The 72,089-nt window shown below is 37.8% G+C and overlaps 1 long non-coding RNA gene and 6 pseudogenes across 1 annotated transcript in view; 3 read left to right on the plus strand and 4 right to left on the minus strand.

The window, feature by feature from the left end:
• Positions 5,990-6,919, plus strand: OR5D94P (olfactory receptor family 5 subfamily D member 94, pseudogene; annotated as a pseudogene).
• On the plus strand, positions 19,611-20,326 carry OR5D72P (olfactory receptor family 5 subfamily D member 72, pseudogene; annotated as a pseudogene).
• Positions 26,345-27,273, plus strand: OR5D15P (olfactory receptor family 5 subfamily D member 15, pseudogene; annotated as a pseudogene).
• Positions 33,721-34,688, minus strand: OR5W44P (olfactory receptor family 5 subfamily W member 44, pseudogene; annotated as a pseudogene).
• Positions 42,286-43,205, minus strand: OR5W45P (olfactory receptor family 5 subfamily W member 45, pseudogene; annotated as a pseudogene).
• Positions 47,051-48,021, minus strand: OR5I1CP (olfactory receptor family 5 subfamily I member 1C, pseudogene; annotated as a pseudogene).
• Positions 63,369-72,089, minus strand: part of LOC132343307 (uncharacterized) — an 8,722-nt gene continuing 1 nt past the window's right edge. The window contains exons 1-3 of the long non-coding RNA XR_009492061.1: positions 71,987-72,089; positions 70,340-70,469; positions 63,369-64,057 (exon numbers count right to left, since the gene is read on the minus strand). The exon at positions 71,987-72,089 is cut by the window's right edge and continues 1 nt beyond it. This is a non-coding gene — a long non-coding RNA (uncharacterized lncRNA). The remainder of the gene's footprint in view (positions 64,058-70,339; positions 70,470-71,986) is intronic.

Raw genomic sequence — 72,089 nt, forward strand, 5'->3', positions numbered from 1 at the left:
TTAAAAATGTTTAATATCTTGGGGTTTAACTATTCAGGTAGTTAATATATTGAAAATAGCATGACAAGTGAGCAGATGTCTTTTGTATGAAGCGTTCCGTTGAAAGAAGAGAAATATGAAGGTGAATTAAATTCTTAGCGGGGTTTAGTATATATGTGTGGTGTGTGTGTGTGTGTGTGTTTGCATTAAAGCTATTCCTTGCAGTTCAAGGAATGAAATTTTAATGATGATTATATTAACTAGACAGCAAGGTTTCCATGAGAGCCGGATAACAAAAGGCCATGAGGAACACATTAACAGGGGACAGCAGATAGAGGTGTACTAGAAGGCCGCCAGATCTGGGCGGAGTTAAGGACAAACAGAAAAAGATTCTTGTAGAATGGGTAAGAAATACCCCACCACGGTTCCCTCGACCCGCTCAACGCCTCTTTCCTGCAACCTAGAGTCCACGGATCAACACTAATAGAACAGAGAGCAAACCCAATCAAAGAGGATAAGCAACAGAGTAAACCTTGCGCCCTGGTTAGGCTTCAAACGAGGACAGTGCCCATTGTCTAGCGGCGCAATGTTTGTTCTGTGAAAGATCAACACTGACATTTCCTACTCTCATCGCAATGTGAGTCTCGCACGGCACTAGATAGATAGTAGCCGGCGATACTCAAGGTGTCACGTGCTACCAACTGACAGAGAGACTTGGCTCTTAAGAGACTACTGCTACCTTTATGGTTTTGTTATTTAGCAGGATTATTGAGAGGAGTGCATAATAAAAGCTCATGTGCTCAATCAACCACTGCGCATTACAACTATGACCACCGGAACTCAATCATCCTGCTATATACCCATGCCACGGAGACTCCCAGCGTCACACATTAGCTCGCTCAATGGAGATCCATGAGACCGTGCCAGGTGACTGGACAGGTCATACAGACGTTCACAAATACTTCATGAGTCTCTTCTAGACTATTGCTTTCACTGATGTCCTTGGTCATGGGGCAAGGACAGCAGAACAAAGGGATCAATTGCATGGGATGGAGTAGACTGCTAAATATGACCACAATTTTCACTACTTTTTGTCTGACATATTGTTGACTTTTACTCTGTTTTTTCAGATATAAAGAAGCACTTCGTTTAAAACAATCTAGTGATTTACTCCTATGGGTAAAATTATACCTTTTTTCTCTCTGCCTCATTCCTCCAGAAACTGGAGACACTTGGGTTCTGAACAGCCTTATCAGGTAAATAAAAAGACTGTCTCCCAACATATACAGAAATCTCAACGTATACCGGGGAGCTCTAAAAGAAAAATCCACCTAACTGATGTCAGGCCTATGGCATCTATTATGTTTCACTGAATATTAAGTTCCAGTTTTTTTAATTAAGGTCTATATTTACTAAGACTCACTCCTTAGATAGTTCCTTGTGGTTATGTTACATTGCTAAGATGTTTAATTAAGTTGTTAAAAAGGACATTCTGAGTTTGTTTCTAAAGTTTATCTCAATAACCAGCCTTTGAATAAAGATCAGATGCTCAGGATCTACAACCAGGATATCAACAGCAAGCTATAGTCATTTAGCAAACTAAGTCAGATGACATGGAGATGTCACTGGGCTACACCTAATAGAAGTTCTTGACTTAACTTCTTACTTATGATTCTACTATTACTGCTGTTGTTTTCAATATTGCCTGTTTCAAGAAGTGTTGTTCCTTACATTATCAAGTGTGTGACTGAGCCACTAAGTGAGTCACTGTATGACTTAGCTGTAAAAAGAAGAGAAGTGAAAAGCAAAGGAGATAAGGAAAGATAAGCATCTGAATGCAGAGTTCCAAAGAACAGCAAGGAGAGATAAGCAAGCCTTCCTCAGCGATCAATGCAAAGAAATAGAGGAAAACAACAGAATGGGAAAGACTAGAGATCTCTTCAACAAAATTAGAGATATCAAGGGGACATTTCATGCAAAGATGGGCTCGATAAAGGACAGAAATGGTATGGACCTAACAGAAGCAGCAGATATTAAGAAGAGGTGGCAAGAATACACAGAAGAACTGTACAGAAAAGATCTTCACGACCCAGATAATCACGACGGTGTGATCACTGACCTAGAGCCAGACAACCTAGAATGTGAAGTCAAGTGGGCCTTAGAAAGCATCACTACGAACAAAGCTAGTGGAGGTGATGGAATTCCAGTTGAGCTATTTCAAATCCTGAAAGATGATGCTGTGAAAGTGCTGCACTCAATATGCCAGCAAATTTGGAAAAATCAGCAGTGGCCACAGGACTGGAAAAGGTCAGTTTTCATTCCAATCCCAAAGAAAGCAATGCCAAAGAATGCTCAAACTACTGCACAATTGCACTCATCTCACACGCTAGTAAAGTAATGCTCAAAATTCTCCAAGCCAGGCTTCAGCAATATGTGAACCATGAACTTCCTGATGTTCAAGCTGGTTTTAGAAAAGGCAGAAGAACCAGAGATCAAACTGCCAACATCCGCTGAATCATGGACAAAGCAAGAGAATTCCAGGAAAACATCTATTTCTGCTTTATTGACTATGCGAAAGCCTTTGACTGTGTGGATCACAATAAACTGTGGAAAATTCTGAAAGAGATGGGAATACCAGACCACCTGATCTACCTCTTGAGAAATTTGTATGCAGGTCAGGAAGCAACAGTTAGAACTGAACATGGAACAACAGACTGGTTCCAAATAGGAAAAAGATTATGTCAAGGCTGTATATTGTCACCCTGCTTATTTAACTTATATGCAGAGTACATCATGAGAAAAGCTGGACTGGAAGAAACACAAGCTGGAATCAAGATTGCCAGGAGAAATATCAATAACTTCAGATATGCAGATGACACCACCCTTATGGCAGAAAGTGAAGAGGACCTCAAAAGCCTTTTTTTTTTTTTTTTTGCAGTTATTCCTTCTTTCACTTTTTTTGTATAAAAATTTATTCATTGTCTACTTTCTTCCAATAAACGTTCTAGGCTCTGAAGATACACTGGTAAACAAGATAAGCAAAGGCCCCTGGTCACCTGGATATATTTTAATGGGAAAAGACAGCAAACAAGTAAATAAAAAAATGATTAAGGCTATTTCAGAAATAATAAGTGTTATGAGAACATAGAACAGTGACACATAGGTAGAAATATAGATTGAATTAAGAAAGACTAAGTGGGAGAGGTAACAAGAGAGTTAAGACCAGAATATCTAAAGGAAATAGGAGCTATAATTTATTATATTTTTTTCTTTTTTTTCTTTTTTTTCTGAACCCTCCTCCCTCCTCCCTCCCCATACCATCCCTCTGGGTCGTCCCAGTGCACCAGTCCCAAGCATCCAGCATCGTGCATTGAACCTGGACTGGCATCTCATTTCATACATGACATTTCACATGTTTCAATGCCATTCTCCCAAATCTTACCACCCTCTCCCTCTCCCACAGAGTCCATAAGCCTCTTGATGCAAGTGAAAGTGGAGAGTGAAAAAGTTGGCTTAAAGCTCAACATTCAGAAAACGAAGATCATGGCATCTGGTCCCATCACTTCATGGGAAATAGATGGGGAAACAGTGGAAACAGTGTCAGACTTTATTTTTTGGGCTCCAAAATCACTGCAGATGGTGACTGCAGCCATGAGATTAAAAGATGCCTACTCCTGGGAAGAAAAATTATGACCAACCTAGATAGCATATTCAAAAGCAGAGACATTACTTTGCCAACAAAAGTTCATCTAGTCAAGGCTATGGTTTTTCCTGTGGTCATGTATGGATGTGAGAGTTGGACTGTGAAGAAGGCTGAGTGCTGAAGAATTGATGCTTTTGAACTGTGGTGTTGGAGAAGACTCTTGAGAGTCCCTTGGACTGCAAGGAGATCCAACCAGTCCATTCTGAAGGAGATCAGCCCTGGGATTTCTTTGGAGGGAATGATGCTGAAGCTGAAACTCCAGTACTTTGGCCACCTGATGTGAAGAGGTGACTCATTGGAAAAGACTGTGATGCTGTGAGGGATTGAGGGCAGGAGGAGAAGGGGATGACAGAGGATGAGATAGCTGGATGGCATCACTGACTTGATGGACCTGAATCTGGATGAACTCCGTGAGTTGGTGATGGACAGGGAGGCCTGGCGCACTGCAATTCATGGGGTCACAAAGAGTCAGACACGACTGAGCGACTGAACTGAACTGAACTGAAGCATTTGAGCATGATTTTAAACTAAGATTGAATGAAAATTAGTCCTGAAGGATGGCTGTAGGTAGGCTAAATAAAGATAGCTGCTGAGTAGATGGGTGGTAGCTAGCAATTAAGATGGGAGTGTATTTTGAAGAATATGTTCATTTTGCCCTAATTAAATTTTTCACAGCCTTAACCTTGGATGGAAAAGAAATTATAGAGATACACACAGGGACAGGGAAAAATGGACAAAACAAAGCTCATGCCTTGATGGCTTGAGACATTAATGAAAATGTGCGGCTAAGAAGGAAACATTAGAAAATAATTAAGTAAGAAAAAGATTTCCTCCGTGTATGCATTTTTTATACTTCTTAGTCACTATTTGCACCATTTCAGACTTTGTAAAATTATAGGCAGTGCTACATTGTAGAATATTTTGAGGTCAAATATTTCAAATTGAAAGTAAACATGAAAAACAGCATTAGAAATACAAGAGAAGAAACTAAATTTGGTGGGGGCCATTTATTACATGTGAAATTAAAGTCTTAAATGTTTTAGAAAATAATTAAAGTTGGACTTCCCTGATAGCTCAGCTGGTAAAGAATCCGCCTGCAATGCATGGGACCCCAGTTCGATTCCTGGGTCAGGAAGATCTGCTGGAGAAGGGATAGGCTACCCACTCAAGTATTTCCGGTCTTCCCTTGTGACTCAGCTGGTAAAGAATCTGCCTGTAATGTGGGAGACCTGGGTCCAATTCCTGGGTTGGGAAGAACCCCTGGAGCAGGGAATGGCTACCCACTCCAGTATTCTAAACTAAATTTGATGGTTGGGGGGCATTTATTACATGTAAAATTAAAGTCTTAAATGTTTTAGAAAATAATTCACTAATTTAAGTTATATTTTATACATAATTGTGTAGTAAAAACAAATTCTTATAATAGAATTATATTCTATAGGTAAGGTTTCAGACAGCTTAACTTGTCAGAGACATATTAATAAGTGACTGAGGTTAATTTGAAGGCAAGTTAAATTTGACTTGATTAAAGAGTCTAGAATGTTAACAAGACATTATTCATATTCTCTAGGAGATACAATATGTGACTTTTTACCAAGGTTTGGCCAGTTGGTGAAATCATTAAGGGAACGTAAACCTGAGGCTTCTCTGATGAGGTGGTGCTGGATCTCTCAGTTGTGTGACTGGCGACTCCATGGCCTATAGCCCTCCAGGTTCCTCTGTCCATCAGATTTCACCAGCAAGGATACTGGAGTGGGTTGCCAGTTATTTCTCCTGGGGATATTCCTGACCCAGGGATTGAACTCATGTCCCTTGCATCTCCTGCACTATCAGGAGGATTCTTTACCATCGCACTACCTGGGAAGCCTCTCTCTGATCGGAGAGCACTAAGGAAAAGTGAGAGAAAAACAGGACATCTTGAGCAGTTAGAATGCCCTGAACAAACATAAGAATTTGCAAGCACAATCAACAGTTCAATTAAATGAAGCTAAAGAAAGGAATTCTCCATGTGGAGAAAAGGGAGACAGAGCTGGGAGAAATTCAAACAAGGACATATTCTGAGTCACCGTGACACTCAGCTCTTCCCAGTCCATCCTCTCCTTGCCTTTCCATCAGAAGCGGACTTGCATGCTCCACACCTGTAGACACACAGTATACCATTTGGGCTCCACCTGTCTTATTCGTATTCCTGGGAAATCCCAGACTTCACCACTGCAGACCAGTCCCCTGTCCAGGCTGGGGGAAAGAAAAGTACCCTCCATTTCTGTCATGTCTGGTTGCTTAGGGTGAACTCTGGTTTTCTCTGGCAGAAACCATAGTGATGGATGAGAGAAATCAGAATCACCTTCATCCTCTCAGGCTTCTCAGAATACCCACAGCTCCAGGTGCCCCTATTCTTGGTCTTCTTCACTGTCTATACAGTCTCTGTGGTGGGGAACCTGGGTATGATTGTGACCATCAGAATCAATCCCAAACTTCACACCCCCATGTAATTCTTTCTCAGCCATGTCTCCTTTCTTGATTTTTGTTACTCTTCTATAACCACACCCAAACTCTTAGGGATCTTGGCTGTGGACACAAGGACTATCTCCTACATGGGTTGCATGCTGCAGTTCTTCTTTGGTTGCACACTTGTGATTACGGAGATGTCCATGTTAGCAGTGATGGCCTATGACCAGTTTGTGGCTGGTTTGTGGCTAACCCTAACCCCCTGCTCTACACAGTTGCTGTGTCTCCTAAGCTCTGCAGCCTCCTGGTCACTGGAACCTACACATGGGGTGGAATGTGGTCCTTGACAATCACATGTTCTCTTTTGGAGCTGTCCTTGTATGGTTCTAACATCATACATCACTTTGGCTGTGAGCATTCTGCAATTGGCTCTGCCTCTTGCTCTGACTCTTACTTCAGTCAGATGACATGTTTTATCATTTCTACTCTCAATGAGGTGTGTCGCCTCCTGATTATTCTCGCCTCCTATGTTTTCATAATTGTCACATCATCAAGATGCCTTCAGCCGGTGGACTCCGAAAAGCCTATTCCACCTGTGCCTCCCACCTGACTGCCATCACCATTTTCCATGGGGTCATCCTTCTTCTCTACTGGGTACCCAACTCCAGAAGCTCATGGCTCTTCATCAAAGTAGCCACTGTGCTTTTCACAGTAGTGATCCCCATGCTAAATGGGGGTCTTACCATCAGAAAATTAGTCAACACCAAAATGTCTTCTCACCTAATGTAATTTTGAATGAGAAAAGAGATAGAGGAGAGCACTTTCTTAAATGTACTTTACACAGTGTGTTGATGGTTATTACATTTTTCTTCAAATGTGTGCTTATTCGCTGATTAGTGTGATCTTTGAGACCCCTTCTCTGTCCATGGGGAATCTCCAGGGAAGAATACTGGAGTGGGTTGCCATGCTCTCTTCCAGGGGACCTTCCCAAGCCATGGATGGAACTCATGTCTCCTGAAGTGCATGTTGATTCTTTAGTGACTGAGACACAATATATATATATATATATATATATAATATTATATATATATACATATATATATTATATACAAGAGATTGTATATAATATATATATGTGATTTTTATCATGTGATTTTTAAACTGCAATGTGATTTTAAAATATCAGCTTCAGTTTAAAAGAAAAAAAGAAATAAAATTATGTTTATGCCTCACTTTAAGAGTGTTATAGGCTAAATAATGATCATCTAACACTGTCCATGAACTTCCCTGGTGGCTCAGATGGTAAAGAATCCCCCTGCAAAATGGGAGACCTGGGTTCTTTCCCTGGGTAGGGAAGAGCACCTACAGGAGGACGTGACAACCCACTCCAGTATTCTTGCCTGGAAAATCCCCATGGACAGAGGAGCCTGGTGGGCTACAGTCCATGGGGTCACAAAGAGTCAGATAAGACTGAGTGACTAAGCACAGCACATCAAAAGGCTGTCCACATCCTAAAATCCTCAGAATTTGCAAATGATTTCTGTTCCATGTCTTCTTTCTTTTTTTTCCCTCTTTCTTTCATTTCCTTTCTATTTTTCTCACTCTCAAATTATGAAATGTGATAAATAGACAAGTAATTCTGTATAATAATCTTATATGTTGCTTTCTCCAAGAAATTAAAGACATTATCAGCTCTTTACAGCATGTCTGTAAGCATTTTTCTAGTCACTGTGCTTCTCTGATGCCTCTAGGAGCAAACTTCATTGCTGTGTTCAAAACTTTTTCTTCTAAACAGAGAATAGGTTCAGTTCAGTTCAGTTGCTCAGTTGTGTCTGACTCTTTGTGACCCCATGAATCACAGTGCGCCAGGCCTCCCTGTCCATCATCAACTCCCGGAGTTCACTCACACTCACATCCATCGAGTCAGTGATGCCATCCAGCCATCTCATCCTCTGTCGTCCCCTTCTCCTCCTGCCCCCAATCCCTCCCAGCATCACAGTCTTTTCCAATGAATCAACTCTTCGTATGAGGTGGCCAAAGTACTGGAGTTTCAGCTTTAGCATCATTCCTTCCAAAGAAATCCCAGGGCTGATCTCCTTCAGAATGGACTGGTTGGATCTCCTTACAGTCCAAGGGACTTTCAAGAGTCTTCTCCAACACCACAGTTCAAAAGCATCAATTCTTTGGCACTCAGCTTTCTTCACAGTCCAACTCTCACATCCATACATGCCCACTGGAAAAACCATAGCCTTGACTAGACGGAGCTTTGTTGACAAAATAATGTCTCTACTTTTCAATATGCTAGGTTGGTCATATCTTTTATGACAGTTAAAATTTAACTTTGTTGCTTTTGAAATTTGTATTATTAAAATTTTAGAGTATATTCCCTTATGTCTGGCTTATTTGGCTCAGCATTTTTTTTCAAAAGAATTTTTAAGTGATTGACTATAACAGTAGTTCCATTTTTGTTGCTGAAGAATGTTCCACAAAATAAATATATGATATGATAATATGTTTATTCATACTTCTATTACAAATGGAATTTGGCTATTTCCTCTTCTTTATTGAAGTATTATTTATTTACAGTGTTATAATAATTTTAGATGCACAACACAGTGGTTCATTATGTTTTTAGACTATATGCTATTAAAACTTAGTGTCTCAGTGGGTAAAGAACCTGCCTGCAATGCAGGCGATGCCAGAGATATGGGTTTGATTCCTGGGTGGGGAAGATCCCCTGGAGGAAGGCATGGCAACCCAATCCCATGGGCAGAGGAGCCTGGTGGGCTACAGTCCATGGGGTCACAAAGAGTTGGACACAACTGAAGTGACTGAGCACAGCACAGCACACAAAAGATAATAGCTAGAAATTATGGAGCTAGGCAGCGGTATCCTTGTAGCTTATCTATTTTATACAGAGTATTTTGTAGACTTTATACTCCTAAATTGACCCTCCTCCTTTCTTTATAAAGTCTGCAAATAACAATTTTTGGAGAGAATTAGAAGAAAGAGAAACCTTGTGCATTGTGGATGAGAATGTAAATTAGTAGAGCCAACTGCATATTGCTTAGAAAACAGTATGGAGTTTTGCACACACACGCACATAAACACATACACAAAAGCTAAAAATAGAACTACCATATGAGCCAGCAATTTCACTCCTGGTTATTTCACCCTTTTTGTCTTTAATGGAAATGCTGCATGAACATTCTTACACAAGTATGTGCTGCATTGCACATGAGCACTCACTGGGTGAGGTATGCTCTGTCTCTGAATGTTTTGGATCAAAGGCGCTTGTTTCTGATATTTTGCTAGGTGCCATCAAACAATTTTCCAAAATAGATGTATTAGTTTAAATTCCAACTATATTGCATGTGGGTTCTAATTATTGTCCATTCTTGCCAATATTTAATACTGTCATAGCAGACATTTTAGTATTTTGAGGTTGGTGGATGAGTAGGGGTACTTCATTTTGGTTATGAATTCAATTCCACTTTACTAATGTGGTTGAATTCCTATAATTTAGTTATCAGTCATTTGACTTGTCTTACTTCTTTGTGAAGGTCCTATTCAGGTTTTTTTTTTTTTTACCTATTTTTGTATTATGTTGTTAATATTCTATTATGAAATATGTATTTCATTATGCATTCTAAATAAAAGTCCTTTGATGTATGTATCATGAATATTTTCTCCTAGATTGTGGCTTGTCTATTCACTTGTTTGGTGATGTATTTAGGTGCACACATTTCCTTATGTTTAATGGATTAATGTTTATCAAACTGTTTCTTTACACAGTGAAGTGCTTTTAATTTCTTATTTAAGATTCACTTCTTACCTCCAAAATAACAAAGATATTATCATACTTTATGTGCTAAATTATCACAAATTTCATACAGTATTATATTTTCTATTCTACTTCCTCTATTTTCAATTCAGAGTTTTATTTTCTCTTTTTACATTGATTTTTATATTTATTTCAAACTGAAAGTAAATTTTGATGGGGCATGACTATAATCTAATTTTATATTTTGACTTATTGGTGTATATTTACCCCAGAAATACTTATTGAAAAATGCACTCATTTTAACACTGCTTTGTGGTGCCAGAATATTCATAAAGTAAATATCAGTATATCTATACTTCTGTTCCTAGACTTTCTGTATGCTTCTAGCTGTTTTATAATCAGAACTACCCTTAACTAATAGGCGTTAACATCAAGTTGAACAACTCTTAAAAAGTTACTTATTATCTTGCAGAATGTTTAAGATATTCTTTATTTTTACCTTTTAAAACAAACTTTAGAATTATTCTTGTTTAGATTTAGTGTAGAAAAACAGTAGAATTGTAGATCTATTTGCAAAGAATGATAAGTTTGCATCCTCAAGTCTTCCAAATCATAAGCATGCTACATTATTATGTTAATTTAGATCTACTTCATGTTTTACAATATAAGATATATCATATTTTTATAAAGTTGTTACATATATTTTTAAATTAATCTGGATGTGTGATTATTTTTCATACTATTTTAAATGTCATTTGTAAAATGTTTATTGTTTTTCAATTAGGATTCAATGCATTTTTGCAACTCTAACAATATTTTTAAATAATTTTATAATTTATTTGTAGATTACTTTTGATTTTCAGCATGCATATCACACAATCTCTAATAAACATTTTCTGGATATGTTGTTTCCAATGTTATTCTTTTTATTTTTTTCTTGTGTTTGGTTAACTAGCTGAAAACATTAGTACAATTTTGAATAAACAGTAAAAGTGGGTACCCTTGACTTCCTCATCTAACAAGGAAACATTTCATGTTTAAAATGTTAAACAAAGTTATCTCACATACTTGTTTTGTATGTGTCTGTTTGTTATATTTTGTTTTTTAGTGAGTGAATGTTGAATTTATCAAGTTAATTTTCCTCATTTTAACTCCTTTAATATTTTGATATGGTAACTTGTATTTTTAAAAATTTTCTAATATCAAAATATGTGTTTTTTCCTAAGAAAATTACTATAATTATATATTTACCTTTCTATTAGTTGATTGGTTTAATGTGTCAATATTTTATGTATAATTTAAAATTCTGTGATCATTAGTAAGATTATTCTGTAATTTTCTTTTATTGTCCTTGTTAGTTTTTGCCATCAAGATTATATTTTTCTCTCAAAACAAAAATGATGAGAGTCTTCTTATTCAATTCAGTGAATATTATGTAGAAATTAAAATGAGAGTGTGATTGGGAGAAACACAGGACACTATCATATCAAAAAACCCCACAAAACTATAAGTTAACTGCTATTCAGTTCAGTTCAGTTGCTCAGTCATGTTCAATTCTTTGCGACCCCATGGACTGTAGCATGACAGGCACCCCTGTCCATCACCAAACCCAAGAGTTTACTCAAACTCCTGTCCATTGAGTCAGTGATGCCATCCAACCATCTCATTCTCTGTCATCCCCTTCTCCCACCTTCAGTCTTTCCCAGCATGAGGGTCTTTTCGAGTGAGTCCGCTCTTCACATCAGGTGGCCAAAGTATTGGAGTTTCAGCTTCAACACCAGTCCTTCCAATGAATATCCAGGATTGATTTCCTTTAGGATGGACTGGTTAGATCTCCTTTCAGTCCAAGGGACTCTCAAGAGTCTTCTCCAACACCACAATTCAAAAGCATCAATTCTTTGGTGCTCAGATTTCTTTATAGTCCATACATGACCACTGGAAAAACCATAACTTTGACTAGACTGACCTTTGTTGACAAAGTAATGTCCCTGCTTTTCAATATACTGTCTAGGTTGGTCATAACTTATCTTCCAAGGAATAGGGTCTTTTAATTTCATGGCTGCAATCACCATCTGCAGTGACTTTGGAGCCCCCACCCCCCAAAAAAGAAAAGTCTGCCACTGTTTCCACTGTTTCCCCATCTATTTGCCATGAAGTGATGGGATTGGATGCCATGATCTTTGTTTTCTGAATGTTGAGCTTTAAGCCAACTATTTTACTCTCCGCTTTCACTTTCATCAAGAGGCTTTTTAGTTCTTCTTCACTTTCTGCCATAAAGGTGTTGTCAGCTGCATATCTGAGGCTATTGATATTCCTGGCAGTCTTTATTCCAGCTTGTGCTTCATCTAGCCCAGGCTTTATCATGATGTACTCTCCATGTAAGTTAAATAAGCAGGGTGACAATATACAGCCTTGACGTACTCCTTTTCCTATTTGGAACCAGTCTGTTGTTCCATGTCCAGTTCTAACTGTTGCTTCCTGACCTGCATACAGATGTCTCAAAATGCAGGTCAGGTGGTCTGGTATTCTCATCTCTTCCAGAATTTTCCACAGTTTATTGTGATCCACACAGTCAAAGCCTTTGTCATAGTCAATAAATCGTAAATAAATGCTTTTCTGGAAGTCTCTTACTTTTTTGATGATCCAGGGGATGTTGGAAATTGGATCTCTGGTTCCTCTGCCTTTTCTAAAATCAGCTTGAACATCTGGAATTTCGCAGTTCACGTATTGCTGAAGCCTGGCTTGGAGAATTTTGAGCATTACTTTACTAGTGTGTGAGATGAGTGCACTTGTGTGGTAGTTTGAGCATTCTTTGGCATTGCCTTTCTTTGGGATTGGAATGAAAACTGACCTCTTCCAGTCCTGTGGTCACTGCTGAGTTTTCCAAATTTCCTGGCATGTTGAGCGTAGAACTTTCTGAGCATCATCTTTTAGGATTTAAAATAGCCTCAACTGGAATCCCATCACCTCCACTAGCTTTGTTTGTAGTGATGGTTCCTTAGGCCCACTCTCTTTGCATTCCAGAATGTCTGGTTCCAGGTGAGTGATCATGCCATCGTGATTATCTGGGTCCTGAAGATCTTTTTTGGACAGTTCTTCTGTGTATTCTTGCCACCTCTTCTAAATATCTTCTGCTTCTATTAGGTCCATACCATTTCTGTCCTTTATTGAGCCCATCTTTACATGAAATGTTCCCTTGGTATCTCTAATTTTCTTGAAGAGATCTCTAGTCTTTCTCATTCTATTGTAATAGAATAGAATGTTTTCCTCTATTTCTTTGCACTGATCACTGAGGAAATCTTTCTTATCTCTCCTTGCTATTCTTTGGAACTCTGCATTCAAATGGGTATATCTTTGCTTTTCTCTTTGCTTTTTGCTTCTCTTCTTTTCACAGCTATTTGTAAGGCCTCCTCAGAGAGCCATTTTGCATTTTTGCATTTTTTTCTTGGGGATGGTCTTGATCCCTGTCTCCTGTACAATGTCATGAACCTCCGTCCATAGTTCATCAGGCACTCTGTCTATCAGATCTAGTCCCTTAAATCTATTTCTCACTTCCACTGTATAATCGTAAGGGATTTGATTTAGATTTTACCTCAATGGTCTACTTTCTTCAATTTAAATCTGACTTTAGCAATACAGAGTTCATGATCTGAGCCACAGTCAGCCCCAGTCTTGATTTTGCTGACTGTATAGAGCTTCTGCATCTTTGACTGCAAAGAATATCATCAATCTGATTTCGGTGTTGACCATCTGGTGATGTCCATGTGTAGAGTCTTCTCTTGTGTTGTTTGAAGACGGTGTTTGCTATGACCAGTGCGTTCTTTGGCAGAACTCTATTAACCTTTGCCCTGCTTCATTCGGTACTCCAAGGCCAGTTACTGTACTCCAAGCAATTACTGTACTCTAAGCAATTACTTCAGTAATGGCTGTTACTGGTGTGCTTAGTCACTCATTTGTGTCTGACTCTTTGCAACCCCAGAGACTGTAGCCCACCAGGATCCTTTGTCCATGGTATTCTCCAGGCAAGAATACTGGAGTGGCTTGCAGTGCCCTCCTCCATGGGCTCTTCCTAACCCAGGGATTGGACCCAGTTCTTCCACATTGCAGGCAGATTCTTTACTGTCTGAGCCACCAGGGAACCTATTAGTGGAGGAGGCCCTAAAGCAACTGTGATTTTTATTATCTATTTATGCAAAGAAAATATTGTGTTCAAACCCTGACTTCACATACCAATTTTCTGGACCAGGGAATTTGATTTGTTGTGTCTTGCTTACTTCTTTGTGAAATGTGTATATTTGGTTAGTCAAAAAATTTGTTCTGGCTTTTCTGTAACATGTTATGGAAAAACTGGAATGAGCTTTATGGCCAGCCCAACATTATTAGGAAATTGTAAGTTTGCATTCACTAATTAGTTGTTATTTAGTTAATAATAAGTTTAAAAAATATTGCTTCAGTTCAGTTCAGTTCAGTCGCTCAGTCGTGTCCGACTCTTTGCGACCCCATGAATCGCAGCATGCCAGGCCTCCCTGTCCATCACCAACTCCCAGAGTTCACTCAGACTTACATCCAATGAGTCAGTGATGCCATCCAGCCATCTCATCCTCTGTTGTCCCCTTGTCCTCCTGCCCCCAATCCCTCCCAGCATTGCTTACTACTCCCCAAAACTACCCCTCAACCTGGCCCCAACACATTGACAGTCACAGATACTAAAAGCAAAGTCTGGCAAATGTAGCAAAATGATGCAAAGTGGGGATATTGAGAGCTACTTATTTCATTTACACTTTTTCAGTTCAGAATTGATAGTATGTTGGCATAAAGCAGAGCTGTTTGTAGTATTGGAGATATAATAAAATGGGACTACTAATGTGAATGATGACATTTTAAGAATAAATTATATAATTTTTAATTTAAAAAATAAGTTGCAAAGATATTTCAGTTTTCATCACACCTCACTGTACATTGTTAGTAGGAATGCAGAATGTTGCAGCTGCTGTGGAAAATGGTATAGAGGTTCTTTATTAAGTTGAAAATTGAACTGTACATGATCCAGAAATCCTGCTTATGAGTATTATCCTAAAAATTTGAGGTCAAGCTTTTAAAAATATGTTAGCATTCCCACATTCACTGTAGAACCATTCACAATAGCCAGGGAGTGGAAACCACTGAAATATCTATGGACAGATAGTTGGATAAAATAATGCAGTGCATATGTGAACAGTAGAATACAACCTGACCTTTAAAAAGAAGAAAATTGTGTAATATGTGACTACATGGATGAAACTTGAGGACATTATGCTAAATGAAAATGTCAGCCATAGAAAGACAAATACTGTAGGATTCCACTTATGTGATATATCAGAATCAAGGAGTGGAATAATAGCTACCAGAGGCTAGTGGAGAGGGAAGCAGAAATTTACAAATCAATGGTCAAGAAGTTTTAATTTAGCAAGACACACAGCTGTGCTGTACAAAACTATATGTGTAGTCAACAGTACTGTATTATACACTTAAAAATATCTTAAGATGGTAGATCTCATATTGTGTTATTACCACAGTAAAATAAAATTTAAGAGAGAATTAAAGGTACATTTTAACGACTGAAATTTAAATTTAATTTGATTCCATCTGGTTTGTTTTTTCCCACTAATACACTCTTTTCTTTCTGAGATGTAATCCGGGTGCAGCATTGGATTAGTTTTCACATCTCCTCAGTATCCTCTGGTCTGAAACAGTGTTTCACTCCTTTCTTGTTTTTTCTTGACTTTGACAATTCTAAGGAATATTGGTGAGGTATCCTGAAGAATGTTTCTGGATATGGGTTTACCTAATGATTCTCTCACATTAAATTGGGACTGTAGATTTTCAGTATGGTTTTATCACAGAAGTGAAGCTTTTCTCACAACATTGTATCATGGTGAATGATATCCACATTACATCACTGGCGAAGACCATCTTTATCTTTTGCCTAAGGCAGAGCTGGCCAAATTTCTCTACTCTAAACTGGAATGCTGGATTTGAAATGCAGTTAATAACAATTATTTCTATATTTTTTCCATATTTCAAAGTCTACATTTTATGTTTATTCGATGAATACCTATTATTTTAAAAGTTCAATATCAAAAAAGTAATTCATGGGATAGATGTGGTGGTGTAATTATCTTTAATGATTTAGAAGAAAATCCATCCACTAAAATGACACAAGAGACAGTGTTTCACCTAATTAAATGGCTTGTGGTCCACTGAGTAATACTCCAATTACAATTCTGTGTACTTCATATATTCATGGTCATGGGGGGAAATATAAGACCCCAGAGTTTGGCAGAATTTATACTGTGAATTCAGCTTCTAAATTTTTCTTTGTATTTTTTAATATTTCTAATGTTCCTGGAAATAAAATGCCATTTTACTGGCATGCTCATTGAAATATACTGCCGTTTTTGCAAGCCAAAAGTCTTTTAATATCTTAAAGAATGTTTGAATAACGAGAAGAAATATACTGGAGGTTCATTAATCCTAAAAAGAAATTCTCAGTAAATTAATCAAGAACATCTGGTTTCATATCAGTTCATGTTTCTTTCTGTATGTTGCAAATTAAGTGGAAAAGATGGAGCTACCACTCGTACAGATTATTCCACAAACTATAGATGATCCCTTTCTATGATCAGAAACATTTTAATTTGCACTAATATGGCATGAAGTGGTTTTCACAATTAACATTTGTATTACTGAAAGTGGTAGCAGTGAGCAACAGGGAAATTGCAAAGATGCAGAGAATTCTGTAATTCCATAAACCTGGTTCCAGTTTGCGGAGAAGGCAATGACACCCCACTCCAGTACTCTTGCCTGGAAAATCCCCTGGTGGGCTGCCGTCTATGGTGTCGCACAGAGTCGGACACGACTGAAGCAACTTGGCAGCAGCAGCAGTTCCAATTTGAATACAAACCTACCAATAATCCACTGATTTTCTGCAAAATCATTTGAAATTGCTAACGTTGAACACCAAATCAATTTTTCAGTCTCTTTGGTTATTGATATGAGTATTGCATCAGTAAACTAAAACAGTGGTTCCAGTCTTCCTAATATTCCAGGGTGTTGCTAATATTTTCAAATGTTGAAGGAAAGCCATTTGTTAAAATAGCCTGAATAATAATGAATATTTACAATGTATCTGCCCAGTCCCTCTTGCTATTGGAAAAAAAATTCTGATGACATATTATTTATGTCTAGGGTTGTTTGTAGTGGATATCAACTAAGCCTTCATGGAGCTGAGTCTGTAGCCTGACACTTCATCTGGACAAAACAAAGATGAAGCAGACCATCCATCTAATTTTACTGAAGTTTTATGTCTGTATCTCGGGGCCATTCATTTTAAGGCATTGCAGCTCTTGCTTCCCTATCTTCTCCAAGTTTGCTTCCTCATAACAGAGGTTTACTCATTGGTAGAGAAAATTTGTAATTTTCACTGTATCTTGAATGCATTTTGTATCAATTTATTGTTGATAAATATAACAATTAATTATATATAATTATATATAATTTATAAATATAAATTATATCATTTTGTTTCTCATAACATTATATATATTTATATTATATATTTAATTATATATTGGTGGCTGAGACAGTAAAGAATCTGTCTTCAGTAAACCGGGGTTTGATCTCTGAGTTGGGAAGATCCCCTGGAGAAGGCAATGGCAATCCACTCCAGTATTCTTACCTGGAGAATCACATGGACAGAGAAACCTGATGAGCTACAGTCCATGGTTTTTCAAAGAGTCAGACACGAGAAAGCAACTAACACTCACTTATAATTTTAGATATATATCAAAAATGTTTAGCTGCTAAGTCATACTGGAGTGGGTTGCCATCTCCTTCTCCAGGGGATCTTCCCGACCTAGGGATTGAACTCAGGTCTCCTGCATTGCAGGTGGTCTCCTGCATTGCAGGTGGATTATTTACTGACTCAGCCACCAGAGAGGCCCACAGCAGTACTGGGGTGGGTTGCCATTTCCTTCTCCAGGGAATCTTCCCCACCCAGGAATCGAACCCGTGTCTCCTACATTGAAGGTGTATTCTTTACCATTAAGCCACTATGGAAGCCTTATATATTAAAATAGATGATCTAAAATCACATTTACAAATAATTAATATAAGTTAATTAGATTAAATTAATGAATGAGTCAATGTTAAGCAAAATGTCAATATAAAAACCCAAAAATTATCCCAGGAGGCAGTATAACGTTAATGGAGGTTTTGATGGAAGGTACATGATTATTTCATGAATAAGATTCTATAATTAATTTAAGCACAAGATGGAAGGCATAAACTAGTTACAACTTAAGATTTATGCCAATTCACAAACTTTTAATTTGTCAATTAAAAGTCAATTCTTTAATATGACTAGAATATAAAAAAATTATACTGAGATTTATACGGCACCTTTTACACACCATGTGATCTTATTGATCCTTAGTGTAACTGTTAGAACCATAACAAAGTACTCTGCTTCTTTTTGGCATCTCAAAATTTTGAGATTTACACTTTCTTTTGTGTTCCAAATTTATATTTTAGTTGTATATTGAAAATACTAAGGGCTAAATTTTAAATGATAGCATGAATAGTCTGTATTTCAGTGGTTCTCATAATTTATCATGCATCAGAAATCACCTGGAGGCCTGGATAAATCACAATTTGTGAGCTACTTTCCAGAGTTTTTGATTCAGGAAGTTGGAGACAGGGCTTGAGAATTTGCATTCCTAACATATTCTTAGGCGTCCCTGCTGCTGCTGGTTTGAGGACCATATCTGGAGAATATATACCAGCTCCCCCAGAGACATATGAAGCTTCTGCCTTCTCTGTTTCTCTTTTGTATTCATTTCTACTTTTCAGGAATAATGTTTGGTCCTTTGTTCAACAGGAATCATCCTGCTATCAGAAGGAAATCAGAGTATCATACTCACATTAATTCTCCTGGGTTTTTCAGAATATCCAGAACTCTGTGTCCCACTTTTCCTTGTTTTCTTGTCTATCTACACAGTCACTGTGATGGGGAATTTGCTAAGTCACTTCAGTCGTGTCCGACTCTGTGCAACCCCGTAGATGGCAGCCCACCAGGCTCCCCCGTCCCTGGGATTCTCCAGGCAAGAACACTGGAGTGGGTTGCCATTTCCTTCTCCAGTGCATGAAAGTGAAAAGGGAAAGTGAAGTCGCTCAGTCGTGTCCGACTCTTAGCAACCCCATGGGATTTTCCAGGCAGGAGTACTGGAGTGGGTTGCCATTGCCTTCTCCAGTGGTGGGGAATTTAGGCATGATCATAATCATCAAGGTCAATTCAAAACTCCACACGATCATGTACTTTTTCCTTAGTCACTTGTCCTTTGTCAATTTCTGTTTTTCTACTGTCAGTTCAGTCACTCAGTCATGTCTGACTCTTTGCGACCCCATGAATCGCAGCACGCCAGGCCTCCCTGTCCATCACCAACTCTCAGAGTTCACTCAGACTCATGTCCATCGAGTTGGTGATGCCATCCAGCCATCTCATCCTCTGTTGTCCCCTTCTCCTCCTGCCCCCAATCCCTCCCAGCATCAGAGTCTTTTCCAATGAGTCAACTCTTCACATGAGGTGGCCAAAGTACTGGAGTTTCAGCTTTAACATCATTCCTTCCAAAGAAATCCCAGGGCTGATCTCCTTCAGAATGGACTGGTTGGATCACACCCAAACTGTTGGAGAATTTGATTGTGGAGGACAGAACCATCTCTTTCTCTGGTTGCATTGTGCACTTTTGTTTTGCTTGCCTGTTTGGTGTAGCAGAAACATTCATGTTAGCAGCAATGGCCTATGACCGCATTGTGGAGGTCTGAAACCCCTTGCTCTATGCCACTGTGATATCTCTTGGTGTGCTCTCTTGTTGGCTGGCTCTTACTCATGGGGTGTAGTGTGCTCCATGACACACATATTTTCTTCTTGCATTATCCTATTGCAAGTCTAGCACCATAATTTTATCTGTGACCACTCTGTAATTGTTTCTGTCTCCTGCTCAGATCCCTATATCAGTCAGATGTTATGTTCTGTTATCTCCATGTTCAATGAGGCGAGCAGCCTGGTGATTATTCTGATGTCCTATATATTCATTTTTATCACTGTTATGGGGATGCCTTCTGCAAGTGGGCGCTGGAAAACCTTCTCCACCTGTGCTTCCCACCTGACAGCCATCAGCATGTTCCATGGAACCATCCTTTTCCTTTACTGCATTTCTAACCCCAAAACTTCTTGGCTCACAGTCAAAGTGACTTCTGTGTTTTACACAGTAGTGATTCCTATGCTGAACCCCTTGATCTACAGCTTGAGGAACAAAGAAGTAAAAAATACATTCACAAGATTAGTTTTCACAAAACCACTTTGTCACTCCACATACTATTTTTAAATTCATTATTTTATTTCTGAAAAAAAAAATTGATATCCTATGCTACAGATTGTTCAGTTCTTGTGGTGTAATTGATGATTCAAATCTTTTGATAAATATAAGGCTTTAAGTTAGTATATCTGTGGCAGGATAGCATTTTATTGATGATTATTGATTTTTGCATACATCAGTGTTTAGTAAAATAGCTGTAAACCATATGTAAACCAAATTTTTTTTTAAATGACTGCTTTTTGTAGTATTTATAAATTATTTTGAGTGGATTCAATTGTATTAAAAGTTTATGGGTATATGATGAAATAAGCTATTTTTTTCTGTTTTGGACAGTTGGCATGTACCTCATAAGAAAAATGATTAAGGAGAAAGTTCAAGCTTCCTACAAAGAAGGCATAAACTGTTTATGATGTCCTCTTCAAAACACAAGTCTGGGAAAATTAAAGACAGGAGGGCAACACGGACTCCAAGAACTAATCAATCAAACACACAGTAACAATAAAATATGAGTGACCAATCAACAACACAATTATTCCAATCATACAATGACCAAGTATTGTCTTAAACTAAAGTGTTTAGGCATGCATGACAGCAATCTGTCCTTCACTATATCAATTTGCTCATACTCATGTCCATTAAGTCAGTGAAGCTATCCAACTATCTCATTCTCTGTTGCCCACTTCTCTGCCTGCCCTCAACCTTTCCCAGCATCAGGGTCTTTTCCAATGAGTCAACTCTTCTCAACCGGTGGCCAAAATGTTGGAGCTTCAGCTTCAGCCTCAGTCCTTCCAATGAGAATTCAGGGTTGATCTCCTGTAGGATTGACCTGGTTTGATCTCCTTGCTGTTCAATGGACTCTCAAGAGTTTTCTCCAGCACCACAATTTGAAAGCAACAATTCAGCACTCAGCCTTCTTTATGGTCCAACACTCACATCTATACATGACTATTGGAAAAACAATAACTTGGACTATATGGACCTTTGCCAACAAAGTGATGCCTCTGTTTTTTAATACACTGTCTAGGATTGTCATAGCTTTCTTTCCAAGGAATCACAGATGAATGAATCAAAGATGTAAACATAAAAATGAAAACTGAAAAATATTTAGCATAAAACAGAAAAAATCTTTCAAAAGTTAGGAGCAGAATGTTCTTTCTTGTGGAAAAGCCACCGTGTGTGTGTACAAATATAATAGAATGTAATGAGAAAATAGAAATGTTTGGAAAATGGCAAAATAAACTGTTCAAAGGATTAAAAAAAAAGTTAGGATGATAATTCTTTGAATGAAGATAAAAAGGATGGATCTTTAAAAAACAATAAAAGGAGCTTCATTGCCATTAAAAATGTTTGGTAAAAGTTTCTTAAGCATAAATGACACCAATAATAAAGTGAAAATACAAGCCATAGATTGTGAGGAAGTATTTGAAAAATATATTTGATAAATGATTTCAATGTAAAACATACAGAGGAAGTCTTTATACTCAATATGAGAAAAAAGCCTACTTAAAGTTTTGATGAACTATCTGAGCACACATTTGACAAAACAGAACACACAAACATGTGAAAAAATACTAAGTATAGCTAGTCATCAATGACATTCTTATTAAAATTAAAACTTAAACCACAAGGAGAAACTACTGTACTCCCTTTAGAATAGCTAAAATGAATAAGAATTTCAAATACTGGTGAAAATGTGGAGCAAGTTAAATGCTTATGCATTTCAGATAAGGGTTAAATAACTTTGAAAATAGCTTAGCAGTATCTTATGAAGTTACGCTTCCCAGACTATTATGCTACAGAAACTGTGATAGCAGTTGAAACCTCGAAGTTGGTGGCAATTTGTTGTGCAGCCTGGAGAACTAATATCCAACAAGGTTGCTAGCTCTGGGTGACCAGGGTGTAGATACTGGCTCCAAAGCTAGTCCAGGGTACAGAGGTGTCAGCAATGGGGGGAAGATGCACTGTGGAACTCAAGCCTGTCTCAGTGAGAGAATAACCATGCAGACTTGTGGGATTTTGGATCGAGACCATACTATGTACAATAATTCTATGCCTGGTAGGAAACAGCCTCTGGTGTGTTATGGGTTCCTGGTAGAGTCTGGCAAGTGTTAGTCAGGTTGTCAGGAGCCTAGGGAAAGCATTTGTTGCTGCTGTTTAGTTGCTAAACTGTGTCCAAATCTTTTGTGTATCCATGGACTGTAGCCCACCAGGCTCCTATGTCCAACAGATTTCCCAGGCAAGAATACTGGGGTGGGTGGCCATTGCCTTCACCAAGTGCTATTCCCGACTCCAGGCAGGGGTAGAATCTCTGTCTCCTGCATTGCAGCTGATTTTTTTTTTTTTTTTACCACCGAGCCACCAGGCAAGCCAGTGGTCTAACTGTGTGATATTTCACTGTAGTAGAACCAGTAGATTGACATTCAGAGGTTTTGGAGACTTAAACAAGTTTCCAAAATGCGTTTGCCATTTTTAAGGACTGTATTATTTAATTGTATAAGCTAGGAAGTGTGGATTGCTTATATTTAGAAGAAAACACAATTTAGCTTCGGTAAAGAACATCACTGTTTCTGAAGACAATAATATTTATTTAGGTTAAGCAACAAATGCACTTCATACACAAAATGGGAAAGAAAAATCGCAAAGTAAATATATATAATAGCAGTTAATATCTCTGAGGGAATTCCCTGGTGGCTCAGAGGATAAAGCATCTGCCTGCCATGCGGGAGACCAGGGTTCAATCCCTGGGTTGGGAAGATCCCCTGGAGAAGGAAATGGCAACCCACTCCAGAATTCTTCCTGGAGAATCCCATGGACAGAGGAGCCTGGCCGGCTACAGTCCACGGGGTCGCAAAGAGTCAGACACGACTGAGCGAGTTCACTTCACTTCACAATATCTCTGAACAGTTTCATTTTAGCTTATTTATCTTTCATTTTGGGTTTTACTGTAGTCACCAAGTTTTCTTATTCAGTTCATGTATTTTTTAATAATTATTTTTAAAAGAAATTCATGAAATAGACTATTTGAGGTGCCATTTCCAGTGATTTAGAAAAAAAAAAAAAACTACCTTCTTGCAAGTTGCCACATAAAAAAAGCATTCAAGCTAATTTCTTGATATGTGATATAAAAATAAATAGCTCAAGAAATCTTCTCTGGGGTCTAAATCCCCAAGGTCATGGGAGCATACATAAGCCCTACATTTTGTTCATAGGAATCAGATTCAGCTTCCAAATCTCTCTCTCTCTGTTTCTTCCTTTCTCTGAGTTTTTCTGGATATTAAGAAAGAAGTATATTCCAGTCACATTGAATTTTTGTGGGCTCCTGCTATATTGATTAACTCCTTAATGTTTTACATGATGTTTGAATTCTGAGTGGGAACTGCCCTGGAGACAATTAATAGTAGAAATGGAATCTTGGGGTAAGTTGGTTTCAGGCGGGATGATCTAACTTGTTTCTTTTCTCTCCTTTGGGGAACTCTGAGATCCTGAAACCCCTAAAGCAGTGGACACTCTTTGTCAGTCTTTGTGTGATAATGTCTCCTGAGTCCATTTTCCTGAGGGCTGAGCTTTGATATCCTCCCCCTTCACTGGGGTATCATCCTGACTTTTGCTCTGAGGATATCCACACTGTGCTTAGCAGAGTAGTCACAATGAAATTTTTAAAAAGACTGTTATAATGCCTGGTAATTCCTCAACACCTCAAAATTGAGTCAAAAGAAGATAAGAATAATATGCATAAAATAATAATAAATACCATAATATACAATTCCATTTTTCTGACAGTAATGTCTTCAAGTATGTCAAGGGTGTGGAAAATATGGCTGAAGTGAAAAGGAAAAGTGTCCTCATGATAGTAATTTTCATGAAATGTTTTATGTCTTGTTCAAGTGCTGCATCAGTATGTAAGAAAAAGAGGAAATTATATTCTGAGAATACTGACATGAGCAGAGAAGGTTGAAAACTGGAGAATATAGCTAGGATAAGGGTTTACGTAAAACTGAGCTGAGAAATTTAGATTTGATAAGTTAGTTAGTAGGGAGAAATTAAAGTTTTAAGAGTCAGAAAGTGTCATAACAACCACAGTAATCAAGAAGAGAAGAAATTGATTTTCTCACAGTGCAGGTTAGCAGCATCACAGGGAAGTTGGCTGAGCCTAGGTGACTGTGATATTAAAAAGGGATGATTAATAAGAGTCAGATAATAATGAGAAAACACAGGGGAAACAGAAACAATTTACTGAAGGATAGTGATTGATGAATTAACATGAACAGGGTCAAGAGGAAATTCAGAAAAAGAGTTGAGCTACTCTTTGACATCACAAATTGTTCCTGCAGTTTTGCTGCTGCCAACTTTGAACCTTGATCTGTTTCTTAGATTGTTTAAAATAATACATTTAAAAATAATACCAATTATTCAGAGTATTAAGAATTAAAATGGATGAGGGTGGGAAAACCTATATATTTTGAACTGCATAACTGTAAGATTGTGCAAATTATATTAATGCCATTTCCTAACTTAATACTTATATACCTATAAAATATCATATCATTATTACTGATAAAGAAGTTGAGGCTCATAAAATCTGAGTGATTCACCAAAGATCATACAGTAAATGCCAAAGCTTGGAACTGAAGTTAAATTTATGTTTCCAACTCTTTACTTCTTTCATTGTGCCAGTCTGTCTGTCACTAACTCTTTTCCACTTCCCACTCATTCCCTTTTCTGCATATAGGAAATACATTTTTTGAGTGTCAAAAGTACCATAAAGCTATTCAAGAAATAGTGAATTATTTCTCCCTTCACATGGTCAGACAAAACTAAAATTGCATCTGTGTTTATGAGGTTCAAACAAATAGTCCCTTTATTAATGAATATTTCAGATGTGTGCTTGTTGTTGGTTAATTTATTTAAAAATCTTTGCTAAATAAGTATACTTCTGTTGTTATAAACTGCTTACCAGTACAAGATGCTTTTGCTTTCTCAAAATAATGTGCACAATAATGATTGTATGACTCAAAGCAAGATTATCACCTGTAGTTTTAATCAAACTCAATATTCCTGTCACCAGAAGTTTTGAGGGTGATAATGTAACCACTTGTGTTTATTACCATATTTTCTGATTTTCTTGAGAAACAGTATAGAGTGTGAAAGAGTTGAGCAAAATATATTTTAAGTTACTCTGTAATTCAGATATTCTATAACGATTTAAATGTATAATATTCCTAATACATTTATTAGATTAAAAATATTGATAGCAAGTTAAGAGATATTGATCAAAGAATTTAAAAGACTATATTGAAAGCATCAGTGGCAGTATGTGAGACAAATGATAGTCAAATAGGAAAGAAAACAAAAGTGAGGGTACTACAAATTGTAATACAACTTCATTGCTTTACCAGGTCGCTGCATTGAACACAAAGCCAATAATTTTAGCATCAAACTGGAAGCATTGGAAAACTTGAAGATAGAGCTTTACTTCCTTCAATGTTCATTTATGTTTTCTAAAATGTGAAGATTCTTGTGGTGACTCATGACCTCTGCCTTTTTGATGATCTTCAGTTTGAATATAATGATAGAAGTCCTACGACCTCTAAAAATATTACTCCTCCTGCTTTTTAAAATAAATTTGAGTGCTATGTTTTCATTTATTGTTATGTTACTCCCACTAAACAGCACAGACCTTCAGAATGGTGGAACTATGAAAAACATGTTTTTCTGCAACACTATAGAAAACATTTCTAACTCTACATGAAATTCAATTTCTGTCACTCATGATCAACTTCAAACCTAACTCATCACTAGCAGGTTGTGTTAATTCAAACAAGTGTCTTAACTCATATATACTTCCATTTCCTTTTGTAAAATATGAGACCAGTTGTTTTGAAATTCATAAGTCTTATTTAGTGGTCAAAACTAATGTACCAATATTTTAATACAATGTCTGCTGCATGATAAATGTCATCATTATCATTGTTATCATTTTATTATCACTGTCTCAGATTTTCTCCAACAACAATTTTGTGGTTTGCTGAAGGAAATCGGAGTGCAGGAGCCACGTTCACCCTCTTGGGCTTCTCAGAATATCCTGACCTCCAGGTTCCCTTGTTCCTGGCTTTCCTCACCGTCTATGCAGTCACCGTGGTGGGGAACCTGGGCATGATCACCATCATCAGGATCAGTGCCAAACTCCACACCCCCGTGTACTTGTTTCTCAGTCACTTGTCCTTTGTTGATTTCTGCTATTCCACCACAGTTACACCCAAACTCTTGCAGAATTTGGTGTGGAAGACAGAACCGTCTCATTCACAGGATGCATCATGCAATTCTTCTCAGCTTGTATGTTTGCAGTGGCAGAGGCATTCGTGTTGGCAGTGATGGTCTATGACCGATTTGTGGCCATTTGTAAGCCTCTACTCTACACAGTGGTCATGTCCCCAAAGCTCTGTGCATCGTTAGTGGCTAGTCCCTGCACATGGGATATAGTCTCCTCCCTGACACTCACCTGTTTTCTCCTGGCATTATCCTTCTGTGGGCCTAACATCATAAATAATTTCCTCTGTGAGCACTCTGTCATTGTCTCCATCTCCTGCTCTGACCCCTTCATCAGCCAAGTGCTCTGTTTTGCCATTGCCATATTCAATGAGGTAAGCAGCCTGGCAATTGTCCTCACTACTTATATGTCCATTTTTGTCACTATCATAAAAATGCCCTCTGCTGGGGGGTGCCAAATAGCCTTCTCTACTTGTGCCTCCCATCTGACCGCCATCGCCACGTTCCATGGGACTGTCCTGTTCCTTTATTGTGTACCCAGCTCCAAAAACTCATGGCTCACGGTCAAAGTAGGTTCTGTATTTTATACAGTGGTGAGTCCCATGCTGAATCCTCTGATCTATAGCCTCAGGAACAAAGATGTGAAAGAGAGTGTCAGGAAATTAATGAATCACTGAATACAATTTGGTTGAAGATCTGTATGTCCAAAAGAAATTTGATCATTACATAGTGTTGATTAAATCTTCTTGTAGAGATGAAGACTCAAATTATGTAGTCAACTCACTAGATCATAAATTTAGAGCCATGAATTGGCTATTTGATCTCTTAGTTTTTGTTCAGTTCAGTGTCAAATAAAATAGCTGTATATCATGTGTAAAATGATGTGTGTTGTGGGTGTATGATAAGTGAAACTGTGAGTTGTTCAGTCATGTCTGACTCTTTGCCACCCCACGGACTGTAGCCTGCCAGGTTATTCTGTCCATGGAAATCTCAAGGAAAGAATGATGGAGTGGGTAGCCATTGCCTTCTCCAGGGGATCTTCCTGACCCAGGGTCTGAACCTGGATTTCCTACATTTCAGGGAAATTCTTCAACTTCTGAGCCAGCATGGAAGAGCTGTGGATGAATAGTGTCTCCCAAATATCCATGTCACCCAGAACTCAGAATGTCACCTTATTTGGAAATAAGATCTTTGCAGATATAATTAAGGTAAGAGTCAAGATGAGCGTAAAGTGAATCCCAAATCCAATGAGAGTGTCCTTATAAGAGACAGAAAAAGATACACAGAGACACACAGGGAAGGAGGGTATGTGACTTCCATTTCTCTCTCTTTCCTCCTAAACCACACACAATTCTTAAAAAAAATAAAACTAATTTTTAGTATTGTTGGTACATCACTGCTTCCTGGCTGTTTGTAAATCTGTGCTTTACACAGCTGTTGTGACCCATAAGCTGTGTTCCATCTTTCTGGTTGATGGTACAGCTGAGCACAGACTGTTTCTTACATTCATCCTTTCAGTTGTATTGCCTACTATTGCCCTTTTGGATCTTGTTTTACTTTAGCCAATTCAATGAACTAAGAAAGTTCATAGTCATCATTTCCTAGCTTTCCCTTCTGTCACTATTTTAAAAATAGTTTCTACCTGTGGGCATCACAGAGTCCTATCTACCTATCCCTTCCACACATCATCATCCTTTCTCTCTATAGCACGTGCGTGCTGTGTGCTAAGTCACTTCACTCTGTTGACTCTTTGGACCCTGGACTGTAGCCCACCAGGCTCCTCAGCCCATGGGATTCTCCAGGCAAGAATATTGGACTTGGTTGCCATGCCTTCCTCCAGAGGATCTTCCAGACGCTGGGACTGAGCCAGAACTGCTTATGTCTCCTGCAGGTACCTTATCACTAGTGCCACCTAGGAAGCCCTCTATAGTATAGATAGATAGATAGTGAAGTTGCTCAGTCATGTCCGACTCTTTGCGACCCCATGGACAGTAGCCAACCAGGCTTTTCCATCCATGGGATTTTCCAGACAAGAATACTGGAGTGGGTTGCCATTTCCTTTTCCAGGGGATCTTCCCGACCCAAGGATCGAACCTAGGTCTCCCACATTGTAGGCGGACGCTTTACCTTCTGAGCCACCAGGAAAGTCCTTTATAGTATGCTCTGTTCCAAATGCTCATAAGTGATTGTTCAAGTAGAGTCTGTTTTAAACCATGACAATCCTCACACTGAACTCAGTGACATACAGTATACTTACTGACCCAGGGATCGAACCCAGATCTTCCACATTGCAGGCAGACGCTTTACCGTCTGAGCTACTGGAGAAGCCCCTATTAAATCATGTATGTGCCTACTCAAATAGCACCTTCCAAGAAAATTCTTTTCTGAAAATCTAATATAATGAGACAATCACTCTTTATCCCATTAACAATATATTTTTTTGCTTAGAAACAGATGATACATTAACTACATGCAATAATTTATTTGTTTCATTTCCTTCTCCCTCTATACACTCCAAAAGAGTAGAAATTTCTGGTATTATTATTGTATCTTATATCTCTAATGCCTAGAAAATTACCTAGAAAACACATTTGGTCTTCAATGAATACTTGCTGGATGAATAAAAGATGAAAAGAAATGAAAATTTCTGACTAAATTAATAATATTTAGTACTGTGCTCACCTAGGTAAGGGAGCTTCCCTGGTGGCTCAGATGGTAAAGAATCCCCCTGCAATGCAGGAGACCCAGGTTCAATCCCTAGGTCAGGAAGATGCCCTGGAGAAGGAATGGCAATCCCCTCCAGTATTTTTCTCTGGAGAATCCCATGGACAGAGCAGCCGGGCTACAGTCTATGGGGTCACAAAGAGATGACACGACTAGGTGACTAACTCTTCACCTGGGTAAGACTTTAGATGATGTCTCCTTAATGAATATAGTTGTCACATGAGATTTAAAAAGCTAAAATACCATAAATAATACACTCAAAGACTTATATGAGTGCTTCTATTGCCAAGTACTGTATCTTGGAATATATTTCTTTGCCTAATTTTAAGTCTTTAGCTGTAGCTGTATATTCTATAAACATTTGACTCTTTTACAGTTTTCAGAACCACAGAAATGACACTTCCATTATCAAAAGGGTCTCTCACAAATAGTCCTTGAATATAGTTTATTAACACTGGTCATATTCAATTTAGAGATTTTGCCCTTTCTAAGCTAATACAGATTTCAGAAAATCTGAAGAGTTTATTCAAAATTCTCCAAGCCAGGCTTCAAAATACGTGAACTGTGAAATCCCAGATGTTCAAACTGGTTTTAGAAAAGGCACATGAACCAGAGGTCAAATTGCCAACATCCGCTGGATCATCAAAAAAGCAAGAGAGTTTCAGAAAAACATCTATTTCTGCTTTATTGACTATGCCAAAGCCTTTGACTGTGTGGGTCACAATAAACTGTGGAAAATTCTGAAGGAGATGGGAATACCAGACCATCTGACCTGCATTTTGAGAAATCTGTATGCAGGTCAGGAAGCAACAGTTAGAAGTGGACATGGAAAAACAGACTGGTTCCAAATAGGAAAGGGAGTACGTCAAGGCTGTATATTGTCACCCTGCTTATTTAACTTATATGCAGAGTACATCATGAGAAACGCTGGGCTGGAAGAAGCACAAGCTGGAATCAAGATTTCCGGGAGAAATATCAATAACCTCAGATATGCAGATGACACCACCCTTATGGCAGAAAGGGAAGAAGAACTAAAGAGCCTTTTGATGAAAGTGAAAGAGGAGAGTGAAAACGTTAGCTTAAAGCTCAAAGTTCTCCTTTTTGAGTTCCTTGGGGTATAAAAGGTCTAGCTTTTTTTTTTTTTTTAAATGTAAGCATTTTTTCACTACAAACTTTTCTCTTAAAGCTGTGTTTGTTGTAATTTGTTATTGTCCTCTAATTTTTGGCATGACATTTTTCTATTTCCATTTGTCTCAGTATATTTTTTAATTCTTTTTTGATTTCTTCTCTGAACTACTGGTTGTTCAGGGATATGTTTAATCTCCATACATTTGCAAATTTTAAAACATTTCTTTAACTGATTTCCAGTTATATACTGTCATGGTTGGGAAAGTGTTTGATATGGTTTAAATTTTCTGTGACATTCTTGAATGAAGGTCTTACTGTCTGTCAGAGTCAGATGATCTGGAGACATGTCGACCCTTAAAGTGTTAGTCACTCAGTCATGTCAGACTCTTTGTGACCTCATGGACTATAACCCACCAGGAACCTATGTCTATGGTATTCTCCAGGAAAGAATACTGAAATGGGTAGCCATTCCCTTCTCCAAGGAATCTTTCTGACCCAGAGATCAAACCCAGGTCTCCCATATTCCAGGCAGATTCTTTACCATATCCTTAGGATGGTCACAAAAGCTGAGGTGTATCTATATGTACAAGTTCCTTCCAGGGAGATATTGGTAAATTGAGGTGGGAGGCCTTCAGACAATTGAATAAGTCAATTTTTAATTTTATAATTCCATTTATAGGACTTAAAATATTCTTGCCTTTAGTTCACATCCACTAGATCTCATAATAACAGCCAGTATGTAGATAAATGAATCTTTAGATGCTCTGATACAGGGCAGTCAAAAAGAGAGAGATTACCTAACCAGATTACACATTTATATTCTCTGAATTAGCAAGAATCCACCAACACTCTATTTTCTTGGACTGCTGCTAAGTCACTTCAGTCGTGTCCGACTCTGTGCGACCCCATAGATGGCAGCCCACCAGGCTCCCCCATCCCTGGGATTCTCCAGGCAAGAACACTGGAGTGGGTTGCCATTTCCTTCTCCAATGCATGAAAGTGAAAAGTGAAAGTGAAGTCGCTCAGTCATGTCCGACTCTTAGCGACCCCCTGGACTGCAGCCTACCAGGCTCCTCTGTCCATGGGATTTTTCAGGCAAGAGCACTGGAGTGGGCTGCCATTGCCTTCTCTGTTTCTTGGACAATATATCTCAAAAAATGATTTCTACCATGTTTCTCCTCATAAATAACAGTTCTAAAATATTGTGTGTAAACTGAGAAAACATACCAGAGGTGAAAACCCCTGAAGTCTTTTATTTAAAAAAACAATTCTTCATAAATTCTTTCCAGTGTGATTCTGTGTAAGAGGTCAGTTTCTCACAAGTCCCCCTGTGGAAGCCAGAGAATCTTCTTGGGCTTTAATTACATTCTGAAATGTTTTTGCACAAAGACACTCTACAATGATAGCTAGAAAATCTAAGAAACAGTGGTTTTCTAACTTTTGCAACTGTAATAAATAAGTACATGAATTTTACATGCTTCTTCAAATATATCTGTATTGTTTAGACATGCTGATTCAGTGCTTTAGCATCAGATTCTAGAGCAGAAACCCACAAAATAGATACATATTAAGAATGTATACAGATGAATGCTCTTTACTTCTAGTGTGATGTGTATCTTCTTTATAGATAAGCACCCTAGTATTCACAGCCATTTTATATTCTTTCTTAAAATTTATTACATATATGTATTCAAGGCACATACTATATCTTCAGTTAAATTTTATTTTGTTAATTATTGATGTCTAATAAACACTCAAAAATGTTATCTACTCTTTTTATCTACTCCTTTTTCTTTGCTTTGTTCTCTCTCTCTCTCGTTCTCCATTTGTGTCCCAAACATTAGGTAAGTGCTTTGGATAATACAGACAGAATGTAGAATCCTTGAGCAAAGGTTGTTCACAATCTCATACTGTAGGCCATGATTTCACAAACAGGACAATATCAAATAGAATGATTAAAGGAAATGGTTGTCTGTGAACTATAAAAAGGAACATTTAATCAAAGCTAAGAAGAGGAGGAGTTGATAGCTAATTATTAAGGAAAACTAAGCAATTTACCAAGGCACTTTAAATTGCTTTCAGTTTTGGATTTCTTAATTCTAAAAAGCTGTGTGTATGTGTGCATCTGTGTATTCAGTCACATCCAACTCTTTGTGACCCCAGGGACCACAGCCTGCCAGGCTCCTCTGTACATGGAACTTTCCAAGCAAGAGTATTGGAGCAAGTTGCCATTTCCTACTCCAGGGGCTCTACCTGCCCCAAGGATTGAATCCAAGATCCTGCATCACTTGCATTGGCAGGCAGATTGTTTACCACTGAGCCACTGGGAATCCCCTGGAAAGGTATACAGCTGCTCAACTCAAGACCTCTGTAAGTGTCAAATTATCTTCCTAGAATCATTTCCTTCCCAAATTTATTTTTGGATCTGACAATTAATATCTCCATTCAAAAGAGACACTGATGTATAGAACAGTCTTATGGACTCTGTGGGAGAGGGAGAGGGTGGGAAGATTTGGGAGAATGGCAATGAAACATGTAAAATATCATGTAGGAAACGAGTTGTCAGTCCAGGTTCGATGCACGATGCTGGATGCTTGGGGCTGGTGCACTGGGACGGCCCAGAGGGATGGTATGGGGAGGGAGGAGGGAGGAGGGTTCGGGATGGGGAACACATGTATACCTGTGGTGGATTCATTTTGATATTTGGCAAAACTAATACAATTATGTAAAGTTTAAAAATAAAATAAAATTGGAAGAATAAAAAAAAAAAAAATATCTCCATTCAAGAAAACCTTTCTTCTGCACACTATGTTTTGACATTTGTTCCTAGATTTTTAACCCTGTTTTTTTAATTGATGAAAGTCTTAAACTTTATTATGAATTGTATGTGTGGTTAGTTAATAAATGTTTCTTTATTCATCTAGATTACAAGGTCCATTTTTATACAAACTAATGAGTTTTTCAAGAAATGTAAAGCACTTAGAGGCAGACAAAGAATAATTAGTTGATAAATAATAATATACTTGAAATAATAATGTTTGAATGAATGGATACACACAAAAATGATAGAATTTGAAGAGCCAGGAAGTTTTGCACAGAGAAAGTTTCATAGATAAGGTCAAGACATACAATGAAGCATGACAAGTTTTGAAAACTGCAACAATTCCCTATGGCTGAACTTTAGTATAGCTACTCATTTATTAAATAACTTGATAAAATTATATTTCTCATGTGTCATACTGTATAATTTTGCAAAAGTAATTACTATATGTGTGTGCATATGTGTGATATAAATCTTTGAAGCCACCTTTTCTTTTTAGTTTTCCTAAGGCATTTTTCACATCCTTGTTCCATAGGCTATAAATCAGAAGATTTGACATGGGAATCATAAGGGTGTAAAACAATGAGGTCATTTTGTCTTGATCTAAAGAGTAGAGTGAACTTGGCCCAAAGTACATAAAAAGCATAGTTTCCTGGGAAATTGCCACAGCAGTTAGGTGGGAGGTGCAGGTGGAGAAAGCTTTGAACCTCCCCTCAGCAAAATGGATCTTTGAGACTGCAAGGATGATATAATAATAAGAGACAGGAACTCCTGAAATTGAGCTCAATTCAATAACTCCAAAAACAATAAATACTGTCAATCCATTGACCTGTGTATCAGAGCAGGAAAGAAGGTAGAGTGGAGGTAAGTCACAGAAGAAGTGGTTAATCTCATTTGACCCACAAAAGTGTAAGTGGATTGCTAATGTCGTGTGTATCAGAGCATCTGCCAAATGGTGCCATTTCCCACCAGGTAAATCCCAGCCACAAGCAGAGAGCACGCCCCGCTGGACACGCTGACCACATAGAGCAAGGGGCTGCTCACGGCCTTGTACTGGTCATAGGCCATCACTGCCAGCAGGAGACACTCAGAATCTGCCAAGATACAGAAGACCAAGAATTGCAGAGCACAGCCACAGAAAGAGATTGACTTGTTCTTGGCAAATAGGTCCACCAACATCTTGGGGCCAGTGGCTGTGGAATAGCAGAGGTCACAGAAGGAGAGGTGGCTGAGGAAAAAGTACATGGGTGTGTGCAGCTGGGGGTCCATCCTAATCAGGGTTATCATTCCAAGATTTGCCAGAAGACTGATGAGATAAACAAGGAGAAACAAGGTAAATAGGGTCACTTTGTTCTCAGTCTTCTCAGTAATTCCCAAGAAAATGAATTCATTCATGGAGGAGCAATTATCTCTGTCCATTCCTCTTTGTTCTTGTCTATACTCTTAGAAAAATATTTTAAAAAATAAATAACAAAGATACATGGATAGGTAACACTTTTGCACATCTGCAAAATATCATAAGACAGAACACATTTCTTTCTATAATTGGTTTTTGTATTCAGAAAAGCATCCAGTCAAGTGCCCGCTCTTTAAAGAGGCAAAGCTATCTATTGGGGCTTCTTTGTTGGTTCAGACAATAAAGAATCTGCCTGCAACATGGGAGACCCAGGTTTGATCCCAAAGTCAGGAAGATCCCTTGGAGAAGGGAATGGCTACTCACTCCAGTATTCTTGTCTGAAGAATTCTGTGGACAGAGGAGGATGGTGGGCTATAGTTCTAGGGGGCACAAAGAGTCCAGCATGACTGAGTGACTAATACTTCTTCAGGTATATATTACCCAATAACAAAAATCGCCTAGAATAGACTGCTGAGAAACTGAATCAAATCTATTATGTCATTTATGAGGCATATTACTTCCTACAAGGTCATGTCAGAGTCTGATATTTTTATCTCAATGGATATATTTGAATTAATTTAGACTGGTTCCAAATAGGAAAAGGAGTACGTCAAGGCTGTATATTGTCACCCTGATCATTTAACTTATATCAGAGTACATAATGAGAAATGCTGGGCTGGAAGAAACACAAGCTGGAATCAAGTTTGCTGGGAGAAATATCAATAACCTCAGATATGCAGATGACACCACCCTTATGGCAGAAAGTGAAGAGGAACTAAAAAGCCTCTTGATGAAAGTGAAAGTGGAGAGTGAAAAAGTTGGCTTAAAGCTCAACATTCAGAAAACAAAGATCATGGCATCTGGTCCCATCACTTCATGGGAAATAGATGGGGAAACAGTGTCAGACTTTATTTTTTGGGCTCCAAAATCACTGCAGATGGTGACTGCAGCCATGAATTTAAAAGACGCTTACTCCTTGGAAGGAAAGTTATGACCAACCTAGATAGCATATTGAAAAGCAGAGACATTGTTTTGCCAACAAAGGTCCGTCTAGTCAAGGCTACGGTTTTTCCAGTGGTCACGTATGGATGTGAGAGTTGGACTGTGAAGAAGGCTGAGCGCCGAAGAATTGATGCTTTTGAATTGTGGTGTTGGAGAAGACTCTTGAGAGTCCCTTGGACTTGCAAGGAGATACAACCAGTCCATTCTAAAAGAGATCAGCCCTGGGATTTCTTTGGAAGGAATGATGCTAAAGCTGGAACTCTAGTACTTTGGCCACCTCATGCGAAGAGGTGACTCATTGGAAAAGACTCTGATGCTGGGAGGGATAGGGGACAGGAGGAGAAGGGGATGACAGAGGATGAGATGGCTGGATGGCATCACTGACTCGATGGACATGAGTCTGAGTGAACTCTGGGAGTTGGTGATGGACAGGGATGCCTGGCGTGCTGCAATTCATTGGGTCGCAAAGAGTTGGACATGACTGAGTGACTGAACTGAACTGAACTGATCTCTCTTTTCCTCTTCAAAATAATATGAACAAGACTCTAATGTATTAGAGATGCTGAGCTGTAGACAGGGCTAAGGATTCTCTCCACTTGAAAGTATTTACATGGAAACAAAATGGGATTACAGCTTTAATGTTTCTCACTACATGATTGGCTTAAGAATATTTGTATTAATTCCTGAAATAATGACTCTGTCACTGACTAATAATAATGATCACTATTTTGTTACTAGTTTTATGTTGTATTTAATAGTGAAACATTTAAGTATTATTATCAGCCTTTATTCCTAGTAATTTATTATTGATCTGTCATAATACTCATTACCCCTTTGCAGAGATAGTTGTCAAAAATCAAGTCGCTTGATGAGTGAAAGAAAAGATCTAAAAGGAATTGAAAACAATAGAACACATTTGCATCTGTTTGGATTTTAAATGGGCTGTAATATTATAAAATGGAAATTAGACGAGAGACAATAAATTCTTCTGAGAGACACATACCCTCTCTCGTGTATGTATCTTTGTGTGTGTGTCGTGTTTGCTATGCCTATTTTTTTAATTGGAGTAAAACTGCTTTACAGTGTTGTGTTGGTTTCTGCCATGTAGCAAAGCAACTCAGCCACTATTATAAATATATCACCTCCCTCTTGACTTGTATATGTTTTTGATGTATATGAGAATAGAATGCATTTAATGAACTTCTTCCTTAAGCCTAAATAGATACGACGTTTTTTCACATGAGAATTAATTTGAAAGTTTTTATTTTTACTGTGGTGGTTGTATTATTTTTTAAACAAAATGAAACAAACCTTCAATTCATGTATACACTTATCCAATGATAAAAGGAGTAAAAGATTTTTTGTGAGCCAACAAGAAAATAAAATCATTAAGAAGTCATACTGTGGTTATTAACAAGTTCAGGAAGATGGTTCCCAATCAGAGAAATCAAAATCATTTCTGGCAAATAAATGCAGAGTTAATTTAACTGAGTAAGTAGGCATAAATGTTTCACTTACAAATACATTTTTTCTTTCTCAAAAAGTTATTTCCTCTTATATTCTTTAAGATAGGACCTGTAAACCTACCTGAAGTGAGTAGATCTTGGGTAGCTAAACGATAATAAGTAGATGGTCTTTTATTTTACCAGGTGTATGGGGACTTAAATCCCTGAGTTACTGCCCCTGGGTTTTGATGTTAGCAAACATTTCATTAATTATGTTTCTGCTTCTGTGTATTCCCCTGTGAATTCAGAAACAACTTTGCAAAAGCTGAGTTTTGAAGCCTCACTATTGCTGCCAAATTGATCTATGGTAGAAGAAAATAGCAATTTGTTTGTATGGTGTGCTTCACAGTTACCCTGAAACTTTCTCCTCCTTGTCCAGTCAAAGAGGAAACCTAATGAAACTCAAAAAGATCCTCCCGCCGTCATTTTCAGCTCCTTTGGATTGGTCATTTTGTCTTTGAAACAGTCTCCTTCAATACATTTAGAAATATTGCTACACTTTGACCATATGCTCTTTCTTATGTAAGTATGCAGTTCTTGTTTTTATTGTTTTTTAATTATACTTTCAAGATTGTTCAGTTATCTCCAGTCTCTAAATCCAGAATGTTTTCATTACTTCAATAAGAACCCCCCACCTGCTACCCGTCAGTTCTCCTTCCTTAGCCCACAGCAACCACTAATTCTATGTGGTTTCCTATTACGGATGTCTCATACAAACAGAATCATGTGATACCTTTTTTTGTTCTCATATGTTTTGTTCATTTGTTTATTTGTTTATTTTCCTGTCAGGCTTCTTTCCTTGAAAATAATGTTTTCAAGTTGCATCCATGTTGTTCCACTTATCAGTATTTTGTTTCATCATTTTGGGACAATAATATTTCATTTTAAAGATACAATACACTTTGCAGATCCCCTCTTCAGTTAAGTGACTTTCAGGTTTTTTCTACTTTTTATCCATTATGAATAACGATGCTATAACATTAGTAACAATCATCACCACACATTGTCTTATTCTCATCCTACCACATTACTTACAGGCATTTCAATGACTTTATGACTCCCTCACGTTTCCTAAATAATGCATTTTTTTCTTTCTGAATTACATTTTATTTATATAAGAATATTTATATTACATTTAAGACCTCAGGAAAAATCAATGATTTTTTTTTTCATTTCCTAAAATTTCTAGTGCAAGAATTTGAAAAGGTAATACTATCTAAATGTTCATTTACTACTAAGTATAGTAGTAATATTTCTGTCTATTAAAGTGGAGGCTGAGGAACAAAAATAAGAATGTAACTGTGTCCAGAATTTTCTACTGATAAAGTTCATATATGCAAAGATGACTCATTTAAAACTTTTTACACAAGTGATTTTTGTAAATAAACAGAGTTCATAATTTTTCTTAAAAAAGTTATTTGTTTGCTACTATCCACATTCATTCTATGAGACAGAAGACTCACTCATATTACATCCTCCCAAATTCTCCCTTCTAGACAGCAACGGAACTCTTTCAGTGAGTCAGTTCAGTCACTCAATCGTGTCTGACTCTATGCTACCCCATGGACTGCAGCATGCCAGGCTTCCCTGTCCATCACCAACTCCAGGAGCTTGCTCAAACTCATGTCCATGGAGTCAGTCACTTTGGTGCCCAAGAAAATAAAGTCTGTGACTGTTTCCATTGATTTCCCATCTATTTGCCATGAAGTGATGGGACCAGATGTTGTCATATACTCGATGGACATGAGTTTGAGTAAGCTCTGGGAGTTGGTGATGGGCAGGGAAGCCTGGCATCCTGCAGTCCATGAGGTTGCAAAGAGTCAGACATGACTAAGCATCTGAACTGAACTGAACTGACTTGGTGATGCCATCCAACCATCTCATTCTCTGTCATCCCCTCCTCCTCTGGCTTTCAATCATTCCCAGCATCAGGGTCTTTTGCAATGACAATCATAATCATTGGACACTCATTTTCCAATGAATCATAGTTCTGGTATCTTTGGAAGTAGCCCAATCATACCGGATATAAAGATCTTAGAGCAAACTTTGGGTATGAAGTCCCTTGGACTGCAATAAGAGCAAAGCAATCCATCCTAAAAGAAATCAGTCCTGAATATTCATTGGAAGGACTGATGCTGGAGCTGAAACTCCAATACTTTGGCCACCCGATGCAAAGAACTGACTCTTTAGAAAAGACCCTGATGCTGGGAAAGGTTGAATGCAGAATGAGAAGGGGATGACAGAGGATGAGATGGTTGGATGGCTACCCAATGGACATGAGTTTGAGCAAGCTCTGGGAGATAATGAAGGACAGGGAGGCCTGGCATGCTGCAGTCCATGGGCTCGCAAAGGGTTGGACATGACTAAATGACTGAATAGCAACAAATCCTCCATTATAAATATGTTCTGAATTGTCTTTATCCATTCATCTGTTAACAGACATTTAGGTTACTTCTATGTCTTGGCTATTGTAAACAGCACTGTAATGAACATTGGGGTACACATATCCTTTCAAACTAGAGTTTTCTCTGAATATATGCCCTGGATGGGGATGGTTGGATCATGTGCTAGCTCCATTTTTAAGTTTTTAAGGGATCTTCATACTGTTCTCCATAGTGGCTGTACCAATTTACATTCCCACAACAGTGTAGGAGGTTCTTCTATTCTCCATACCCTCTCCTGACCTGCCTCTTGACAAATCTGTATGCAGGTCATGAAGGAACTGGACATGGAACAACAGACTGGTTCCAAATAGGAAAAGGAGTATGTCAAGGCTGTTTATTGTCACTCTGCTTATTTAATGTATATGCAGAGTACATCATGCGAAATGCTGGGATGGATGAAGCACAGGCTGGAATCACGATTGCCAGGAAAAATAATATAACCTCAGATATGCAGATGACACCACCTTTATGACAGAAAGTGAAGAAGAACTAAAAAAGCCTCTTGGTGAAAGTGAAAGAGGAGAGTGAAAAAGTTGGCTTAAAGATCAACATTCAGGAAACAAAGATTATGGCATCTGATCCCATCACTTCATGGCAAATAGATGGAAAAACAGTGGAAACAGTGGCTGACTTTATTTTTTTAGGCTTCAAAACACTGCAGATGGTGACTGCAGCCATGAAATTAAAAGACCCTTACTCCTTGGAAGAAAACTTATGACCAACCTGCTGCTGCTGCTGCTAAGTCGCTTCAGTCGTGTCCGACTCTGTGCGACCCCATACACGGCATCCCACCAGTCTCTCCCATCCCTGGGACTCTCCAGGCAAGAACACTGGAGTGGGTTGCCATTTCCTTCTCCAATGCAGGAAAGTGAAAGTGAAAGTGAAGTTGCTCAGTCGTGTCCGACTCTTCGCGACCCCATGGACTGCAGCCCACCAGGCTCCTCCGTCCATGGGATTTTCCAGGCAAGAGTACTGGAGTGGGGTGCCATTGCCTTCTCCTCAATGACCAACCTAGACAACATATTAAAAAGCAGAGACATTACTCTGCCAACAAAGGTCCGTCTAGTCAAGGCTATGGTTTTACCAGTGGTCATGTATGCATGTGAGAGTTGGACTAGAAAGAAAGCTGGGCACCGAAGAATTGAGGCTTTTGAACTGTGGTGTTGGAGAAGATTCTTGAGAGTCCCTTGGACTGCAAGGAGATCCAACCAGTCCATCCTAAAGGAGATCAGTCCTGAATATTCATTGGAAGGACTGATGTTGAGGCTGAAACTCCAAACTTTGGCCACCTGATGTGAAGAGCTGACTCATTTGAAAAGACCCTCATGCTGGGAAAGATTGAAGGCAGGAGAAGGGGATGACAGAGGATGAGATGGTTGGATGGCATCTCATGGCAACGGACATGAGTTTGAGTAAGCTCCGGGAGTTGGTGATGGACATGGAGGCCAGGCGTGCTGCAGTCCATGGGGTCACAAAGAGTTGGACACGACTGAGTGACTGAACTGAAATGAAGTGGCACCCTCCCCAGCATTTACTGTTTGTAGGCTTTTTGATTATGGCCATTTTAACCAGTGTGAGATAATATCTCTTTGTGGTTTTAATTTGTGTTTCTTTAATGATTCACATGTTGATAATCTTTTCATGTGCCTCTTGACCACCTGTATGTTTTGTTTGGAGAAATGTCTATTCAGATCTTCTGTGCATGTTTTTGTTTGGATTGTTTGTTTTATATACTGAGCTGCATTAGCTGTTTGTAAATTTTGAAATTAATCCCTAGTTGCTCACATTGTTTACAAATATTGTCTCCCATTCTATGGGTTGTCCTTTCATTGTGTTTATGGTATCCTTTGCTGTGCAGAAGTTTTTGTTGTTGTTTTAGTTTAAATAGGTCCATTGGTTTATTTTTGTTTTTATTTCTGTTGCCTTAGGAGGTGGATACAAAAAAAATATTGCTGTAATGAATGTCAAAGACTGTTATGCCTATGTTTTCCTCTAAGAGTTTTGTAATACTTCATCTTATATTTATGTCTTTAATCCATTTTGCACTTATTTTTGTGTACAGTGTTAGAGAATATTTTAATTTCATTCATTTACACTGGCTACACAATTTTCCAAGCACCACTTATTGAAGAGACTGCCTTTTCTCTTTTGATAGTCTTGCCTCTGCTGGATTTATAGTCCTCAATTTTTATTTCAGAGTGATTTTGAGGCTTCTTAGGAATTACCTGACTATGTAGTTAATTAATGCTTGCTATTAGCTCTAGCTTATAGTTATTAATATAGAAAATGCAGTGTGTATCATAGAATATAAAGGACCTAAATGCTCAAAGTTCTCTCAGTAAATATACAATAAATCTTAGGGTAATTGAAATAATATTTGAATGAAAGAATTAATCATAATATTCGACAAAATTGCAAAATTCTGGAAGTATTTGGCAAAAAGGAAGTGCTATATATTAGTTGTTATACACAATGAAAGCTGTGTTTTGGAATGGTAGTATTTTTAAAGATTACACTTTATTAAAAATAGTTATTCACTCCTTTAAAGTATTTGAAACAATTTCATTTCCCTTGGATCATGAATATAATTTTACAAAAACAACAGACATATGTATGTGTGTCTATATATTTATAGTACACCCTTTAAAACCACCTTTTATTTTCCAGTTTTTCAGGGCCTGTTTCACATCTTTGTTCTGTAGGCTATATAACAGAGGGTTTAACATGGGAATCATAAGGATGTAGAACAATTAGGTCATTTTGTCTTGATGTGAAGAGTAGGAAGTATTTGGCCTGAAATACAAGAAAAGTACAGTTCCCTAGAAAATTGTCACAACATTTAAATGAGAGGTGCAGATGGAGAAAGCTTTGAACTTCCCCTCAGAAGAGTGGATCTTCAAGATTGATAGGATGATATAATAAGAGAAAAGGACTCCTGAAATGGTACTCAGTTCAATAAAATCAAAAATAGTGAATAACGCTATTTACCTGAATTCATTTACCTGTATATCAGAGCGGGAGAGGAGGAAAAGTGGAGGTAAATCACAGAAGAAATGGTTAATCTCATTTGACCCACAGAAACATAAGCAAAATGCTAATGTTGTGTGTATCGGAGTATGTGCCATTCCCACCAGATAAACCCCAGCCACGAGCAGGGGGCACATCCGGCTGGACACGCTGACCACATAGAGCAAGGGGCTGCTGATGGCCTTGTACTGATCATAGGCCATTACTGCCAGCAGGAGACACTCAGAATCTGCAAAGATACAGAAGACCAAGAATTGCAGAACACAGCCATAGAAGGGGATTGATTTGCTCTTGGCAAATAGGTCCATGGTCATCTTGGGGTGAATTGCAGTGGAATAGCAGAGGACACAGAAGGAGAGGTGACTGGGGAAAAAGTACATGGATGTGTGCAGCTGGGGGTCCAGCTGGGGGTCCTAATCAGGAATATCATCCCAAGATTTGCCAAATAGCCAATGAGATAAACAATTAGAACCATGGTAAGTATGGTCGCTTTGTGCTCGGTGTTATCAGTAATTCCCAAGAAAATGAACCCAGTCATGGAGAAGCAATTCCCTCCACCCATTTTTCTTTGTTCTTGTCTAAGCTTTCAGAAAATGATCAAGAAAAGGACTCATGGATGTGTAACACTTCTGCACATCTGCAGTATATCATAAGATAGAACACAATTCTATCTGCAATTGTCTTCATATTCAGAAAATTATACATTCATGCACCCACTCTTGAAAAAGGCATAACTGTTTTTACTCAATAAAACAAGTACCTGGTATAGAACATTGGGAAACTGAACCTAATCTAAATGTAATTTGTGAGGCATGTTACTTTCTACAAGCTTGTCTCTGAGCCTTCCTTTCTTTACTTCAGAGAATACATTTGATGAATTTACCTGTCTTCTCCTCTTCAAAATAATGTGGGTGAGACTCTAATGTTAGAGATACCTGGCTGTAAGCTTCAGGACTAAGCATTTTCTGTGAATATTCATGTGGATACAAACCAAGATAACAATTCTAATATTTCTCAAAACCATGATTGTTTTAAGAGTATCTGTATCAGTTCCAGAAATAATGAGCATACCATGGATTGATCATAATACAATAATTATGTTTCTGGTTTGGGTTTGTGTTATGTTCAGTATTTGGTGAGACATTAAACAAGTATTAATGAGCAGTTCTCTAGATGTGTATTTTTGTTTTGTCATAATATTAATTACCTTTTTGTGGGAATAATCTGGTGCCAAAGAAAGAGTCTCTTTACTCACTGAAGGGAAACATTTCTACAAACGTATTTAACACATATATTTTTATCTCTTGAGCCTCCCTGTAGCTCAGCTGGTAAAGAATCAGCCTGCAATACAGGAGACCCTGGTTCGATTCCTGTGCCAGAAAGATCCCTGGAGAATGGGTAGGCTACCCACTCCAATATTTTTGCACTTCCCTGGTGGCTCAGATGGTAGAGAATCTACCTGCAATGTGGGAGACCTGGCTTCAATCCCTGGGTTGGGAAGATCCCCTGGAGAAAAGAACAGCTACCCACTCCAGTGAAATATAAAAAAGACTTTTTCTTTATAAAATGGAAATGAGATGAGTGATAATAAATGCTGTAGGCTTCCCTCATAGCTCAGCCGGTAAAGAATCTGCCTGCAATGAGGAAGACCTGGGTTTGATCCCTGGGTTGGGAACGAGCTCTTGGAGGAGATAGCTACCCACTCCAGTATTCTAGCCTGGAGAATTCCATGGACTATATAGTTCATGGAGTCACAAAGAGTCAGACATGACTTAGTGACTTTCACTTTCAATTGTTTCTGAAATATATAGACTCATCTCCATTGTGTTTTCATGCATTTATATGTGTGTCACGTATTTGTATGTGTGTGTGTCTTGGATAATATGTGAAAATTGGAATATGAATGACGTGTATATTTTTTAGACCTAAAGAATATGATATATTGTTCACATGAAGTTCAATTTTTCACAGGTTGTTATTTGTAAGATACTTTTGAAATAACTACTTTTGAAATAAAACAACAAGAACCTTCAAACTAATGTTTATACTTGGTTGTTGTTGTTTTGAGACCCCCTGGACTGTAGCCCACCAGGCTCCTCTGTCTGTGGGATCCTATATGGATCGATACAATCTGACCATGGTCAACATGAAGAATAACATAATTCAGCCCAGTTATTTAACCTGTGCCATTTTAAGACAGTGTTTATATAGCAAGTAAAAACTGAAGCAGTATGAATAGAATATAAGCAGAGGGGAAAAATGTTTTGTTGATTATTAATTATTCCTGTTACATAATTTTATGAAATCATTTTTAATGTTTTGTATTATTACATAATGCTATGTATTATTATGTAATATAGATGTTAGATTTATAGATGAAATGAAGAAAATATTTGTAAAACATTTTTGCAACAAAGAATTTGTAGCTAGACTTACAAAAATGTTTATAAATAATAAAAACACAACCCAATTAAAAATAGGGACATGATTTGAACAGATACCTCACCAACAGATATATAAATGGCAATTAAATAATGATATAATAAATAATAATAATGAAAATAATAACAAACAGCAAAAATATAAGTTATAGAAATGTATTTTGAAATCATACATGTCCTTTTATGTCTAGACTTCAAGTGACTGTTCTCTGTGGCACTTCTGAATGTCATGTCAGTTGACCGGCCATTGAAGACACAGGTTATATGCTCAGTAGCTCATTGTGTTTCTGAGGTACCAGAAAAGGATGTTCCATACTTTCAGTAATACTTTCACACATAAAAATAAAAGATAGGGAGGAAAACAAATACTCTGCTTGCAATTAACCTTTAGTCTACAAGATGCCACTTAGAAAAAGTTTTCAAATTAATTTGGATTAGATTGGGTATAGAAGGTTCTTGACTTGTTATTGGACAGCATTTAAGAAAAGGTATTTGATATTGTTTTGATTGCTTTCCTAGCACCCCTGCCTCACACCATCTTGTTGCACTTTGTATATTTTAAATGATTAAAGAAATATATGTATTTAAGATCTATCAAGTGTTTAAAATGATTCAGGCATGATTGTCAGCATTTAGTCAAACATGCAACAGTCATTGATGTACGTACTATACTCTCCTCATTTTACAGGTCAGACAATTGAGACAGAAAAAATAAGTAACTTGACCAAAGTGCAATTGACTAGTTGGGTACAAGAGATAGCACAGAAACCAAAGGAATATGGCTTCCTCCCTAATCCAGTAATTTTGTAAATGCAATCTTGTTAATGAGATATTCTACACATGAAAACACACACAGACACAATCTCTGAGGTTCTTACTATATCTTTTAAGAAAACCTATTACAATCTGTTCTAGCATTAACTCCCAGCTCCTAATGGTTGGAATTGACAGACTTTATTTTCTTGGGCTCCAAAATCACTGCAGATGATAACTGCAGCCATGAAATTAAAAGATGCTTGCTCCATGGGAGAACAGGTATGACAAACCCAGACAGCATATTAAAAAGCAGAGACATTACTTTAGCAACAAAGATCTGTCAAGTTAAAGCTATAGTTTTTCCAGTAGTCATGTATGGATGTGAAAGATGGGCCATAAAGAAGGCTGAGCACCAAAGAATTGATGCTTTTGAACCGTCATGTTGGAGAAGACTCTTGAGAGTCCCTTGGCCTTTAAGAAGATCAAACCAGTCAATAACAAAGGAATATTCATTGGAAGGACTGATGCCGAAGCTAAAGCTCCAATACTTTGGTCACCTGATATGAAGAACTGACTCACTGGAAAAGACCCCATAGCTGGAAAGACTGAAGGCAGGAGGAGAAGGAGACAACAGAGGATGAGATCGTTGGATGGCATCATCAACTCGATGGACATGAGTTTGAACAAGCTCCGGGAGTTGGTGATGGATAGGGAAGCCTGGCGTGCTGCAGTCCATGGGGTTGCAGAGTCAGATACCACTGAGTGACTGAACTGAATAGTTGGAAAGTTATCCAACTATTAGTTTGCAGCAATTTTGAAACTTTTAAATGTTTCCTTTATCTGGGGGCTATTAAATGTGTTTGGCTCTGTGAAAACAAGTGTTTGATAAAATGCTTGTGTGAGAAATTGTGTATGTGCTGGCAAGGTTGTTGCAGGTTCTTAGCTACAGTTTGTCCCAGGCATTGCAGGGGTAAAGAATCCGCCTGTCAGTGCAGGATAAGCAAGAGATACAGGTTCCATCCCTGGGTGAGGAAGATTCCCTGGAGGAGGAAATGGCAACCCACTCCAGTATTCTTGTCTGGATAATTCCAAGGACAAAAGCACCTGGCGGGCTATAGTCCACGGGGTCGCAAAGAGCTGGACATGACTGAGCATACACACAGCTGGAGCTTGTAATCAGGGATTTAGATGAATCCTGGAACCTTATATCTCAGGAGGGATTTAGCTTTGGTTTTAAGACTCTTTCAGCAGCGTCTTTCACGTCTTTGTTTCTCAAAATATAAATCAAGGGATTCAGCACTGGGATGATGATGGTGTAGAACACTGAGATGATTTTATCAGTGTTGGGAGAATACAGGTAGCTGGGTCATGAGTAAATGAAGAGCAGAGTTCCCTGGTAGATGGCCACATGTCAGGTGAGAAGCACAGGTAGAGAAGGTCTTCTTCCTCCTGCTGAAAGAACGGATCTTTAAAACTGAGAGGAGAATATAAAAGTAGGAGATGATGATGACGATGAAACAGATAATTTCCACTGAGCTGCCGTACGTGCAGAGAAGCCACTCATTAAGTGACGTGTCTGTGCACAATAACTTAAGCAAGGGAGGGAGGTCACAGAAAAAATGACTAATGACATTTTTATCGCAGTATTTCAGAATAAATGCAAAGGATGTGTGCACCAGGGAACTCGTATTGCCTCCAAAGTATGACAAGATGATCAACCATATGTAGATACCCTGAGACATCATAGCCGTGTACAGTAAAGGGTTACAGATGGCAACATAGTGGTCATACGCCATGGCAGCCAAGATAAAGGATTTGGTATCTGCGAAAGTACAGAAGAAATAGAACTGCAGGGCACAGCTGTGATAGGAAATTGACTTGTTCTGAGAGAGGAGGTTGACAAGCATATTGTTAACGATGACTGAAGAATAGCAAAGATCTACAAAGGATAGGTTACTAAGGAAAAAATACGTGGGGGTATTTTTGATCCGTTTGATCCATTGATCCGTTTGAAGGTGCGGATCAACCCTGATTAACATCATCAATCCAATGCTCCCCATTAAAATCATAGAGTACAAAGTCGGAAACAGGAGAAACAGGACAATCTGCAGTTCAGGATGAGTTGGAAACCCTAACAATAAATTCTGTTACCAAGGTACAGGTTCCATCTAAAAAGTCCATATTCTGTGCTGTTTTCTTCTTATGAGAATTCTAACATCCTAAGATGCTATGTTGATAGAAAGAGAAAAAGAATAGATATAGTTATAAGGTTATTTTATTGTTTCAACAAAAAAACAAGCAATCAAGTCAAGAGTCCCAGACCAAAGTGAAAGTGAAAGTGAAGTCGTGTCTGACTCTTTGTGACCCTGTGAACTGTAGCCCGCCAGGCTCCTCTGTCCATGGGATTCTCCAGGCAAGAATACTGGAGTGGGTTGCCATTTATATCTCCTTCCAAATATAAGTTATGAGAAACATATTTCAGAATTTAGTATCTTTATCTCATGGTTGATAGTTTTATTTTATTTGTTTGATTAATAGCTAGTTCTTCCACTGGACAGACATGTGCAGATAACATCTCTTATTTCTTACCTTTTTTAATTCTCAAGTATAGACCTCTAGCTAGTACAGAGGATTAAATGAATAATGAAGTAATAAATGAAATGATGATAAAAGGAAAAATATATCTGTTATTAAAAGTATGTTAACTTGAGTACATCTTGCAATGATAATTCTAGAACAATGTACTCCTTCTGTCCAGTATTTAATAGATAGTAGTGTGTTGCACTCTTGACTGTAATTAGACTGATGCAATGAGATATACTTCAGCTATTAAAAAAATAATAAAAGCAAAAATAATATTAGTGAAATGAAAGCAAATGTCAGTAAACATCAGCTGAGAGCATGTTTTAGACAGGGAGGAGTTTAAGGCAATTCCTTAAATCCTATCAAGATACTAAGTCAAGGAGATTAAAGTGATTAACTGCTTTTCTCTTTGGCATTCTTTATCATTCTTGGCTTCTAGTAAGCACAGCATAAATATTAGATGACTGAGTAAAGTGGGCAAAAAATTAGTATTAAGTTAACTTCTCATCTTTAAAAATCACTCTATATAGCCTCCTCACTAATTATATATGTGAACAAACACAAATAGCTGTGTTTAACTTTTATCCTAATATAATTCAGGATAATTGAGTCTAATAATTTTGTCAATTTCTGTTTCTGTAATCTTAGAGATTTTCTGGAAGCAAGGAGAATTTGAACATGACTTTGAAATATAAGACTTTTTATTGTAACCTTGAAAGATGACTTTGAAATCTATAAAACAAGCAAGTGAAACCTCCAATGAGCTTTGCTACTAGTGCCACAGTTGGCTAGAACAAATGGTTGGGGTAATTCTCTCACTTATATAAAATTACTGAGACAGCTACAGGGCTAAGAACTTCATTGTTGTAATATCATCTAATTACTAAAAGTATGCTATACCATAGGCACAGAAAAGTCTAAGAGAATTAGAAGGGTTAGGATGCTGTCTTATGTTATTACCTCAAAGAGTGTGAATGAGATGCAGTACCTTGTTAAAATAGTAGTTAATTTATTCTTATTTTGCCTGTTTTCAAGGTAATCAGAGTGTTAAGAAATGAAAGACCTAAATTTAGAGTTAATAAGCATTTGGTTAGAATCTCATATTAGCCACCTGGACTGTATGACCTTGAACAGTTATGTGTGTGTGTGTGTGTGTATAATACATATATATATATATATATATATATATATATATATATATATATACAGAGAGAGAGAGAGAGAGAGAGAGAGAGAGAGAGAGAATCTGCTATACTTAATACATATACTATATGTATATTATTACATATAACATTATATATATATTTAAAATTTTACTATAATAATGACAACAGTATTTCACATGGTTTCTCTGTCAGGTTAAATTAGGAAATCTATCTATCTGTACTTTTTTGCTGTCTCACTTTAGATAGACTGGCACATAATAGGTAAAGAGTGAAGATTAGTTTCAATTACTCCACTGCTATCTACTCAGCAGTAAAGAATCCATTTGTCAAAGCAGGAGATGTGGGTTCAATCCCTGATCTGGGAAGACCTTCAAGAGAAGGAAATGGGAACCCACTCCAGTATCCTTGCCTGGAGAATCTCATGGACAGAGAAGCCTGATGGGCTTCAGTCCATGGGGTCACAAAGAGTCGGACACCGCTTAACGACTAAACAACAAAAGAAACAACCCCACTGCTCTCGCTTATCCCTAGCTAATAATTAGAACTATGTCACCAGATTTTTTAAATAATAGTTATCATTTATATAATGATTGTGATGTGAAATGCAATATTCTAAACACTTTACATATAATTTATTTACTTGTCACACAAAAGTACACTCACAAAGTTTCACAGCAGTTGCTGTTACTGTCGTCTTTCTCTTACAGTTGAGGGAGCTAAAGCACAGAGAGCTGGAGAGCTAAGATGTGATGAAAATAGGATTGGAGCCCAGGCTCCTGCCTCCAAAACTTCAAGACAGATTGGCTGTGTAAGCTAGATTCTCATTATTGATTCTGTATGTTGCATTGGGACATTGAAGCTTAATGTTCTGAGTCACTCTGTAAGTAGTTGACAGGTATAATTCAAATTCAGATATGTGTGAAGTCAAAGTTCATGAGGACAACCATGAAGGTGGTTAGAGAATTAACAGTGCAGCCTCCGTGAGACAGGCTGTGGTGCAGACTTGCTGAAGACAGTGCAGAATGACTCAGTTATTTCCTGAAAACACAGTCCATTACTCTTGGGGATTCACAGCGAGCATCCCTTCCAATAGACTAAGAAGGATTTCCCTGGTGGCTCAGCCCTTAAAGAATCTACCTACAATGCAGGAGACCTGAGTTTGATCCCTGGTCAGGAAGATTCCCTGGTGAAAGAAATGGCAACCCATTCTAGTATTCTTACCTGGGAAATCCAATGGACAGAGGAGCTGGGTGGGGCCACAGTCCATGAAGAGTTGAACACGACTTAGTAACTAAATCACCTCTACCACCACCACCACCATCCATGTAGACAAACGTGAGTGAGAAGAGAAGCATGAGGGAGGGGAAAAGTCAGAGATGAGAGTGAATCTTGGATTCTTGCTTTCAATGGGAATGACCAAAAAGATTCAATCAAACTGACGTGATTTGCTAAATTTTTCATAAATGTATAGCAAAACAATGTTAGAATAGAAAATAAATTAATTGAAACTATCATGTTTTAGTTGGCTACATGCTAGCCAATCATGTTTCAGTTTATTTCTGTTAACAAAAAAAATTATTTAAACAAGGTAAGTGTCTCAGATCCCTGTAGAAGCTATAGAAGAATGACACGGGTAAATTTATTTGTGGGTAATATGCTAATACATATGATTTTGTAACTATTGTGACACATGTCAGAGGTCTCAGATCCATAAAAGTCTATTTTTGCATCAATAAAGCCAATCTGGTAAACACAGAAGCTACTTACCAAAGAAGGAGACATTTTCCTATTACCTAGATGAATAATTTCACCAATAGAACCAAGGACTTTTATATACATTCTCAAGTCATTAGGGACCCAATAACTGAAGGTTCCAAACATGTTCATTTCCAAGAGATTCCTAGGGAATAATTAGTAGGTTATTGTGAATTATTATTTTGAAACAGCTTCATAATTATAATAGCAATTCTGTTAGTGTTAGTTTGAAGAGGCAATTTTTACTATCAGTAATATTGTGGTTGTTTTTTTTTCTGACACTTGAAATCCCACTAGAGTCCTACACTCTAATACTGTAGAGGTTCTTTTAAATAGTTGATATATTTTAAAATGTAGCTCTCATTTAAAGTATTTCAAAAACCACATGGAAGTTCCTAAAAATGTTACTTGATGCCCTCAGCACTGAAATGTAATATTTTTTGTTGCACTGAAGGGTGAGACCCATGGAGGGTGCTATAGAACCTGTTATTGTAGGTGCCTTCTGAGGAGACAAAAGGACTTTATTTTAAAAAAATTATCTATCTACCTATCTATCTATTTTTGGCTGTGCAGGATCTTCCTTGCTGTGCATGGGCTTTCTCTAGTTGCAGAGAGTAGGGCTACTTTCTGTTGCAGACCATAGGCTCTAGACCATGGGCTCTAATATCATAGGTTCAGCAGTTGTGGTGCACAGCTTAGATGGAATGTGGCTTGTGGTTATCTTCCTGGACCAGGGATTGAACCCATGTCCTCTGTAGTGGCAGGTGGACTCTTAACCATTGGACCACCAGGAAAGTCCCAGAAGGACTTTTAAATAAGAGTCATATGCCTGAGAGCATCAAAGGGAGGCAAAACCATCCCAGTTACTAAATACAGTTTTTCATCATCAACTTGATTGTTCTTATGTGCGTTTTGTATGACAGTTTCACTAAAACAATATTTCAGCTGCTCTCAGAAAAACTTTCAGAACTTTTTAGTGATTACACAGTACTAGAGTACCCTTGGAGAAGGCGATGGCACCCCACTCCAGAAATCTTGCCTGGAAAATCCCATGGATGGAGGAGCCTGGTAGGCTGAAGTCCATGGGGTCGCTAAGAGTCAGACACAACTGAGCAACATCACTTTCACTTTTCACTTTCATGCATTGGAGAAGGAAATGCAACCCACTCCAGTGTTCTTGCCTGGAGAATCCCAGGGACGGAGGGAGCCTGGTGGGCTGCTGTCCATGGGGTCGCACAGAGTCGGACACGACTGAAGTGAATTAGCAGCAGCAGCAGCAGAGTACACAAACTGGGAAATTTGCATGGCTACAAACACAGAGCTGTTTTCCCTTCACAGCATTTGCCAAATTTTAAATTGCTTGGAGTGGGGGGTTAAATATATGTCAAAAACCTCTGAAACACAAGAATAGACAATTCTATATTTTTGTGTTGAAGAGACTGAGAAAGCTCAAGTATTTATGTGAGTACCTAGTACTAGTATGAGGGGTGAACTGGAGATACAGTGCATGTTGCCAAAACCAAAAGAATCAGTTTTCTATTGAATGGAGCTTATCACTCTTAATTGAATCAGAAAAATAACTGAAGCTTCATTGATTTGAGAAATCCTGTAGAACATCTTTGTAGTCTGTATGGCATGTAATAAACAAATTACTAAGCATGATAACAGGAAAGATTTTATGCCCATACAAGAGGGAAAATTCCAAAAGCAAATACACATTGAACCAAAATTGGAGTTGGCAAGTAAGAATTTAAAAATAATTCTAAAAACATCCTAAAGAAAATTGTCAAAAAAAAAAAAAAATTGAAAATGACAAAAGTTGGGAGGCATTCTGCAAATGATTGGAAACCTTAGAAAATAAAATAGAATTGAAAAATACATCTAAATTAGAAACTTACTGAATGGATTTATTGATACATTGAATTTTTAAAAGCAAAGAATTGGATGAAAAGTGACAAGGTAAAAAGGGTTTGTATTAAGGATCTTTGGTTTGGAACTTGGCAGCTAATGTGGTAAAGGAGGTCATCAAGAAAATATATGCTACTTCCACTCAAATACTTAAATGCTCACCATGAACCAGCCTTAAGAAAGCAGACTTTCCTAGCAAATGCTCTTTCACATTGGCACTGCTTGAGAGGAATGAACTTTAAAAGGTCGGGATGGGGAACACATGTATACCTGTGGCGGATTCATTTTGATATTTGGCAAAACTAATACAATTATGTAAAGTTTAAAAATAAAATAAAATTTAAAAAAAAAAAGAAAAGAAAAAGAAAAGGATGAAACTCAAAAAAAAAAAAAAGTATTTCCCATATACTGTAGATCCTAGAATTCTTACATCTTTCAGACAATAGATGGCACCAGAGAAAACTATCTAATCTAGTTACTATGCCTCTGAGTCAGTACTGAAAAATAAACTTTCAGTGTTCTTAAAGATTTTTGTGTAACTGAGATTTCCAATTATGTTAGTACTCTGTTTCTCACTGTATATATATGGTTTTTTTTTTTCAGAAATTTAAATTTTCTTTTAAGAAATTCTCTCATTCCCTGATAAGTTGATAACACTCCTCTCTGTGCAGGAAACTGTGACTCTCAGGTTCCAGTAACCCATCATCAAACAAAAAGTCCTGATTCTTCTCATCCTTGGTGTCAACACCCAGATATTCTTGTTGTTGTTTAGTCTCTAAGTCATGTCTGACTCTTTGCAACCCCATGGACTGTAACCCACCAAGCTTCCCTTTCCATGGAATTCTCTAGGCAAGAATACCGGAGTGGGTTGCCATTTCCTCCTCCAGGGGATCTTGCTGACCCAGGGATCAAACCTGGGTCTCCTGCACTGTAGGTGGATTCTTTATCATTGAACCACTGGGGAAGCCCTGATATCCCAATAAGCTGAATTAACTTTAAGGCAGGTCAGTAAAATACAATTGAATTAAAGTTGAACTCATGTTCTAGAATAAGCATCAAACTATTTCTTATAGTCTCACATATAGGGCTTTTCACGGGAGGCTGTGAGACAACTAGATCTCAATACCCACCAGTCAGAATTTCAAATATTTATATAGAGGTCTTGACCAGCTTCAAGCATGTATACTGTCCAGATGGTCTCAACAGCAAGTTGCTCTCTCAAGACTGCTTGTGTGGTCTTTGGAAATACCTCTCATTGAAGGAATGATGGACAGAATGCGCATTCTAAAGACAAGGGAGAGGGTGAGGTGCACGCAGGTCCAGTGTGCCAGTCAACCAAATGTCACCTTCTCCAGATGACCTCCTCCCATGGTCCTAAATGAATCTGCCAAATAAGTCCCTTTATGTGCATAGTCATAAGTTGCTTCAGTCGTGTCCGACTCTTTGTGACCCTCTGGACTGCAGCTCACCAGACTCCTCTGTCTATGGGACTCTCTAGGAAAGAACACTGGAGTGGATTGCCATACTCTCCCCCAGGGGATCTTCCTGACCCAGGGACTGAAACTGCATCTCCTGCAGCTCAGCAGGCAGACTCTTTACTGCTGAGCCACTGGGGAAGCCTGAATCCCTTTATACACAGTGTCATATCCATATTTCCAGAAGGAGTTGAATGCAGTTAATATCTTGAAAAAATTGTATGAGGTGGCTGAGCTACCCTATAAGTAGTCAAGTAAAGTATCTTGTGTCCCTTTAGAGGTGATAGCAAACTTCCTCTGAAAGGCAGTTGAAATAGGCACTGAACAGAATATATTAGCTAAATCTGGCTGCAGAAGACTTGACACTTGCTGATGGAATGAAGTCAGTAATTTCATTGCTATTGCCTAGTCAAGGCTATGGTTTTTCCAGTGGTCATGTATGGATGTGAGAGTTGGGACTGTAAAGAAAGCTGAGCACCGAAGAATTGATGCTTTTGAACTGTGGTGTTGAAGAAGACTCTTGCGAGTCCCTTGGACTGCAAGTAGATCCAAACAGTCCATCCTAAAGGAGACTAGTCCTGGGTGTTCATTGGAAGGACTGATGCTGAGGCTGAAACTCCAGTACTTTGGCCACCTCATGCGAAGAGTTGACTCATTGGAAAAGATTCTGATGCTGGGAGGGATTGGGGGCTATTTTCACCTCTCTATTCTGTTTTCCATTATTATCAATTCAAAATTAATTTTATTGTTCCTGTAAATGTTTTGTAAGCCACTTAAAATTGTTTTGGGGATAAAGATAGTTAATTTTAAAATGATGATCTTCCAGTGGTATTTCCAAATCATGTTTGTCTTTGATGTTATGCATATTTAGCCCTTTTACTATAAAACCTAATCAGTGAGCTGACCATTGGGTATTATGGGATACTATTTATTTTTTAAAAGTGTGTATTTCAATGTAATGTCTATAAAAGCAACAGTCATTTTTTAAATATATAATTTTTGTTTTTATTCATTTATTTATTTTAGTTTGGCCACAAGGCATGTGGGATCCTATTTCCCAGGCTAGGGATCAAATCTGGACCCTTGCAGTGGAATCAGGGAGTCTTAACCACTGGACCACCAGGGAAGTCCCAGTAGTCATAATTTTTATTCAGATTTTCCAACTTGGACAAAAAGTCATTAAGCTGATCTTTCTGTCCAGGAACACCCAAGAGATAAGAAGTAGGTACATCTGGCACTTAGGTTTCAGCTAGGAGTTCTAACTAGAATGCTCACCCCTCACATACTTACTGCGTGTAAGAAACATCAGCCACAATTATCTCCGCGATCTTCCTAAATTACTCACATCCTTGATAATTGCTGTTGTTCTGCTGGTCCCATTTAATTCATTCATTCTTGTGGTTTTTTTGTGTGTGTATGTTTGTTTATGTGAATGTGAATATGTTGAGCTGAGGTTGTCCATCTTCATTAAGTACTTGTCCTTTGCTATAGCTAGATTTTAAGCTTCTTGTGATAGTCTATACATCTTTCTATGGAGTATATAGTATATTTTCTCACAAAAGCAATTTCTTAATTTATTGAATAAATTAAAATGAGTCAACTTGATTGTTTCTCTACAATAGACCCCAAGATGTAAGCGAGGCTTTCTACCCAAAATTCAGAACAACCTCCTATACCCTCTTGTTTTATTTACTTATTTAATTCAGTGTAGACTGTAGTACTTGGATACTGATTAAAATTGCTTGTTGAAAGAATCATCAGTCTTTTTAGACCAGTACAGTTCAAGTGCAGAGGGTGTGTGTGTCTAGAAATTATACTCTTTTCACCCATTCTTGTAGCAGTTGCAAATTACATCATTGTTTTCAGTATATCAAACATAACTTCCATGGTTATGTGCTAACTAATTTGAAAGTTCACAGAGATGAAGCCACTGCAAAGAAGAGACATGCCTATATCCATATTCTAACAGTTTTAAGTAAGGACGAGGGTCAACATTTCAGCTACGAAAGTGTAGACACACATATAGGGCAGAAGGAACAGTCCATCCAACACTTGAGCACCCTGGGGAATTCCTTTTCCCTAGGAAAAGGAAAGCTGAACATGAATCTACTATACCAGCTACAATATTTCAGGCTGCTTATATATATTTATATTTTACATATAATATATATTAAGGATCAGAAGGTATTTAAACTTAACTTATTATTATAGAATTCTCCCAATGAAAATGTGATTTTAAAAAATATAAAAATGCTTTGACTGAGTCTTTAAAATGATCAGAAACAGGGGTCTGATAGATGACATTATTAAGATATGATTTTATGTGTATAAGACTATGAAACAGTGCCTGTTTTTTTCATTACCTTATCCTGACACCTTTATCCATGTTTATTCACCTATTTAATTTAAATTAGAGTGTAATACTTGGATACTGATTAAAATTGCTTGTTGAATGAGCCATCAGTCTTTTCAGTCCATTATGCATCATGCCCTACATTTGATGAGTTAACCTCTGCCTTCAGAAACTACTGTCAGGTTTTTTTTTTTTTTCTTTTATTGTATCTTCTTTTTATATAAGGTCTTCTCTCATTTTTTGGACTTCTGTCTAAATTATTCCTTTCTGTTCAAGTAGGATAGTACATTTGAATATCCCTAGGTCAAGAAGATCCCCTGGAGAAGGGAATAGCTACCCACTCCAGTATTCTTGCCTGGACAATTCCATGAACAGAGGAGCCTGGTGGGTTACAGTCTATGGGGTCACAAAGAGTCAGACATCCCTGAGCTACTAACACTTTCATTTTTTCACACAGGGTAGTACATTTGAAAGTCATATGGAAACTCAGGTTCAAAAAGTAGCCAGAATAAGTCAAAAAACAGAACTTGCAATAAAAAATACAGTGTTCTTAATTTACTGAAATATTTTTTTATTCTTAACTTTGCTCTTCTTTGTCAAATGGAGCAAGATTTTATGAATCTTAAGCGGAATTATCAATGTAAAATCATATTTAAAGTAAGAAATGTTAAAGCTATTCAAATCCTATCCAAGTTACACTTAGTTTATAAACTCAATCTCATCAAAATTTTTCTTCTCAAATCTTCCAATGTCGCTGCTGGTTTCCAACTTCTGGAAACCTTTAGATAGCATGACTACTACACTCAGAAAGAAGAGCCACTAAATTGTTCAGGTTATGTAGCCACTTTTGTTTTTATCCAAATAACTCATGTTTGCTTTTCTGGTCTTTCCACTATGTGAGGATTATAATAAGCATGTACATTATCTATCATTAAAATGTACATGGTGCTATTGAAAGCAAGTTTGTAAAATCAAATTGAAGATAGGAAATAGAAGTCTAAAACTGGTGACTCCAGAAGTCTAATTCCTTGTGTGCTGCAGTCCATGGGGTCACAAAGCGTCGGTTACAACTGACCAACTGAACTGAATGGAACTGAATTCTTATTTGAAGCTTCTAAAGATTAAAATTAAAGCATACCAAAATCTCTTTCATATTGTCAGATTCAGTTACCATAAAAGTTATTTTTAACAAACAGGATTTGATGTAAACAGGGTGAAAAATCCTTTTAATAAAGTTCATTTACTATCTTATTCCTTAGTTATATACAATTAATTTTAATGAGATATCACCAGATTTAATACATGCAAACTTCTTAAATACATACTTAACACATAGCATCACTTAATAAAAGTTGGCATTTAAATTATTATGATAGTGATGCAGAAGTTGGTAAACTTTGGTATACTGGCCCACAATATTATAAAGTACTTTTGTAATTTTTTATTTGATAATATAATGATGTGGGTCAGAAAAGTAAAAAGGCTATCTGAATCAGAGTTTTGAAATTAAACAACAATAACAACAAAAGTTTCCTTCCTAAATTTTCTGAAATGAGTGTTTTTTGCCTGATGTTACATATAAACAGGTACATTTAAAACTAAATTCAACACTGGACCAAAATGAGGCATGCTCACCTGTTTAGATTCAAGTTAAATATAATGCTTACCTTTATTAATTGAGTTTTTGAGTTAAAAGCTGATAGAAATTGTGAAAGGTTTATATATATATATATATATATATATATTTTTTTTTTTTTTTTGGCAGTTAGGTAATTCGTGATACCAAGAATTTGATACCAGGTTTAACTGCCCTCTAAAATATCTTCTATCTTCATAACAATTAGGGCTCTTTAAATACGAATTATTCTTACCCTCGGGATCAGCTTCTTCCCCAGGTCACTTTCTAATTGAGCTAAGCCTTTCTGCCTGCCACTCAAGAAGTTTGGTGCAACAAGTAAAACCAGACCTGTCTACACCACATGTTCTCTACATTCTTTATATCTCTTGCTGATTTTTGTAATTACTAAGAAATATAAACATTGCAAAACAATAATTCATGATGCTATATTATTTTTATAAAATAAAGATGGTCTAAAAAGATGTTAATATACACTGTCTTACAGGGAATTTTGTTTTTCTGACAGTAAGTGTTCTACAGTAACAAATCCAGGACTGTCAGGGCAGCTGTGTCATCTTCAATACAGATCTTCCATCTCTACGTCCACATGAGTCAGATAGTCCTCACCACTTCCCAGACTACAGGGGGATACAGAGGAACACTCACTCACTCCTTTTCAGATGTACAAACTGGAAACAGAATACTGAATTTCCAGGCATGACCCCTCATGTCAACATTAGTTACAATATCAGGCTAAACTGGAAGAGAGGACAGAAATATTTCTAGCTGTGCTGCCGTGTGTCCAACCAAGACTCCTATTTCTATCAACTGCCCTCAGTTGTCACAGACTAAAGCTCTAAGAAGTTACTGTATTCTCTCCCCAGGTAAGCATGCCCTTAAGTTAATTGTGGCAACTCTTGGTACAGTGATTATAAAGTAATAGAACTGTATTTTTTGTAGCACACCCTACAAACACACATAGACGCCAACTCACAAAATGCAATGGGGAAGAATATTAGATTTAACTAAGGCAATGGCACCCCACTCCAGTACTCTTGTCTGGAAAATCCCATGGTCAGAGGAGCCTGGAAGGCTGCAGTTCATGGGGTCGCTGAGGGTTGGACACGACTGAGCGACTTCACTTTCACTTTTCACTTTCATGCATTGGAGAAGGAAATGGCAACCCACTCCAGTGTGCTTGCCTGGAGAATCCCAGGGATGGGGGAGCCTGGTGGGCTGCCATCCATGGGGTCGCACAGAGTTGGACATGACTGAAGCGACTTAGCAGCAGCAGCAGCAGCATACGGAGTAGGAATAGATTTATACTCTTATGAAGATTAATACTTAAAGAGATAATTTAGAAATTTGATGCCCTGCATTGAAAGCTGTTCAAAAGTTATATATATACACACCGATTTTGAATTATACCATTTTGTAATTTGTTTTATTTAACTCTAACAATTGAAATACATGTTTAGCATAATCTCATTTTTGTTTTCATTTGCATTTTGATAATGACTAATGACAGTGACTATCCTTTATGTGATCATTTGACTTCTGCTTATCTCCTTTAGTAAAGAATCTATTTAAGAGTTTCTATATTTAGTGAACATTTAGGTTACTTCCATGTCCCAGCTGTTGTAAATAGTGCTGCAGGTCCATGTGTCTTTTTGAATTGTGGTTTTCTCAGGTATATGCCCAGTAGTGGAATTCTTGAGTCAATGGCAGTTCTACTCTTTTAGTTTCTTAAGGAACCTCCATACCTGTCTGCACAGTGGCTATATCAATTTAAGTTCCCACCAACAGTGCAAGAGGGTTCCCTTTTCTCCGTACCTTCTCTAGCGTTTCTTGTTTGTAGATTTTTGATGATGGCCAGAGAGCTAGTGGGAGCCTGCTGTAAAGCACAGGGAGCTCAACTCAGTGCTCTGCGGTGACCTAGATGATGGGATGTCAGGAGTCGGAGGGAGGGGAAGTATGCAAACATATAGCTAACTCACCTCACTATACAGTAGAAACTAGCACAGTTCTGAATAACAGTGATACTCCAATGAAGGAAAAAAGAAAAACCTTGTACATTGATGTTAGATTGCTTCTTTTCTTCCTGTTGCTTTTGAGACTTCTTTGCATAATCTTTCTATATATTTCTTATTTGAAAGTCACACATTTGGTAAAGAATCTGCCTGCAATGCAGGAGACCTCATTTGATTCCTGGGTTGGGAAGATTCGCGGGAGAAGGGATAGGCAACCCACTCCAATATTCTTGGGCTTCCCTTGTGACTCAGCTGGTAAAGAATCTCCCTGAAATGAGGGAGACCTGGGTTCGATCCCTGGGTTGGGAAGATCCTCTGGAGAAGGGCAAGGTTACCCACTCCAGTATTCTGGCCTGGAGAATTCCATGGACTGTAGAGTCCACGGGGTCACAAAGAGTCAGACACAACTGAGAGACTTTCACTTTCATTTTATATTTGTGAAGACAATTAGGACAACTGACTCCTCCTTTAGAGACCTTTCAAAAACATTTTGCTGACTTTATCTTAATGATAAAATTTTAGATGTAGGAGTTTATTAGGACTGTATGAATATTCAAAACAAAAATAGATTGAAAACAGACCAGTGCAGATACAGGTATTATTAACAATGTCTCTTGGAAATCATTTTTATCTTTGGGCTACTATTTCAAGTAATGATGAAGGGGTCATACTTGTCATGAACCAAGTTATAAGAAAAGTTCAAGGCCTGCAGGTTTAACAATGCTTTTACATGTCAGAATTATACAACAACAAAATTGATTATAAAATGAAATATTATTTAAAATGTAAGGGATTTGTCTAACAACTGCTTTCAGATCATCAAATTCCTAGCTGTGGAATATCATAATTATGAAAGCCACACTTACAGAAGCATGCAATTCTTTTCTGTGAAATATCAAGAGATCATTCCAGGGCCTTTCTTACTATTCTTCCCATTGACATTGTGGATACATTAAATTCTTGCAAAATGCTTATGAAATGTGTCTATATTCACAGCTATCTACATCCACAGAAGTTCAGAAATCGGATGAAGTTGGGTTGAACGCATGCACAGAAAAGAAAAGCACACTTCCCTTGGAACATCCAAAATGTCAGTCATAACACACACATTAAAAGTATTAAAAACTGATATTATTTAGCTGCTAAAAAATAATGAAGTGATGTAATTTGAAGCAACATGGATGGAATTAGAGATTGTCATACTGAGTGAAGTCAGACATAGAGAAATATCGCATGATATCATTTACATGCAGAAATTTAAAAAGAAAAGATGTGACGAACACACTGCTATACTTAAAATGGATGTTGAATGAAGACCCACCTACTGCACAGGGAGTGCTGCTCAATATTATGTAACAATGTAAAAGGGGAGAGAGTTTGAAACAGAAAAGGTACATGTATATGTATAATTGAATCACTTGCTATACACATGACATTTGGTGAATTTAGGGAACAGCACTATTTCCATGACGTTGTGATTCCTGCTTTCCTAAATTTCAGAAACAAAACTGATATCATCATCTCTATCATCACTATTATAATCCTCATCCTAGATTACATTACAGACTATATATAAAAGTATATAAACATACTAAACATTTAATTAGAAGGTATATATGCATATAGACACTATGAATAAAATGCATAAATAACTAAACCTCGTACTGCCTACATATTAAAGGAAGCAAATAGACTTGAGACATGAACTATAACTAGCTTCACCATGGGAGCTAACATTGCCTTAACACATGTGGGCAATTATAACTAAAACAACAAAAGAGCATACTGTCCAAAGCACTGCCAGCAGACGTAATCTCTAAATGAGCTGTTGAGTGTGTGTACGTGTGCGCTCAGTCGTATTTGACTCTTTGGGGCCGCTGGACTGTAGTCCACCAGGCTCCTCTATTCATGGAATTTCACAGGCAAGTAGACTGGAGTGAGTTGCCGTTTCCTGTTCCAGGGGATCTTCCTGACCCAGGGATCGAACTAGTGTCTCTTGCATCTCCTGCATTGGCAGGCAGATTCTTTACCACCGTGCCATCTGAATGGAATTGGGAGGATACCTGTTAATGATTCTATTGACAGATGCTCATTTTCCTTGTGAATGTGAGTTCAAAGGTTTAAAAATTATATCACTTATAGAAGGTTAAAACTATGGAGGATTAGACAAGGCACACTAATGTAAACGCAATTGTGGAAACTTTGTGCCATTCTGAAAAGAACTAACATTTTCTTTACATTAAAAATGCATATATTTTATTTTTAAATTATGAATTAGCATTGGGGTAGTTTGGAAGGCAGTGATGAAATAATTCAAAGCAGATTATTTTGGGGTCAAAATTGCTACATATAATATAGAAATATGTACAAAGTAAAAGTGTTGAGACAAACAGGGAGATTCTTCTATAACATGCAGTTAGGAAAAGTACTCAGTACATGAAAGATTTTCTTTTGCTATGATGATTGAAGTAATTGCTCATGAGGGTACAGTGGGCTAAATAAACATACTCCTAGTGTTTATTGATTTTATTGGTTCAGTGATTCAGAAAGCAATTTTAAAGGTTAAAAAAAAGCAGAAGTTTAAAACAATTATTGTCGATGTGAAGTGAATTAAATGTGAATTATAAAATTAAAGTGGAATTATTGTTATAGTGGTGCTTATATAATCTGATAATTCAAAGAACAAGAGGATCAACTTAAAATTTTAAAAATTGAACAAGACAACTTAAACATAATTCAAGAGGATGGTACCAGTTCTAAACCACAATATTTTCTTTTCCTCCTAGTAGTCTTGTTTTATACCAATTGGTCTTATAAATGAAAGGATTCTCTAGTGAGAATCATTCTGATAGGTCAATTTGGTGATAACTGTGATGGAAACGGAAATATTTAAAGGGAGAAACAAGTGCCCTCTTCCTTCCAGAAAACTACCAAACCAACTGCTCTAAGGGAAGTAGAGGAAACACATAAGCTGTATAGATCCAAAACGTAATTTACAATGAGGTGCATTCAAGCACATGACAGATGAACAAATTAGCCTGCAAAAATTGGTTGACTTACTTTAATTTCTCTACAAGATCCTGTCTCGCCCTTTCTTCAATCTCCCATTTATACTGCTCTACTTCACTGTGTTCTATCATATTCATTTCTATATGACTTCTGAGGTTCACTACTTCTTGCTCCAACTTCTTTTTATTCTTCTCTAGTTTTTCACATTTCTTTTGCATTCCTTTCATAGATAATAACTCCTCTCGAAGAACTTGATTTTTTGCATCCAGGTGCAGACCTTTTGAAGATGCAGTTTCCAGCTCTGCTGTAAGATCATCAATCTGCAAGAATAAAACAATACTGTTTGGTAATGAGGCAAGTGCACTGAGCACAGCCTAACTCAAACCCAGGATCAAATAGATATGATGGTATTCGTATTGTAGAATGTAGAACCAGGGATTACTCAGAGAATCAAGAAAGAAGTTCAAACCACCAAGAATCACAAAATATATTCTTCACTGTCATCATCTTTGTCACACAACATTTGCACTTGATTTTACATTCTTTTCTATTTTTTCTCCATAAAATGACTACAAGTCACCTCTTAGTAGAATGTCTCTTACTCCTTCCCCCCATCTTAATGCCCCATGTTTTAAAGAAATTTGAGGGATACTGTATTGAGTTATCTAGGGCTGAGTTAATAAACGCTTCCCAAAAGAAGATTGTGAAAATAAGACTCTCATTAATAAATCTTATAAATATGGATTCTAATCCCATGTATTTTTCTGAACTATGAATCAGATCAAATCAGATCAGATCAGTCGCTCACTCGTGTCCGACTTTTTGTGACCCCAAGAATCACAGCATGCAAGGCCTCCCTGTCCATCACCAACTCCCGGAGTTCACTCAGACTCACGTCCATTGAGCCAGTGATGCCATCCAGCCATCTCATCCTCTGTCGTCCCCTTCTCCTCTTGCCCCCAATCCCTCCCAGCATTAGAGTCTTTTCCAATGAGTCAACTCTTCACATGAGGTGGTCAAAGTACTGGAGTTTCAGCTTTAGCATCATTCCTTCCAAAGAAATCCCAGGGCTGATCTCCTTCAGAATGGACTGGTTGGATCTCCTTGCAGTCCAAGGGACTCTCAAGAGTCTTCTCCAACACCACAGTTCAAAAGCATCAATTCTTCGGCACTCAGCCTTCTTCAGAGTCCAACTCTCACATCCATACATGACCACAGGAAGGGTGGCCGAGAGGAGATACCCAGCGTCCGAGGTCAGGGCAGCGACGAGTGGAATTACCCCACGTCGGAGGTCAGGGGCGGCAGCTGGGAGGAGATACCCCATGCCCTTAGGCCCGAGGCCAGGGGCCGCGGCAGGGAAGAGCAACCCCACACCGTGGTTGCGCGGGCACAGGAGGGCCTAGAGGAGCTATCCCACATTGAAGGTCAGGAAGGGCGGCGGTGAGGAGATACCCCTTGTCCAAGGTAAGGAGTATTGACTGCGCTTTGCTGGAGCAGCTGTGAAGAGATACCCCACGCCCAAGGTAAGAGAAACCCAAGTAAAATGGTGGTGTTGCAAGAGGGCATCAGAGGGCAGACACACTGAAACCATACTCACAGAAAACTAGTCAATCTAATCACACTAGGACCACAGCCTTGTCTAACTCAATGAACTATGCATAGTTTTTGCTAATTTGAGCTGCATTCCAAAGAAAAATAATTCAAAAGGTTAAAGAAATCCCATCTCCTAATAGCTTAGTGAGATGATCCACACATTTTTCTGAACAACAATAACAACAAAAAATGCCTCATTTTTGTAACCATTTGTTACTTTTAACAGAACAGAACATACCAAACAAAACAACAAACAAAATTTGCGGGAATTTCAATAACACCGAGTTGCAAAGAACTTTCCTTTAGACAGAATGATTACTTGGTAAGTCGAAGTGAGTGGATGTGGTGGTATTGAAACTGTCTACAAATTCTTTGACACATTTCTCTGAAATGTCCTCCCCTTAAATATATGCTGGCCTCAGTAACTGATTTCTACTGGACGGAGAAACTGACTTTTGCTCTGTGCGAAAGCCCACATTTAGCATCAGTCACTATGCTGCGAAGAAGCCCAGACCACACACTGAACACCTTGTCAGTGCCCCCACTGACCGCCCCCAACTAATGCCCCATCCAAAAGCTATCTCCAACTGCCAGACATGTGCATGAACTAATCTTCAGATGACTCTGGTCCCCACCTTCACAATATCCCAGCTGATGCTGACTGGAAAAGAAACGTGCTGGCCTCATTCACTGAGCCTTGCCCCAACACAAATGTTTGAACAAAGTAAATGCTGTTTTGAGCCACTAGGCTTTGACATGGTTTATTATACAATTCGCTGGCAATAAATACCTGGCACAGATACTGATATTAAAAATGCCATTAAAAAAGAACTAAAAGATGTGAGAATGCCTTTCAACCTGGAGGTAGGTGAGATCTGAATGGATGCAGAGAGAGAAATTAAAACCCAAAGGGCTTCATGACATTGTAAATTGAATCCTGATGGCCCTTAAAGAGGCTATTGGTGACAGCATCTAGGCAAGAGAAGAAAACAACACTGAAACACAGAGGAAAGGAGACTCTTGCTATGAATCAGCTGAAAGTAACATCAATGAGAGTGATAAGCTATCAAAAAAAGGGGGGGCTATTAAATGTAAAGGAACAAGGCTCAATTATGTTTGGGTTCAATATCTGTTATCTCCTTTACAGCATCTCCACATGTTCAGTGGTCACATGATGCTAAAAGAAAGAAACAGCTTCTGGGCTAAGATCAAATCTATGGTGCTGCCAGGAAAACATGGTCTAAAGGTGAAGCCTGTAAAACCCTTCATTAAGACCCTGGAAAGACTTAAGGTGGTGCCTCAAATTCCTTTAAAGATCTTAAAGGCATACAAATTTAAAAGGCATCATCCTACAAAGCTTCACAAGAAGCCCAAGGTGCAGAGGTTCTCTTAAAAATTTAAAAGATTTGTGAGGGTAGCCTCTCCAATGACATGAACCCCAATCCAATTTTCAGGACAGTAAAAGCTTTAAAGAGAACCTTGGCAGCAAAAAAACAAAACAAAACAAAACAAAAACAAAACAAAACAAAACACTGCTTGGCCTAACAGAGACCAAGGAATACAAATGAGAATAGCCCTTTGGGATTTTCTTAGAAGTTCAATAAAGAGGAAGCTGGCTTAAGAAACATGACTCAGCTATAGACAGAGGTCATTTCTTATGAAAAGGACAGCACACAGAGCTCAGAGGGTAGAACAAAGGAGAAGCACTCCTATGGGCAGAACCAAGTCCTCATCAAAGAGCTGGCAGCACCAAACTGGACCTCAGAACTGCTATGGACTATGGTGCCTCCCGTTTCCCATTTCTGAACGGGAGAGTCTAGTCATTCAGCAGAATGGTGGGGGTGTGGGTGGCAGATAACTTGTCCCTTTAGTTATCGAGTCTTAGTACTGAGAGGGTTGTGCTCACAGGGTCACACTCTAGAAATCACACCAAGAACCCTCATCTGCTTGTGCCACCCGTACCTGATGAAGACAGTAAGACCCATACTTGAGCCTGGGCCTGACACTGTTAACAACTGAGACTTGTGAGGGAACGGGTAGGGCAAAGGGTATTTTTAATTGGGAGGAATATAAAAAATTGTGGCCAGTGAGTAACTGTGCTAGTTTTTAAATGTACCCATTCGTTTTAAAAACTTTATTCTGTAAAAAATGGTAGAATATAGGCCAAGTATAAGTGACTTGCTCCTATTGAACAGAAGATGAAAATGATGCTGTGTGAACTGCAAAGCGACAGCAGTCCTGGCCACCTTTTCCTAAGTGTAGATTTTGAACGAAACCAATGTTGTTTATTGAAGCCACTAAACTTAAAGCTGATTAGGAAAAAAAAAAGAAAAGAAAAATGGATTTTTGAAAAAGAGAAAATAAAGAAACATAACTTAAATGCAGGTAGGAACTAGTCTCCTACAAACTGGAATATAATAAAAGGTGAGATTTTTAATGACAATGTTAATGAGGAGAAGCATATAACTAGAAGGAAGACTTAAGAACTATTCATGAAGAAGTTTTTTCAGGTTCCCTTCAATTACAATTTCTTACAAATAGGCAGGTGTGACTCCTTAGAATTTATGCTCAAGTTTGAAAGCAATGGAGACTAGTAAGCAATGAGACATATGATTTGTACTATAAGAAATAACTAGAAATAGTTTAATTACCAAAATCAGACTTTTGACCTCATCTCAATTTAGTAAAATTTTAAAAGAGATGGGTAGCTTTGACTAGTTACTAATCTAGAACTCAATCTTCATTGTCCTCTCCTCAGAGAGAGAAATAAAACACCATGAGATGCCACTTCATACTTGCTAGGATGGCTATACTCACAGAGACAGGTAATGACTAGTGTTGACAGGAATGTATAGAAATAGGAACGTTTTACATACTTTGGATAAAAATATAAAATGATGCAGCCATGCTGGAAAACAGTATGGCAGGCCCTCAAAAGGTTAAACAGAGTTGCTGTGTACACAGGCTAGTAAAGTAATGCTCAAAATTCTCCAAGCCAGGCTTCAGCAATATGTGAACCATGAAATTCCTGATGTTCAAGCTGGTTTTAGAAAATGCAGAGGAACCAGAGATCAAATTGCCAATATCTGCTGGATCATGGAAAAAGCAAGAGAGTTCCAGAAAAACATCTATTTTTGCTTTATTGACTATGCGAAAGCCTTTGACTGTGTGGATCACAATAAACTGTGGAAAATTCTGAAAGAGATGGGAATACCAAACCACCTGATCTGCCTCTTGAGAAATTTGTATGCAGGTCAGGAAGCAACAGTTAGAACTGGACATGGAACAACAGACTGGTTCCAAATAGGAAAAGGAGTACGTCAAGGCTGTATATTGTCATCCTGTTTATTTAACTTATATGCAGAGTGCATCATGAGAAAAGCTGGACTGGAAGAAACACAAGCTGGAATCAAGATTGCCGGGAGAAATATCAATAACCTCAGATATGCAGATGACTCCACCTTTATGGCAGAAAGTGAAGAGGAACTAAAAAGCCTCTTGATGAAAGTGAAAGTGGAGAGTGAAAAAGTTGGCTTAAAGCTCAGCATTCAGAAAACGAAGATCATGGCATCCAGTCCCATCACTTCATGGGAAATAGATGGGGAAACAGTGGAAACACTGTCAGACTTTATTTTTCTGGGCTCCAAAATCACTGCATATGGTGACTGCAGCCATGAAATTAAAAGACGCTTACTCCTTGGAAGGAAAGTTATGACCAACCTAGATAGCATATTCAAAAGCAGAGACATCACTTTTGCAACCAAGGTTCGTCTAGTCAAGGCTATGGTTTTTCCTGTGGTCATGTATGGATGTGAGAGTTGGACTGTGAAGAAGGTTGAGCGCTGAAGAATTGATGCTTTTGAACTGTGGTGTTGGAGAAGACTCTTGAAAGTCCCTTGGACTGCAAGGAGATCCAACCAGTCCATTCTGAAGGAGATCAGCCCTGGGATTTCTTTGGAAGGAATGATGCTAAAGCTGAAACTCCAGTACTTTGGCCACCTCATGTGAAGAGTTGACTCATTGGAAAAGACTCTAATGCTGGGAGGGATTGGGGGCAGGAGGAGAAGGGGATGGTAGAGGATGAGATGGCTGGATGGCATCACTGACTCAATGGACGTGAGTCTGAGTGAACTCTGGGAGCTGGTGATAGACAGGGAGGCCTGGTGTGCTGCGATTCATGGGGTCACAAAAAGTCGGACACTACTGAGCGACTGATCTGATCTGACAGCAATTCTATTCATAACTGTTTTCCCAAAAGAAATGAAAAAATATGTTCACACCAAAACTTAGACATAAATGTGCACAGCAACATTACTGGCATTAGCCAAAAAGTAGAAACATTCCCAAAGGTCCATCAGATGATGAATGAATAAATTGAATGTGGTACATCCATACAATAGAATATTACTGAGCAATAAAATCAAGGAAATACTGATACATGTTAGATGTACCTTGAAAATTTTATGCTAAATGAAAGAAGGCAGTCACAAAGGATCCCATATTATGTGATTCCACTGACACAAAATGTCCAGAAAAGGGACATCTACAGAGTCAGGGAGTAGAGTCATGGTTTCCTCAGGCTGGGAAGATCAGGAAAGGAAAACTGGCACAGGGTTATTTTTTTGGAGGATGATGAAAATGTTCTAATGTGGTAATGTCTGTATAACTCTTTAAACACAATAAAGTTACTGAACTGTAGAGTTTAAATGAATGAACTGCATGGTATGTTCATTAGATTTCAACAAACCTGTCACCAAAAACAATGGATACTTTGGGGGTCATTAATGCTGTGCTGCTTAGCTTCAGATCACCAGCCAGGGTTCAAGACAGAGAGAGTCAAAAGTGTGCCCTTTTTATCTCAAAATGATATAGGGAAAATCTGTCTTTTTCACTGGTGTCCAACCTAAAAAAATAATAGACAAATCTGTGTTTCACTGCGGAAAGCATGGAATGATTTATATTTCCCCAAATTAAGTGATTTGGGGGTTCTAAAACTGATTAAAAATTACCTTCTGTTTTAGCATATTAATTTGAATATCCATTTCAGTTTGACTGGTTTTTAAATCTCCATGGAAACTACGCTCTCCATTTTCATATTCATTTAACTTCCTTCTTGTCATTTTTAAGAGTTTCTTAAATCTGTAGAAATGTATAGAATGAGTAAGTTCTTTAAGAGCAGATATCTAATAATTAAACAGATATATGTTCTATCAGATAAAGCAAACAAAATATAAATTATAATCCTTTCTCATTGTTCAAGTTTATATTCCTTGAAAGCATAATAACTAAATTCTAATCTTAGATAAATATTATGAAGAAAAATTTTACATTTAAATATACTGTGTGTGATATATGTAATATATGAGTTCTTATAAATAAGTTAACATCAATTTTTAGCATACTAGTGTGAAATATTAATGTATTATTAAATGTTAGTTATAAACCAGAGATCAGTATTCAAACTAAAGATGAAGAGATATTATATATGAATGTTTCTTCAAAAAACACAAGACACATTTTTTCCTACTGACCACAGCCTCTACTAAAAGAAAAGAAAGTAGATACAAAAAGCCAACAAGATTCTTACCCAAAATTGAAAAAAAAAGAAAAATCTTTGGAGCCTGAGTTAAATGGGAAATAACCCAGGCTGAGAGTTTCAGAAGAAAGGAAATGAGAAGAGAGAGCGAGGGTACCAGTCTCTTCAAGACTGTTTTAAGAGGTGTAGAAATCTTGCCCAGCACATTGTTAACAAAATGCAAAGCAATGTAGAGAAAATTAAAAGAGAAAAATGTTAATGGGAATCAGAGAAGAACCCTTTGTATCCCTCAGCATCCACAGAGGACTGGTTAAAAAAAAACCCCAACACTCTGTAGATACAAAATCCACGGATACTCAAGTTTCCCTAAGCACATCTTCCCTATACTTTCAGTCATCCCTAGATCACTTACATTATCTAATACAATGTAAATACAGTATAAACACTATGGAAATAGTTGCCAGCTTGAGACCAATCCAAGTTTTGCTTTTTGGAACTTTCTCAAATTTTTTTCCCCTGAATACTATTGATCTTGGGTTGGCTGAATCTGTAGATGATGAGAGTTAACTGCACTCAGAAAAATAAAAAAAAAAACCGAAGCAGTTTTTTATCTTACTGATCAAAACATGGTCACTAATATTATTATTCTTTAAGTTACACATAGATTTTTGTATGTACATTTTATCTAAAATTTGGGGGCAAAAAGAAAATATAAGCCAAATCAAGATACTTTTTAATGTTGTCCAACAATAACACAGGTAGGTTTTTAGATAATAAATTACTTGATTGATTACGGGAAGGAACACAATTAAAAGAAGGCAGAATTACCAAAAAAACCAAAGATACTTTGCAGAAGTAAAAATTCAGCATAATGAGGAAGAGAGTGACATTACTATATGCAGAGTCACGGTTGTTACTGTTTTAGAAATCATTACAGATAAGTATAACACTGCTTCAGTCAAAAACATTTCATATTGCACTGACTTTCCACAGTAAACCTTGAAATAGGATAGTGTGTTTAATTATGAAAATACACATAAAAATGAATCTGTATCTAAGGTTTTAAATAAAATTGTATTTTTATTAATAGTTGAGATTATCAGAAATATTAAAATCTTACCCAGTAATCTCTTTTTCTAACTCACTGTTTTTCTTCTTTTCTTGGTTCAAGCTATTTTCCAGCGATTGTTTTAATTCAATGTATTTCTTTAATTGTTCCTTTT

The sequence above is a fragment of the Bos taurus genome, chromosome 21 (assembly GCF_002263795.3).
Source record: "Bos taurus isolate L1 Dominette 01449 registration number 42190680 breed Hereford chromosome 21, ARS-UCD2.0, whole genome shotgun sequence".
Taxonomy (NCBI): Eukaryota; Metazoa; Chordata; class Mammalia; order Artiodactyla; family Bovidae; genus Bos; species Bos taurus.